This window comes from Nicotiana attenuata, unplaced genomic scaffold, assembly GCF_001879085.1.
Source record: "Nicotiana attenuata strain UT unplaced genomic scaffold, NIATTr2, whole genome shotgun sequence".
Lineage (NCBI taxonomy): Eukaryota > Viridiplantae > Streptophyta > Magnoliopsida > Solanales > Solanaceae > Nicotiana > Nicotiana attenuata.
This window is the reverse complement of record NW_017670738.1, coordinates 324,583-390,656: the sequence shown is the minus strand read 5'-3', so window position 1 is coordinate 390,656 and position 66,074 is coordinate 324,583. Positions and strand designations below refer to the sequence as shown.

Sequence of the window (66,074 nt, the reverse complement as noted above, 5' to 3'; positions counted from 1 at the left end):
AAGAAAAGTAAGCATTAAACTTTTTTTGTGCGGGGTGGGGGCAGTGGGGGTTGGGGGAGAGAGGGGGTGGGGGTGGGTGGTGTAGAAAAACGAAGAAACAGAAATTTGAAAATTACAAAAAAAAAGTAAAAAAGAAAACTTTTTTTTTGTGCGGAGGTGGGTGGTGGCGGAAAAAAAACCGAAATAAAAAAAAAGCCTTTTTGGAGAGAGGAGGTGGGGTTGGTTTTGGTGGATGGGTGTGGGGGGTTGTGGGGTGGGTTAGTGAGGGTGGGGAAGGTTGATAAGGAAAATAATTGGAGGAAAATGAGTTCATAACAAAATATTTTTCAAAACATTTAACCCAACCAAACATGGAAAAATTGGAAATCCTTCCTACCAAACACACCCATTGTGTCTCTGCAAATCAACCACGAAATCAGATGGTCAAAATATGAATAACCCGTTTTGGTTAGGGCAAAAAACACCGTATACCCACCTATAGTATCTCTTTTCGCTATATGCCTAAGTTTGGAATTTACATAGGAAATCCTTAATTAGTTACTTCGTATATCCCAATTTGTGATATACAGAATCGTGACTAGCAATATTTTAGGTGATAATATCCCTTAAATGTAGCCATGACCACTAAAATGTGTATGTAGAGAATATTAAGATTCACCTCTCTCCTAATAAAACCCTATTCCTCTTCTCCGCCATATTTCTTTTTTTCAGCATACAAGTTATATGTAATTCAATAAAACTTCATCAGTTGCAATGGAAGATATACCAATCATGATTCAACATGGCGGAGTATGGGATAGCGGGAATTATGTGAATTATTCTATTAACGGAGTTGTTATCCATTTTGGTTGCAAATACGATGAATTGGTGCAGGTAATTGCAAAGCATATAGGGATTCGCAATGGTACAAACTTGATTGATATTAAGTACAAGGTTAAGGAAGGGTATACACCAATTGAAGTGGTTAACGACATGAGCGTTAGGCTTTACATTGAATTGAAAAGGAGGAACTTAGAGTTCACAGAGATTCCTCTATGCATAGCAATGAAAGAGAAGAATACTAGGTTGTGTTGCTCAGATGCAAAACCTAGAGGAACTTTGTGTGATGATTATCTACGATTAGATATACCAGAAATGGTATGCGACGAGACTATGTTGATGATCGGAGATGGAACTTATCAAAATGATATTGGTGTACTTTCTGAAGGTATAATAAGCGGCCCTTTACATCAAGAAATTGAAGAGAGACAGTTATACCAAGACAGAGAAACACTTTATGCAGTGATGAACCACTATGCAATACGCAAGAAATTCCAATTCATAGTTAAAAAGTCTTGTTCCAAGAGGTATGTGGAAGTCTTTCTGTTCTTCACTAACAAATGTAGTACTCTTCTGTTGGATGTTTATTCCATGTTCAGTGTGAATATTCGTATTCATATAAGATATGAATATTATTGTGTCTTGTTTGAATATTGCCAGACGTTAGAATATTATTTTACATGGGAAGAATACTCCTTAGTCATTAAATAATATTTATGTTGGATATATAATTTGAATACAAATGGAATATTGCCGGTTCAGTGTGATGACCAAAAGGTCATCACTTGTTTTAGAAACAATTCAGTGTTCCGAGGCCTAATAAAAACCTCCTTTTTACCTCATCTCTATTTGCATGCGTGGTCCGGACCTATATCCGGAAAGCCTTCTATGTGAAATATGAGAAATAAAAATTTCTAGAGTTAAAATTTGATTATGGTTGACTTTAGTCAATATTTTGAGCAAACGGACCCGGATCCGTGTTCCGACGATCCCGGGTTGTCCGTAGAAAAATGTGGGACTAGGGCATATGCCCGGAATCGGAATCTAAGGTCCCAAGCCCGAGAAATGATTTTTTTAAAAAAATTGTTTTTTTGGAAAATATATGAGTTTTTGGAAATGAAATGTGTTTGAAATTTGATGGTATCGGGCCCGTATTTTGGTTTCGGAGCCCGGTACAGGTCTTATATGTGACTTAAGTTGAGTCTATGAAATTTGGTAAGAAACGGACTTGAAATGACGTGAATCGGACCTTATTTGAGAAAATTAGAAAATTTGATGTTCTTAAGTGATTTCATGATTTTGATGCTAACTTCATAGTTGTTGATGTTATTTTGGTGATTTGAATGCACGATCAAGTCCGTATGATGTTTTGGGGGTTAGTCCGCATGTTTGGTTTGGAGCCCCGAGTGAGTTTTGGATAGGCCACGAAGTGAAATTTGGAGTTAGGAGTTTGCTGGTATGTTGCAGGTCTGCAGGCTTCGCATGGCTCGCAAATGCGACCTCGCAAATGAGAGAAAATTCATCGCAAATGCGAAGAGACCTGGTATGCCTTGGGGTCGCAAATGCAACATGGTCATCGCAAAAGCGATGTCGCAAATGCGAAGGGCCCATCGCATTTACGAAGTGTCCTGGAATTCCCCTTGGTCGCAAATGTGACAATCCGGTCGCAAAAGCGACTTCGCAATTGCGATACTTAGTTGCAAATGCGACAATAGCAGATTTTTGAGGGGTTTGAAATTGCGAACCCTGGTCGCAATTGCGACATCAGAGACCAGTTAATCAACACTTAGACGCATTTTCAGCCATTTTTCATACCTCCTCAAAACATAAACTCTCTTGGGCGATTTTCGAAAGAAAATTTCTACTCCAAATCGATTGTAAGTTGTTTCCAACTCGTTTTCTTCAATCTTTAACATCTTTTCACATGATTTCAACTCAAAATCAAAGGATTTCATGGGGAAATTGGGTGTTTTGGGTAGAACCTAGGTTTTTCAAATTTTGGGGATTCGGACCTCGATTTGAGGTCCGATTTCAAAACAAATTGTATATTTGAGTTTGTGGGTGAATGGGTAATCGGGTTTTGGTTCGAACCTCGGGTTTTGACCATGTGGGCCCGGGGTCGATTTTTGACTTTTTGGGAAAAACTTTAGAAAACTTGTTTCCATGCATTAGAATTGATTCTGTTAGCATTTATTGATATAATTAAGTAACTTGTGGCTAGATACGAGCGAATTGGTGGTGGAATCAAAAGGTAAAGCGATAGTTGAGTCTTGAATTGTGTTCGAGGCATCAAGGTAAGTGTTTGGTCTAACCTTAGCTTGAGGGATTAGGAGTTGTGTCCTATTTGCTATGTGATATTTGTTGAGTACGACGTATAGGCATGGTGACGAGTATCTATACGTTGGTGTCAAGCATGCCCATGAGTCTTGTATTATTATTAATATGACTCTGTCTTTTGTTCATGCCTTTTTGTGATGTTTTCTATTGTTGGGCAAAGTTTGTGGAATGGTGATATTTGAACATTGAGGAGCGTTGGGTCAAGTTGTGAAGTGAATTGTGAAAGAATAATTGGTAATTGAACCTTATAGAGCAATGACTCAAATTGTGAATCGAGTTGTGAAACAAATGTGAAAAAGAGAAGAGAATGGTATTGTTCCATTGCTGGGACATTGTTGCTTTAAATATTGTTCCCTTGCCGGGATTTTGTTGTGATTCATTTATTCCCTTGCCCTTATTGTTTGTGATTGTTGTTTGGGTGAGGACGAGTGTAAAGTACGAAGGGTGATGCCGTGTATAATTTTGTGAGGAAGAGTGTAAAGCACGAAAGGTGATGCCGTGCCGCACGATGTACCATTCCGTGCCGATTATATTGATTTTATGGTGAGGATGAGAGTAAAAGCACGAAGGGTGATGTCGTGTAGTTTCTATTGATTCCTATAGTGAGGACGAGAGTAAATGCACGAAGGGTGATGCCGTGCACTTGTTTGATTTCTGATTCTTGTTGATAATTTAGTTGTGGTGTTCCTGATATTTACCTGCTCTCCTCCTGTTATCATTTGATGTTTTCCCCGCAGCATGTTCTCCCCCTCCCATCCTTGACTGTACATTNCCCCCTCCCATCCTTGCTTGTACATTTCTGCTTTTATTTTCCCGCCGTATATAATTTAACTGCACAGGTTTATTTGGTAGTCTGGTCCTAACCTCGGCGAAGTAGTGACGAGGCTAGGACCAGACTACCAAATAAACCTGTGCAGTTAAATTATATACGGCGGGAAAATAAAAGCAGAAATGTACAGGCAAGGATGGGAGGGGGAGAACATGCTGCGGGAAAAACCTCAAATGATAACAGGAGGACAGCAGGTAAATATCAGGAACACCACAACTAATTTATCAACAAGAATCAGAATCAAACAAATGCACGGCATCACCCTTCGTACTTTTACTCTCGTCCTCACCATAAGAATCAATAGAAATCGCACGGCATCACCCTTCGTGCTTTTACTCTCATCCTCACCATAAAATCAATATAATCAGCATGGAATGGTACATCGTGCGGCACGGAATCACCCTTCGTGCTTTACACTCTTCAACAACAACAACAACAACAACAACAACTACCCAGTATAGTCCCACAAAGTGGGGTCTGGGGAGGGTAATACGTACACAGGCCTTACCCCTACCCGAAAGGGCGTAGAGGCTGTTTCCAATCGACCCTCGGCTCAGGAAAGAAAAGGATAAGGAAAAAGAAAAACAATGCACGGCATCACCCTTCGCGCTTTACACTCGTCCTCACCCAAACAACAATCACAAACAATAAGGGCAAGGGAACAATGAATCACAACAAAATCCCGGCAAGGGAACAATATCAAAATAACAACATCCCGGCAAGGGAACAATATTAAAATAACAACATCCCGGCAAGGGAATAATATTAAAAGCAACAACGTCCCGGCAAGGGAACAATACCATAATCCTCTTCTCTTTTTCACATTTGTTTCACAACTCGATTCACAATTTGAGCCAATGCTCTATAAGGTTCAATTACCAATTATTCTTTCACAATTCACTTCACAACTTGAGCCAACGCTCCTCAATGTTCAAATATCACCATTACTTCCACAAACTTTGCCCAACAATAGAAAACATCACAAAAAGGCATGTACAATACAAACGGAGTCATTAATAATAACACAAGACTCACGGGCATGCTTGACACCAACGTATAGATACTCGTCACCATGCCTATACGTCGTACTCAACAAATATCACATAGCAAATAGGACACAACTCCTAATCCCTCAAGCTATGGTTAGACCAAACACTTACCTCGATGCCTCGAACACAATTCAAGCCTCAACTATCGCTTTACCTCTTGATTCCACCACCAATTCGCTCGTATCTAGCCACAAGTTACTTAATTATATCAATAAATGCTAAATGAATCAATTCTAATGCATGGAAATAAGTTTTCGAAAGTTTTTCCCAAAAAGTCAAAAATCGACCGCGGGCCCACATGGTCAAAATCCGAGGTTCGAACCAAAATCCGATTACCCATTCACCCACGTACTCTAATAAACAATTTGTTTTGAAATCGGACCTCAAATTGAGGTCCGAATCCCCAAAATTTGAAAAACCTAGGTTCTACTCAAAACACCCAATTTCTCCCATGAAAACCTTTGATTTTGAGTTGAAATCATGTGAAAAGATGTTAAAGATTGAAGAAAACGAGTTGAAAACAACTTACAATCGATTTGGAGAAGAAATTTTCTTTGGAAAATCGCCCAAGAGAGTTTATGTTTTGAGGTATGAAAAATGGCTGAAAATTTGTCTAAGTGTTGATTAACTGGTCTCTGATGTCGCAATTGCGACCAGGGTTCGCAATTGCGAACCCCACAGAAATCTGCTATTGTCCAAATTTCACTCCGTGGCCTATCCAAAACTCACCCGAGCCCTCGGAGCTCCAAACCAAACATGCACACTAACCCAAAAACATCATACGGACTTGCTCGTGCATTCAAATCACCAAAATAACATCAACATCTATGAATTTAGCATCAAAATCATGAAATCACTTAGGAACATCAAATTTTTCCAATTTTCTCAAATAAGGTCCGATTCACGTCATATCAAGTTTGTTTCTTACCAAATTTCACAGACTCAACTTAAATCACATATAAGACCTATACCGAGCTCCGGAACCAAAATACAGGCCCAATACCACCAAATTTCAAACACATTTTATTTCTAAAAACTCATATATTTTCCAAAAAAACAATTATCTTTAAAAATTTATTTCTCGGGCTTGGGACCTCGAAATCCATTTCCGGGCATACGCCCAAGTTCTATATTTCCCTACGGACCTCCCGGGATCGTCGGAACATGGATCCGGGTCCATTTGCTCAAAATGTTGACTAAAGTCAACCATAATCAAATTTTAACTCTAGAAATTTCTATTTCTCACATTTTCACATAGAAGGCTTTCCGTATATAGGTCCGGACTACGCATGCAAATCAAGGTAAGGTAAAAAGGAGGTGTTTTTAGGCCTCGGAACACTGAATTTGTTTCTAAAACAAGTGATGACCTTTTGGGTCATCACATCCTCCACCTCTAAAACAACCGTTCGTCCTTGAACGGAAATGAGAAAGAAGTACCTGAGGCGGAGAAAAGATGGGGATAACGGCTCCGCATATTGGACTCGGACTCCCAGGTCGATGCCTCAGCAGGCTGACCTCTCCACTAAACGCGGACATAAGGGAAACTCTTCAATCTCAACTCACGAACTTGCCGGTCTAGAATAGCTACCGGCTCCTCCTCATATGACAAGTCCTTGTCCAACTGGACAGTGCTGTAATCTAACACGTGGGAAGGATCGCCGTGATACTTCCGAAGCATGGACACATGAAACATTGGATGTACGGCTGATAAACTCGGCGGCAACGCAAGTCTGTAAGCCACCTCTCCCACTCGATCAAGAATCTCAAACGGGCCAATGAACCTGGGGCTAAGCTTGCCCCTCTTCCCAAATCTCATCACGCCCTTCATAGGCGACGCCCGTAGCAATACCCGCTCACCGACCATGAATGCCAAATCATGAACCTTACGGTCGGCATAACTCTTTTTCCTGGACCGAGCTGAACGAGGCCTATCCTGAATGATCCTGACCTTGTCCAAGGCATCCTGCACTAGATCCATACCCAACAACCGAGCCTCTCCCAGCTCAAACCATCCAATCGGCGACCGACCCCGCCTACCATACAAAGCCTCATAAGGAGCCATCTGGATATTCGGCTGGTAGCTGTTATTGTAGGCGAACTCCGCCAAAGGCAAAAACTGATCCCATGAGCCTTTAAAGTCAATAACACAAGCTCGGAGCATATCCTCCAAAATCTGAATAGTCCGTTCAGACTGTCTGTCCGTCTGAGGATGAAACGTTGTGCTCAAGTCAACCCGTGTGCCCAACTCCCGCTGAACTGCTCTCCAAAAATGTGAGGTAAACTGCGTACCTCGGTCCGAAATGATAGACACGGGCACGCCATGAAGACGGACAACCTCCCGGATATAGATCTCAGCTAACTTCTCGGAAGAATAGGAGACTGCCACAGGAATGAAATGTGCTGACTTGGTCAGCCAATCAACAATAACCCACACTGCATCGAACTTCCTCTGAGTCCATGGGAGTCCGACAACGAAGTCCATAGTGATACGCTCCAACTTCCACCCAGGAATCTCGATCTTCTGGAACAGACCACCGGGTCTCTGATGCTCGTACTTAACCTGCTGACAATTCAGGCACCGAGCCATATATGCAACAATGTCCTTCTTCATTCTCCTCCACCAATAATGTCGCCGCAAATCTTGGTACATCTTGGAGGCGCCCGGATGAATAGAGTACCGGGAACTATGGGCCTCCTCTAAAATCAACTCCCGGAGTCCATCCACATTAGGCACACAAACTCGACCCTGCAGCCTCAGAACTCCATCATCTCCTAATGTAACCTCCTTGGCACCTCCGTGCTACACCGTGTCTCTAAGGACACACAAATGAGGATCATCATACTGCCGATCTCGGATACGCTCCAATTAAGAAGAGCGAGCAACTGTGCAAGCTAATACACGGCTGGGCTCAGAAACGTCCAACCTCACTAACTGATTGGCCAAAGCCTGAACATCCAAAGCAAGAGATCTCTCACCTACCGGAATATATGCAAGATTGCCATGCTGGCTGACTTCCTACTCAAAGCATCGGCCACCATATTGGCCTTTCCCGGATGATATAAGATGGTGATATCATAGTCCTTTAACAGCTCCAACCACCTCCTCCGCCTCAAATTTAGCTCTTTCTGCTTGAGCAAGTATTCCAAACTCTTGTGATCCGTGAACACCTCACATGCTACGCCATACGGGTAATGCCTCCAAATCTTCAGCGCGTGAATAATGGCTGCCAACTCCAAATCATGGACTGGATAGTTCTTCTCGTGAATCTTCAACAGACGCGAAACATAAGCAATGACCTTGCCACCCTGCATCAATACCGCACCAAGCCCAATACGAGATGCATCATAATAAACTGTATATGGCCCTGTACCTGTGGGCAAAACCAACACTGGCGCCGTAATCAAAGCTGTCTTGAGCTTCTGAAAGCTCGCCTCACACTCGTCCGACCACCTGAACTGGGTACCGTTCTGGGTCAACCTGGTCATCGGAGCTGCGATAGATGAAAACCCCTCCACAAACCGACGATAATAGCCTGCCAAACCCAAGACACTCCGGATCTCTGTAGCTGATATGGGTCGAGGCCAGTTCTTGACTGCCTCTATCTTCTTCGGATCTACCTTGATACCCTCTACTGATACCACATGACCCAAGAATGCAACTGAACTCAACCAAAACTCACACTTTGAAAACTTAGCATACAACTGACTATCTCTCAAAGTCTGAAGAACCACTCTCAGATGTTGCTCATGCTCCTCCCGGCTGTGGTTAGGGGTGTGCATTCGATTTATCGATTCGATTTTGACCCTTATCGATAACTACTTATCGATTATCGATTTGTACATATGCTTATCGTTATCGTTTCAATAAGGTTTCGGTTTTTTCGATTTCGATTTATCGATTTTGGGGGCTTACCGATTCGGTTATCGATTACACCAATAAGAAAATTTACGGGATTCCACGGAAAGTATATCGCTATAAACGCGCCTAACTAATATGGACAAAAAGAAGCTAAAATAAGACAAACACCATTTATAATATAAAAATTGTGTCAACATGCACATGCAACAAAACTAAAGTAAGGGATCAAATGTATGCCACCAACACTCCAACGGTATAAAAAAACAAAACAAAACAAAACACATCATCACGGCTAATTCTGTTTTCCATTAATTTGAACTTCATTCCCTTGATCTTTAAATATGATCATTCCTTAAATGTGGTAGAGAAAACAATAGGGTAAGGGACTTAGGGTAAAGGAAAGGGTATAAATTAGGGAAAATAATATTGTATAGCCGCTTTCAAAATAGTTGCGGAATATATACATTCTGTATGTTATATTAATGTACACAAATAGGTAATTACTCATTTAGCAAGTGTGTACAGTCTAGGGGTGTGCATTCGATTTATCGATTCGATTTTGACCCTTATCGATAATTACTTATCGATTATAGATTTTTACATATGCTTATCGTTATCGTTTCAATAAGGTTTCGATTTTTCGATTTCGATTTCGATAACAAATAATCGATTCGATTTATCGATAAACCGATTCGAATGCACACCCCTAGCTGTGGTAATAAATCAAAATATCATCAATGAAGACTATCACGAACGAATCCAAGTAAGGCCTAAACACTCGGTTCATCAAATCCATGAAAGTTGCTGGGGCATTTGTCAACCCGAATGACATCACCAAGAACTCATAATGCCCGTTCCGAGTGTGGAAAGCTGTCTTAGGGACATCGGATGCCCTAATCCTCAACTGATGGTAGCCCGATCTCAAGTCGATATTAGAAAACACTTGGGCACCCTGAAGCTGGTCGAACAAATCATCAATCCTCGAAAATGGATACTTATTCTTGATTATGACCTTGTTCAATTGCCGGTAATCTATAAACATTCTCATCGACCGTCCTTCTTCTTGACAAACAACACTGGCGCAACCCAAGGCGAGACATTGGGCCTAATGAAGCCCTTATCAAGCAAGTCTTGCAACTGCTCCTTCAACTCTTTCAACTCAGGCGGGGCCATACGATACGGCGGAATAGAAATGGGCTGAGTGCCCGGAGCCAAATCAATGCAAAAGTCAATATCCCTGTCAGGTGGCATGCTCGGCAGGTCTGAAGGAAATACCTTAGGGAACTCACGAACTACAGGCACAGAATCAATAGGAGGGACCTCAGCACTAGAATCACGAACATATGCTAAATAAGCCAAACACCCTTTCTCGACCATACGCCAAGCCTTCATATATGAGATAACACTACGGGTAGAATGACCAGGAGTCCCTCTCCACTCTAAACGAGGTAGACCCGGTAAGGCTAAGGCTACAGTCTTGGCATGACAAGCCAAGATAGCATGGTAAGGTGATAACTAGTCCATCCCCAATATGACATCAAAATCAAGCATGTCCAGCAGTAACAAGTCTACTCGGGTCTCAAGACCCCCAATCACAACTATGCAAGAACGATGAACACGATTTACCATAATAGAGTCACCCATCGGTGTAGACACATAAATAGGAGTAATCAAAGAATCACTAGGCATGACCAGATACGACGCAAAATAAGATGACACATAAGAGTATGTAGACCCTGGATCAAATAGTCACCCATCGGTGTAGACACATAAATAGGAGTAATCAAAGAATCACTAGGCATGACCAGATACGATGCAAAATAAGATGACACATAAGAGTATGTAGACCCTGGATCAAATAGCACTGAAGCATCCCTACTACGAAACAAAATCGTACCTGTGATAACTGCATCGGAAGCTTCAGCCTTAGGCCTGGCTGGAAGAGCATAACATCGGGGCTAGGCCCCACCATTCTGGACTACATCTCTGGGATGGCCTGCTGCTGGCTGGCCTCCACCTCTAGTGGCCTGAGCTCTACCTCTAACACCTCTACCTCCACCTCTAGCACCTCTACCTCCACCTCTAGCTGGCTGGGCGGGCTGTGGAACACTCGGTGCCTGAACCATGGCAGGGGAACCCGGATGCTGAGAGCTGCTCGATGCTCGAGGACAAGACCTAGCAATGTGACCCATATCACCACAAGTATAACAAGTCCTCGACTGCTGAGACTGCTGACCTTGACGACCTGAATGACCACCTCGAAAACTCTGGAGCAGCGGCACACTAAGATTTAATAGAAGAATTTCGAAATTGAACTGGGGAGTGCAATTACGAATTTTTAGTAGAATAATTCATAATTTATTATGATAGTATTAATTCAGATATTTTGAACTAAGTCCATAATAGAAAGCCTCGTTAATTAAATACTGTGGTCCCTGCTGTGCCCGAATAATTAGGAATTAAATAAAACTTCTATTTCTTGGCGGAAAAGGAAGACCCAACAGGTTTAGGAAAATGTTTTAAACCCTAAAACTTGTGGCTATATAAAGTGGTTTTATTTGGGTCACACAGCAGAAAACTGTGGAACTGGAGTATGATCTCGTGGACGACTTTGCTCTTGTTTGGAGATTCCAATCGCGATCGCGGTCACACTTCAAGAGATAAGTATCGATTTTATATTTGATTATAATCTGTGATTATGTGTTGTCTATATTACATGCAATTGATCCCGACTATTTGCTTCCGTTGTTCATACCTGTTTTCCATTATTATGACCCTTGTTTGGCTCAAAAGTTATCGATATACTTTGCAAGCTTAAAAACAATCAAAAGTAGGGAAGGGTAAATCGTCATCAAATATAATAGACCTAGAGATGAAAAATGAAGTTGTTGTTGTAGATCTAATAATGTAAAATGATAATATGAANACCTCGTGACAGCTGTCTAAGTAATCCTGGGGATCCTCAGAAGATGCACCGCTGAAAGTGGTAGTGATGAGCTTGGTGAACCTATCCAATCTTCACAAGGCATCGGCAGTCATAGCTGCTCCATCACCGATCTGGGCTACCACACCCGACTGAACTGCTCCAACTGGCTGAGCAGTTGGAGTCTGAAACTAGGGAGCCACCTGCTCCGGAGTGCGAGTAGCAGGAGTCTTGGCTCCTCCTCCATCCTGAGAGACGGACGGTGCTACAGGAAGCAAGCCTGCCCGGGTGACACTCTCCATGAGGCCCACTAGACGGACCAGAGCATCCTGAAGTACTAGGGTAGCAATGAACCCCTCTGGGACCTGAGCTAGGCCCACCGGAACTGCCTGGGCTGGAACCTCCTCGTCAAACTCGACCTGAGGCTCCACCAGTGGCGCTGCTGCTCTGGGCTGAGCTCTACCCCTATCTCAGCCTCTAGCACGGCCTCAGCCTCGCCCTCTGCCCCTCGTGGGAGCTGCTGCTGGGGGCTCGGGCTGCTGATCAGCAGATGAGGAAGCACGTGTTCTCGGCATCTGCGAAAGAATAGAGTAGAAATTTAATTAGCATTGAGAAACCAAACCGCACGACTGGAAGTGAAGTTTTTCCTAACTCTGTAGCCTCTAGGGATAAATACAGACATCTCTGTACCGATCCCTCAGACTCTACTAAGCTTGTCTATGAATTGTGAGACCTATGTAACCTAGAGCTCTGATACCAACTTATCACGACCCGGATTCCCCACCCTCGGGAGTCGTGATGGCGCCTACTAATGAAAGCTAGGCAAGCCAACTAACTGAATTATTTACCTTGTTTACATTTTTAAATCCGTTAACAATTAAGAACCAACAGCTAATGATCAACAAAATTTAATAAGCGAAAAACTGAATTGCAAGTTTTAATAATGCTACCAATATCAATCCATAACAATCTACCCAAGACTGGTGTCACAACTTCACAAACTGTCTAAAAATACTACAATTAAAGGTCTGAAAGAAATAATACAACGCTGTCTTTGAAAATACGAGGAAGAAACAGGAATAATAGAAAGAAGGAGATGCCAAGGCCTGCGGACGCCTGCACGACTACCTCGGGTCGCCTGATGAACGCGAAAGCAATCTCACTGCGGTCCGAAATCTACAGCACTGGGATCTGCACAAAAGAGTACAGAGTGTAGTATCAGCACAACCGACCCCATGTGCTGATAAGTGCCTAGCCTAACCTCGGCGAAGTAGTGACGAGGCTAGGACCAGACTACCAAATAAACCTGTGCAGTTAAATTATATACGGCGGGAAAATAAAAGCAGAAATGTACAGGCAAGGATGGGAGGGGGAGAACATGCTGCGGGGAAAACATCAAATGATAACAGGAGGACGGCAGGTAAATATCAGGAACACCACAATTAAATTATCAACAAGAATCAAAAATCAAACAAGTGCACGACATCACACTTCTTGCTTTTACTCTCGTCCTCACCATAAGAATCAATAGAAACTGCACAGCATCACCCTTCGTGCTTTTACTCTCATCCTCACCGTAAAATCAATATAATCAGCACGGAATGGTACATCGTGCGGCACAGCATCACCCTTCGTGCTTTACACTCTTCCTCACAAAATTATACATGGTATCACCCTTCGTGCTTTAACACTCTCTCACCAAAACAATGCACGGCATCACCCTTCGTGCTTTACACTCGTCCTTACCCAAACAACAATCACAAACAATAAGGGCAAGGGAATAAATGAATCACAATAAAATCCCGGCAATGGAACAATAACAAAACAATAACATCCCAGCAAGGGAACAATATTAAAACAACAACATCCCGGCAAGGGAACAATAGTAAAAGCAACAACGTCCCAGCAAGGGAACATTACCATAATCCTCTTCTCTTTTTCACATTTGTTTCACAACTCGATTCACAATTTGAGCGAATGATCTATAAGGTTCAATTACCAATTATTCTTTCACAATTCACTTAACAACTTGAGCCAACACTCCTCAATGTTCAAATATCACCATTACTTCCACAAACTTTGCCCAACAATAGAAAACATCACAAAAAGGCATGAACAATACAAACAAAGTCATATTAATACTAATACAAGACTCACGAGCATGCTTTACACTAACGTATAGATACTCGTCACCATGCCTATATGCCGTACTCAACAAATATCACATAGCAAATAGGACACAACTCCTAATCCCTCAAGCTAAGGCTAGACCAAACACTTGCCTCGATTCCTCGAACACAATTCAAGCCTCAACTATCGCTTTACCTCTTGTTTCCACCGCCAATTTGCTCGTATCTAGCCACAAGTTACTTAATTATATCAATAAATGCTAAATGAATCAATTCTAATGCATGGAAATAAGTTTTCTAAATTTTTTCCTAAAAAGTCAAAAATCGACCCCAGGCCCACATGGTCAAAACCCGAGGTTCGAACCAAAACCCGATTATCCATTTACCCACAAACTCAAATATACAATCGGACCTCAAATCGAGGTCCAAATCTCCAAAATTTGAAAAACCTAGGTTCTACCCAAAACACCCAATTTCCCCCATGAAAACCTTTGATTTTGAGTTGAAATCATGTGAAAAGATGTTAAAGATTGAAGAAACAAGTTGGAAACAACTTACAACCGATTTGAAGAAGAAATTTTCTTTGGAAAATCGCCCAAGAGAGTTTATGTTTTGAGGAGGTATGAAAAATGGCTGAAAATGCGTCTAAGTGTTGATTAACTGGTCTCTGATGTCGCAATTGAGGCACTTACCAGCACATGGGGTCGGTTGTGCCGATACTACACTCTGCACTCTTTTGTGCAGATCCCAGTGATGTAGATTTCGCACCGCAGTGAGATTGTTGTTTCGCGTTCATCAGGCGACCCGAGGTAGTCCTGCAGGCGTCCGCAGGCCTTGGCGTCTCCTTCTATCTATTATTCCTGTTTCTTTCTCGTATTTTAAGAGACAGTAATGTATTATTTCTTTCAGACCTTTAATTGTAGTATTCTTAGATGGTCTGTGAAGTTGTGACACCAGTCTTGGGTAGATTGTTATGGATTGATATTGGTAGCATTATTAAAACTTGCAATTCAGTCTTCTACATATTAAATTTTATTGATCATTAGCTGTTGGTTCTTAATTGTTAACGGATTTAAAAATGTAAACAAGGTAAATAATTCAGTTGGTTGGCGATTAGTAGGCGTCATCACGACTCCCGAGGGTGGAAAATTTGGGTCGTGACATTTAGACACAAAGAGTGTTGTACATTTTGTATCATATATTCTGAATACACCCATATGTAACGGAATATTTTTATTTATGAATACATCAAAATCATAAAGTGAATATTATAAAAGAATAGTATTCGCTATTTGTTGAATATTACAACAGACAGAGTAAATACAATTGTAGTTTATATTACTGAGTTATCTTTATTTGCATCTTCTAAGTCGTATACCACATTATATGTATAGAATAAAAATGGATTTTCCACTTGTAGGGTTTTTTATACTTATGGAATACCTTATTATTATGCTTAAATTAGGTTTTGCCTTGAATCTGTGAGCAAAAGTTATTCGTGGTATTTGAAATCCTCAAGCTTGCACAATACAGAACTCTTTAAGTGACGAAGTTTAATAGTGTTCACACTTGCTCGACTGAGGATAAATTATCTAGGCAACGTCATGCTACCTATGGTATCATTGGAAGTATGATAACTAGCAAGTATGATAATCTGAAGTCAGTATACACACCAGCAGACATCATGCGTGACATGAAAAAAGATTATGGTTTGGACATTACATATATGAAAGCTTGGAGATCGAAGGACAAAGCTCTTGAAATAATGCGAGGGAATCCAAGCGGATCATATGAAAAGATCCCAAGCTACATTTATATGCTGATGCATCAAATCCTGGATCTGTAGCAAAGCTCCATAAGTTTGTAGATGGATGCTTCTTGTACGTTTTTGTTACATTGTATGCATCAATTAGGGGTTGGAAATATTGCAAGCCTATTGTTGTAGTTGATGGCACCTTTTTGAAATCTGCACACCGAGGCGTTTTAATCACAGTATGCATGCAGTATCCAGATGGTATGTTCAAAAATTTCGCAATTAATTATCAGTAACAGTATATAACAACTAAATTTTTCTGTTGTTTCTTGTATTCATTTGGTATCATAATACTTGTTGATAAATTAATTTAACTTCTTCATTGGTATGATAATTGTGGTTCATAATGTAAACAGGCAAAAGATTTCCTCTTGCATATTCAGTTGTTGATTCGGAGAATGATGCCTCGTGGGAGTGGTTCTTCGAAAGGTTCAGGGATGCATATGGTGTTAGAGAAGGGATGTGTATAGTATCTGATAGGCACGAGAGTATTGCAAAGGAAACTTTGACTATGCATCCTGAAGTACCTCATTGTGCATGCATATTCTATTTGTGGAACAATATAAAGTCAAAGTACAAAAAGAATCAAAAGAATATCAAGAACTTGTTCTTTGTGACTGCAAGAGCATACACTATTGAAGAATTTGAGCAACATATGCGTAATATAAATAGTATTGACAAGAGGGTTAAAGAATACTTCTTTGTTACTTGATACATACTTTTCATAGACACCTTGGATGCTAACATCGAAGAAACGGTCAGTGGTAGTGAACTTTGTAGGAATATTAACCCCGTATTAACCTTTCTTCCTCAAATAGTAAAATATGACATCTAAATGCTGGACATGTCGATATAAAAAATAATCAGTAACGACACGAATATTCTATAAAGAATTGTATAATATATAGAGTATTAAAGAAGAGCTATAAAACAACATAAACCAATAAACAATATTCCAAGAAAAACATACCCAGCCATCTAGGGGTTGACCACCAAACTTGAGTGCGTGAAACCATAGCTTATCTTATATATGTATAACTCCGAAGTCAAAAGCAGGAACTAGTTTTTTATTCTTATTAGAATACTTCTCCCTGACATTTTTTTTTGCATGTATTCAAAATAAACATCAAATAAAAAGCATAATAAATGTTATAAATAATACGTAAGCTTACTTTAATTTGGTGTTGAGTCCCTTTTTTACAAATTTGGTAAACTCTCTAAGGATTGTCGCATCAACTTTCTCTTCAATTGAGCCTTCAAATGGATACTTTCCCTTGACAATCTGTTGTTTGAAAGAAGCTTCACAATTGCTAGCACCGAAATCAAAGTTAGTGAGATATGGTGATCGACGCACAGCTGCAGGACGTCTTGCTCTTATCAAGTTAACTGGAGTTATCTTACTGGCAACCTCTCTGGTAATTGGGTCGATTTGTGTCTTAGGGACATCTACCAATTGTTGTTGCTCAACAAATTCTAATTCTGCAGTTTTCTCAGTAGCCTCAACCTCTCCAAATATAGAATCTACACAGTACTCAATATATTCCAATAAGACAAATAACATATTATGACTGTAAACATTTGTAAAAAAAATACTATTCATGAGAAATACCTGCAATACCAACATTGATAAATTCGACAGTTGTAATACCATTACTGTGTTGACCAGAAAACATCATTGACATCCCCATCATATAGGTTTTCCGGTATCCCAATAGATTCACCTCCTTTCTCTATGCAAATGATAGAATAATAGCATACCCACGAATTCACAAATTGATTCTATAATATTCAAAATTAAAACTGCAATATTCTAATAATTTCAAAAAGTATTCACTCAATACTACCAGTAATCAATTATATTGTAATGTATAAGAATACGATATTCATCTCTAAATAAAACTCACAATATTCTAATTTAGATGGTAATATTGAAAACCAACATATCACAATATTCTTATTTGGAATATACAACTTAACGCTAATTAAATAAATAATGTTCTAATTTGAAATACAGTATTCTAATTCCATTCTTTCTTAACAAAAATTCAATTTAGAATACGGTAGTTAACACAAATATAAATGATAATATTTCAATATGAAATACTGATATTCAAACCAAACATACCATCACACTTTTTGTCGGACAATTGCATTCCATCGACTCTAATTTGGTGGTCAGTCATCAAGTCGAATGCAGTTCCACCATCGTTATTATTAGCGTTCTCCATAATATTATGCTGAAAATTAGACAACAAATAGTATTTGCATAAATATTTGAAATCTACAAATAGAACAGATTAGTAAATAAAAAAAATTAATATAAAATAAAAATATATGACTTGTATGGGTGTGTTGACCTCTTTGTTCATCCTCAATGATTCAATTGCTTTAAATACATCAATGAACGTAGAAACGAGATAGTCCTTCAACGATGTTAACTCCTTCTTTGATTCATCTTGTCCGAGCTTAACTTGTTTCTTTATTTTCGCTAGTCCAACCCTAACTTCTTTCTTTAGTTCAGCTTGTTCGTTGAATAGCCTTTTAATCTCAACACCCCTGTCAACCTTATTGGTTTGTTTGTGAATGCTGTTTTTGGATTGTATTTTGGTGGACTTAGGGGGAGGAGTTGTAAAGTCGTCACTATCGTCGAGGCTATGTGTTAACTCATTATGATGTACCTTCTCAAACAAACCAGTCAAATCAAGCATCTCCTTCTCCAATGTTGTTGGTGTAAATTTAACTGCAAAATAATCATCATGTACAATATTAGTGATGATATAAAGTATTACATTAAATACTTTTATTCATTTAGTTGGATTGTTTTGAAATTCAGTAAAATTACCTGTGTATAATGCAGACTGAATATTTTTTTTTTCAAACGACTTGAGTTAGATTGTTCTATTATATTCCATTTTAGTATCCTGGGGCATTTGTCCTCCACCCTTGAAACTATTAAACCATCAACATATGGGCAACATTCGTAGAACCAACACTGGAAAGCAAGGGGAAACCCGCAAGTCTGTACGATTGATGCTTCATGCGCAATTTATCTGTCAACCCATTAATGGTTGCTTGGAACAAAACTTTATCCCAAGGGTAAGAGTTAAACTCCCCTCTATTCACAATTTCAAGGTAATCATTGTCAACATATTTCTGTGGGAGCATTGAAAATAAAAATGTATTCAAAAAATACAAAATGGAAATCTTCACAGCGTCCTCATCAGTCATCCACCTATTCTCCTTGAAACAAACGATAATAGACGTCTTATTCACAGAATACTACAGAATAAAAATGTTACTGTTAAATGGTTCTCATAAGTATGGTATTCCGTTTGAATATTGCAGTATTTCTTTATATGGTCAAGTATTCCAAATCAACTGAATTGCACAATAGTAGTATTTAAAAAAAGACATATAATAATGCAAATAAATATAATAAAACTATTAGACAGTATTCTAATCAATTTGTAGCAGTAGTCTATTATTCAAATAAAATTTTAAACTTATTAATATTCCAATTGGATGAGAAAGGTATACTAATGTGAGAAATTTATAAAATACCTCCAAATCACCATCTGAAAGCTTTTTTCCGCCATATTGTTGTCACCAACCTTTCGTCTTGTCGGACCCGGAATAGTAGTTTTTACCAGTTTATGTTTTTTCCTACTAAGATTAATGCCATCATCCTTTTTGGATGCTCGAACTTTAGAATTTTGAGATCGTATTTTCGCAAATCTAACACTATCATCCCTTTTGGAAGCCGATTCATGGATTGCATGTCGAGTTTCTTCCAATAATTTGACTTCACCCGATTGAATTTCAATGGGAAAAGAAATTTTGTCGCCTTTTCCAAGTATTTTTTTTCAGCTTATGGAAAGCCAATTTTCTCTTCATCCTTTCCTCCACTTTTTGATTGCTAATTGCTTGAGAGAAAAATCTTGAAATACTCCGTAAGAAGGAATACAGTGCATGAGATGAAAAGCTTGAAAGAAGAGACACTATGGGTATATGGCCTTTTACCCTTTTATTGGGTATACTATGGTTTACCGTATATTGAGAAAGATACGGTATTTTATCCCAATTAAATGCTGATTGAAGATATCCTAAAAGAATCTAGGGAGACTATCTAATCCCTTAAAAGGTGGGATATGTTTAATAGCATATAATGATATTAAAGATTTAAAAAGTAAATAAAGTTTAATAAAATAGGTATAGAATGTAAAATAAATATTTTAAAAGTATATGGAGTTAAGTGATGTTTTTAATGGGTAGACCACGTAGATTCTCTTTTGGTTATAGGTAGGGGTGTTCATGGTTCGGTTTGGATCGGGTTTTTCCTAAAAAGAAACCAAACCAAGTACGTCGGTTTTTCAAATATTAGAACCAAACCAAACCAATTAAATCGGTTTTTTCTCGATTCGGTTTATGTCGGTTTTTGTCGGTTTTTTCTTAAATATAGGTCATACACTACCAAACGCATATTCCGGCGATCACATTTTCAACGTAACACTATCAAACAATTGCCCTTTGAGAAATCTATTATTTACTAAAATATATTGATGATAATTGAATCAAATAGTGATGAATAATTTAAGGACTCAATTAAAAATATATTTTTTTAACATGAAATGGATTCTTACACTTAACAAGAGAAAACTATCAATCAAACTAGAATATAAAGGTAAATAACTGTACTAAAAGTGCAAACAATTAACATTCACCATAAATTTTTTGAAACTTTGTATAAAAATATAAATTTATATATAGGTGTAATAATAAATTTGAAATAGCTATTTCCTATAGTCGGTTTGGTTCGGTTTTTTTTCGGTTATTGTTTGATTAAAACCAAAACCAAACCAAATTTGATCGATTTTTAAAATTCAAAACCAAAACCAAACCAAACCAAAAAGTATTGTTTTTTTTGGTCGGTTTGGTTTGGTTTATCGGATTTTTATGAACACCCCTAGTTATAGGTCAAATCGGGTTGAAGAAATGGGTTTAACATAGATATGGTCTATTTAAGCTCATGTGACATTATTATTATATTTTTTAATTAAATTTAATACCATGTCATGTTTTTTGGTAGGATTTTTTTTTTAGGTTTTGAACTAGAATAACTTTTAAGTTATAAAGGTAAAATAGAGATTTTTAAGTGATAAAAAATAGATAAGTGACTTTTGTGAAATATAGAATTAGTTGGATAACCTTCAGTGAAATTAACTCTATTAATTAAGGGCTTCATGTCCAAAGTTTATATACGTGCCTAAAAATCAAAATTCAGTTTTGTTTTTATTTTTTTTAAACATTTTCCGCGTGATCTATTTTACCTTATAGATATCAAGTAGTAAAAACATAACTCAACCTGGAGGGACTATTTCGACGTTAATTTTATAGATGGTCATACAACTTTCATTTTATTGCACCGAAGATATTTAACTGTTTTTTATAACTAAAAAATTACTCAACATTACCAAGGTATTACCAAAACCATTTAACATTTTTTATAACCAAAATTTCACAAAACTTTTTTTTTTGTTTAAAAAAAATCACTCTTTGCATGCAAAATTTTCCAATTAGTACTGTGTTAGGGAACAGGAACAGGATGAGTGTTCGTTCTTGAATCTCGACTTGATGGTGTGCAAAGTTGTGAGATGTGAAGTCAACAGTATCAATAAATTAAAAGAGCTAGCCGAGATTATATAGATTATTGTATGTCTAGGAAATCTTTTCGTAGTTCAAGAAAAGAAGTCATTAATTATTTATAGGAGTAAGAAAAAAGGGAAGAAAGCTAAAAGAGTCTGTTGATCGTTTATTACGCAATACTTTTTAATGATAGTGTATCATTCAAGGAAATCTATCTTTAATTTAGGTACACCAATTATTATTATTATTATTATTATTATTATTATTATTCACTTAGGTACTAATAAACTGTTAATCGAGATTGCATAACGCTGAAGTTTCAGTTAGTTCCGGATTTCATTTTGAAAAAATCGGGGCATGGCATTGACAATAAGAGTAGTGCTTGATCTCCTAGTTATTTCTTTCCTATTCAGTTTCAATGTTCTTCAACAGAAAACCAATGCTCAATCACTACGAACGCTTCAAAATCCACGATTGATGAAATGCGGATTTGATAAAATATATCAGTTGGGTGATTCACTTGCTGATACAGGCAACTGCATAAGAGAGAATCTTTGTGCACGTCGTCTTGGATGTGGAAGATTTCCTTATGGAATGAATATTTCCCAGAAAAAATCAAGTGGACGTTGTTCTAATGGCATGCTCATTATTGATTTCATAGGTATGTATTGTATGTATAAAACTTCATTATCTTCCTCTGTTTGTGTGTCCCTGATTTAATTAGAGAATTAAATTAATTAAGGAAAAAAAGAGGTTAATTTGTTGTTTGGCTGGTATAGTCACGTTTCTATATTTAGATACAAATTACTAACTTAAATGGAAATGAGATTGATTGTGATATATATGTTTTCTTTTGCTTTTGACAGCTTTGGGATCTGGTTTACCTCTCCTAAATCCGTACAAGCTTAAAAGTGCAAATTTTACACATGGTGTGAATTTTGCAGTAGCTGGAGCTACTGCTTTATCAGCTCAAGTCATGGCTAAGAAGAAGATTGTTAATGCAGCCACCAATAGCTCATTAAGTGTGCAGCTTGCTTGGATGTCTTCTCATTTTAAAACATCCACAGGTGGTAATTAATTTGCTGAAGAGAAATCTGTTTTTTTGGCTACTCTTAAAAATAATAGTCGACAAAATATCTTTTCTATATGTGTATTATATACAAAAATAATACATATTTAATACGCTTTTTAGTTAGCGAATACAATTAATTTCGGTCGACCGGCCAATTTTGTATTTTGCCTCGCTGAAGAGAAACTTCCAAGGAAATGGTGTTGCGTGTTTACTTGCTTGGTCTCTCCCTATAAATTAATTAACGGCAAGCAAGTTTAAATGATCTTTTTCCTACCCGTGGAATTTTCCTGGATATGTTGTTATTGTTGTTGAGTTTAAATGATCTTTTTCTTGTTCTTGCTAGATGTCGCAACAAAATTAAAGAAGGCTCTTTTCCTAGTTGGAGAAGTAGGAGGAAATGATTTCAACCATGGCTTATTGCAAGATAAAAGGATGGAAGAGTTGCGAAATATGGTGCCAGAAATTGTTCAGACCATCATTCATGGTGTTAGAGTGAGTTTAATTATTTTGCTGTTACATACCTCTTTTCTTTCATGATTATTAGAGTACCTTTATTTGGTTGAAATTTGTTTTCTAATGATAAGTTGCTTCTTTTCAGAGGGTGATTGGTTTTGGGGCTACTCGAATTGTAGTTCCTGGCAATTTTCCAATTGGTTGTTTACCAATTTACCTAACGAAATTCAGGACCGACAACTCAACTGCCTACGATGAGCACCATTGCTTGAAAGATCTGAATAATTTTGCAGTATTCTACAATCAACATTTGCAACAAGCCATTCAAAAGCTGAAGAAAAGGTATTCAAAAATTACACTGATTTATGGTGACTACTACAATGCCTATCTCTGGGTTCTACGCAATGCTGTCACTCTTGGTAAGGGCTCAAAAAATTGGTTCTTCTTTTTGTAAATTAATTCATTTCCCACCTATTTCAATTTCTTTCTCTGCAGTCAATTGTTAAAATGCACTTATTTATCAAAAAGTATATTATGACAAAATTTCAAACTACACATGTATGTATATATATATATATATATTGAAATGTATATGCATTTACCAACTTTCTTGATGATTGAAATATAATTTTTCAGGATTTGACAAAAACTCTCTGCAGAAAGCTTGTTGTGGAATAGGAGGAGGAGACTATAATTTTGACATACGTAAATTATGTGGATCTCCAGGAGTGCCAATCTGTGCTGACCCTAGTACCTACATCGGTTGGGATGGAATTCATTTGACACAACAAGCATACAAATGGTTGTCTAGATGGCTAATTAATGACATGTTACCCAAATTGAACTGCCAATAAATTTTAAGTTCTAAGCTCTAAATTTCTTGCCAAGGTGCAACAATAAATCTTTCTTTTAATCTAATATTCCAATGGAATTGTTTAAGTGATAAATACATTTACCTTCAATATTTTATACATCTACTTCTCAGAACCAATAAGGAATTGCTTCTTTTTATTCATCTTTTAGATATTTCCATGTTTCATAATTTTAAGGGGTTCGTGTCAAAAATTCAGACGTTAAATTTTGGAATATGTTGCTTTAAAGTTTATGAAACTAATAACTACTCATACAATTTAGAAACTTATAAATGCAAAGCGTTTCCTCTGCTGAAATCCCTGATTAATATTAGATACTAGCGAATTAATTTAATATCATGCATAAAAAATAGCTTATCCCAATTTTCATGATCATAACGTATCAAATTTGCCGTTTAGATGTGTTAAAATTAAACTATGCTAAAAAATGAGCCTAACCTGCTCACGAGGAATAAGCCTCCTCCTTTCAACTTGTGGAAGAGAACGCAATGTTCGTCTTGGTTCGTCCATCCATGCCTTCGTTCTCAAAGACCCACAATTTGTTTATTTAGGATATCAGTTTAATACCCAGAATGCGCTTGTAGTATGGAACTCTCTTCTGACAATGTATGCCAGATGTGGTAGGACATATGATGCTGCCCAAGTGTTTGATGAAATGCCCATGAAAGATACTGTTTCATGGAACTCAATTATTTCAGGATTTGTGAATAATGGGAATTTTAACATGGGATTTGGGTACTTCAAAGAAATGATGGGTTCTGGTTGTTTTAAGTTTGATCATGCCAGTTTGACTACGATTTTATCAGCTTGTGATGGGCGTGGTTTCCTTAGTCTTAACAAGATGATACATGGGTTGGTTGTTTTGAGCGGCATGGAGAGGGAAATATCTGTTAGTAACGCATTGGTTACTTCTTATTTTCGATGCGGATGTGCTAATTCGGGCAGGCAGGTTTTTGATGAGATGGATGTGAGGAATGTTATCTCTTGGACAGCTGTGATTTCAGGTCTTGCTCAAAATGAGTTTTGTGAGGAAAGCTTGGATTTGTTTGTGGAGATGCAAGGTGCTGTCGTTGTGCCTAATTATTTGACATACTTAAGTGCACTATTGGCATGTTCTGGCATCAAGGCACTCGGGGAGGCTCGTCAAATTCATGGGATTGTTTGGAAGTTGGGGTTTCATTCAGATTTATGTATAGAGAGTGCATTGATGGATGTGTATTCCAAGTGTGGCAGTGTACAAGATGCTTGGCAGATGTTTGAGTCTGCGGAGGTTCTTGACACAATTGCTATGACAGTTATGCTTGTGGGGTTTGCCCAAAATGGATACGAAGAAGAGGCTTTGCAGATTTTTGTGAAAATGGTAAAATCAGGGGTTGACATTGACCCTGATGTAGTGTCAGCCGTTCTTGGTGTCTTTGGTAGCGATACTTCTTTGGGTCTTGGTAGGCAAGTGCACTCATTAATCATCAAGAAAGGTTTCATTTCAAATTCGTTTGTAAGTAATGGGCTTATTAACATGTATTCTAAGTGCGGTCAACTGGAGGAATCTGTTGAAATCTTTAATAGTATAGCTCGAAGAAATTCAGTCTCTTGGAATTCCATAATTGCAGCCTATGCTCGTCATGGGAATGGCTATAGGGCACTCCAGTTATACGAAGAGATGAGGTCAGATGGTGTAGATCCAACTGATGTTACATTCATCTCTCTGCTTCATGCTTGTAGTCATGTAGGGCTAGTAAATAAGGGTATGGAATTCTTTGAATCTATGCAGAGCATCTATGGGATGACTCCAAGAATGGAGCATTATGCTGCTGTAGTTGACTTGCTTGGTCGAGCTGGACTCCTAAGTGAAGCCAAGAGTTTCATTGAGGGGCTAACAGTTAAGCCAGACATACTTATTTGGCAGGCATTACTTGGTGCCTGTAGTATTCATGGTGATGCTGAGATGGGAAAATATGCAGCTGATCAATGGGTCTTGGTTTCACCTGATAATCCTGTGCCATATGTTCTACTGGCAAACATATATTCTTCCAGGGGGCGATGGAAAGATAGAGCTAGAACCATAAAGAAAATGAAGGAAATGGGAGTGGCAAAGGAGACAGGGACAAGCTGGATAGAGATTGAGAAGGAAGTCCATAGTTTCGTCGTTGCGGATCAAATGCATCCCAGAGCCATGATCATTTATTCCACATTGTCGGAGTTGTTTAGACACATGAGAGATGAAGGGTATGTACCAGATAATAGGTTAATTCTGTATTACATGGACAGTGATGAGAAGGAATTTTCAGTCGATTTGCGAGATACCTCTGAACTTTTGTGCAGCATGTGGTAGTCATTTGTGAACTGGTGGCTGACCAATGCAATGTAATATATGTAACATGATTGATTGTTGCGAATTGCGACCATGAATATGTTTTAAATTATATTATGAAATGGGGAATAGGGGAAATACCTTTTGAGAATTGGTAATTGTATTGATAAATAGCACCAAGAATGCAAGAAAAGTATTTACAGACAAAAGTAAAATGCCCCTTCTCTTAGAGGTATCCTACCAGATGTATCAGTTCCTCCGTTCACTATTAAAATTCAGTTCAAGGTAAATAGGGGAAATACTTACTTTTGGCTGAAAATGCCAAAAACCTTGACACACATCATTAGGTGCTTCTTTTTATTTGTCTCACGAGGAAAGAAGACATTACTTTCTTTCAATATGAGCATTACCTTTTCCAAGGATTAGATGCTGATCCACTTCCCAGACTGGAAGTAAATGAGGGCACAATACTCAAGAAGCAACCTAAGGCTTCAACCAAACATGTAGACTGGTTCTAAATCTTGAAAATCCTCCAAGGAGACCACATGGACCATAGGGGAAATGTTATTAGAGTCACAAACCAGCCAACCTTATGCTATGTTACAAAGATCTTGTACTGCACTGCACGCTGCAGCATCTGAGATACGCACCAACTGACTTGCTTGAACATTGTACGATTTGAGATTGATGGAACATTACTGATTGTATTAGAAAAATTCACTTCGTTACATGCTTATCGTCATACTCAATATTATGTGAAATAGTAACATTCAATTCTAACTGATAAAGTTTGTATCTCTTCTTGTAATTTTCCCTGTACTGGGTGGTTGTACTAACCTCTAGAAGAAAACAAACTTTCAATTTTAATTTGTTTGATTCTTCTCACATTGTCTCAGGAATATGGAAGACTCAACTGGACAGTAATATCATGACCCGCAATACTATTATGGACTCTTGGCACTAATATGTTCCTTTTGGACTTGGTCAAATTAATTTGATAAAAGCATCAAATCAAATTGTCTGATTTATGAAAAGTGAACTGTTTACCTGCTATTTTGAAAGAGTCACTTTCTTCTTTAAACAAAAAAAAGTCGGTGATAGGCATGATTCGGTTAACAAACATTTTGCTTCATCCTGGATCAGTCTTTATAGTATTATATCAGGGGTCCTATGAAGTTTACATGCATGTATAGCAAAAGAGATCCTTCAAATTCACCATGATTACTCTGATCATGAAAACTGAATGCACTCATTTAATCTGTACTCTGGTAATCCATTGTAGAAGACATCCAAGTGTGTTCATAGATAAGAGGGAGTGCACTGCGAAAGGCTCCTGTTGTTGACTGTACATTGATTTAGTCGAATGCTCAGCATTATGCCTCTCTGTTAAAAGGTGATGGCATGGTCTATCTTGAAATGACTTTCATGAAGCGGTTTATAGAAGAGAAGATTCCAGCTGCTTGATCTAACAGTGAGCGACCGTTCTCTTCCTTCTCATCCACACCTCCAAATATTATCTGAGAAAGATCAGCACGAAGTATCAGAGAGAGAGAGAGAGAGAGAGAGAGAGAGAGAGAGAGAGAGAGATCATAGTTTTTCTGTGGGAAACTTATGAACAAGTTAAATTACAAAAGGTCAGGATTACAATGCTACAGGAGCCAACAACGAAAGACTTACCAGTTGCATATTTCTCACAGAACTATATAGACTTCTAGAGAATGTATAACCACTATATATATATATATATATATATATATATATATATATATATATATATATATATATATATATAAAACTATGTATACCGGCTACAAAAAGTAAACATTGAATCTGCCCGGCTATTTGTGTAACAAGCCCTAACTAATACTACTTCATTACAGCCTAACTTAAATATATAGAAGTAGAGGAGCAACAGACCTCCAGATCTTCTGTAGTTGGACGGCTGATCTGTTCCTTGGCAAGAAGATATCTGTTTGGTCGGTCCTTATCATCATAAAACACTTTCCACAATCTAGAGTAAACCAGAAAATAAGTAAATAAGCATGTAACTAGAGAACCAGTCCTTTAAGCCATGTAGTGTTGTGATTTAAGTAGGTGAATCCTTACCCGGGATAACATCTAAATACAGCACCAGATGCTAGAGGTCTCATCGAGTAAGCAACGGTGAAGGTGCTGCAGTGAAAAATATACATTGTTGCTGTCAGAATATGGTAAAATCATATAGAGTTTGGCAAGTTTACATTGACAAGAAAAGATGGAAAATACATCCCCAAGCAAAGATGGTGTAAGGTTGACTATAAAACAAAGAGTTCCTTTTGAAGAAGAGAACTGCTAATCAACGACAAATCATATGGGAAGCAATTTTTATTAGAAACTAAGAAGTTGCTCAATGGCATGAAGACGAATGGTGGTTGTACAATCATTAACTTGTTGTCAGTGGTTATCGTGAGGAACCACATTATTTGCATTAGTAGTTCATATTCAACCCAAGGATAATGAAGGAGGAGGGGCATAACAATTGCTTGCTCATCCATGGGAGTTTAAAACTACATATGATAGAAACATTTGGTCAACACACTAGAGATCAGCTAATATAATAGTAAAGCCAAATCATAAAGAGCCCTATTTGTGCTAAATGATATAAGTAAATCTTATAGGACGACTGAGCTGTAACACACAATACCTAACTGACTTTCAGAACTGAAGAAAAACTTCCCTATCAGAAACCAAAATTACCTTAAAAAATTGCGCCGCAGCCTACGTACATTGATCCCCACTCCGACATCCTCACTAATCAGACGAGGGTTCCACATGATAAGAGGCCTAGGCTAACAAAATAACCACAGACCATTAACAAAAAACAGAAAATAAGGTTGAAGAATAACAGAGGTTCAATTTTCTTTTGAAAAGGAACAGAGGTTCAATTTAAGCATGTGAGAATCAAGAAAAACAGATGCTAGCATGCAATCAAATAGCCTGCGACTTGTATTCCTCTTGACTAGATGCTACTACTGTCTATAGTGGGAATAGGTTTTTTTTGAAAAGCATGAAGAGCAAAAGCTTATATAAAGTTCCAATCCTCACATTTTTGAGAACTTGTGCAGTCGTAGCTCCTATTATTAAAACCAGATATTTGTAGGATCTATTTTTGTAACGAGGAAGAAGATCAAGGAGAACGTATAAATTAGTGATAAAGAATACCGCCTCATTTTACGGCCACGATTTACACAAGCAGTTATCACTAGTTTCAAAAAGTAATGTAAAGAATAAAGCTAGTAATGTACTATAATGACTTTTAGATAAGCAGTTACTGATGACTTTTAGATCAAGTACTTTGAGGCTAAGTTGTCACTTTAACTGTTTATGGAAAGAGACAGATAGAGAAGAAGAGATAGCAGTTGTTGAATAAATAAGAGACACAAATATAAAGCTGAAATCATAAGCGTACCGGGTCATCTGAGAGATCGGATGCAATTTTTTCTACATATCCCAGCATCTGATAATCAGGAACTACCATGACAACAATTTCGTCTTCCCTAGTGACTGGCTTCCGATCACCTAGACTGGACCAGTAAGTACACGAAGAACAGTAACAAAATGTTAGACAATCTACTATTCATATCATATTATGATCTCCTAGTTAAAAGGAACTGTATTCAGGTATTCCACTGACAGAGAAAGCATTTCAGGAACTCTTATAATTTAGGAAGCACTAGTGATCAGATCATTAACAGAGAATACTCATCTAACAAAGTATACCTGGAGAATCCAAATGTAGCATCTTTCCACTGATATTTCAGAAGTGCGGCAGCTCCAGCATCTGGAAAAATGGCTTTAACTCTCTAGCAGTGAAAGTTTTAGATCTTAGTAATTGGACATGGATGACAAAGAGCTAAGTCTATCTTTGCATACAGTAGGGGGCAAGAAAGAAAATATAAAAACGGGGCCTGAACCTAGAAGCAATCTGAGTTATGTTCAGCTGGCATTATGAATGTTACTGAATACTGCAAACAGGATGAGCATACACAAACATTGAGTAATAAAAGGGATTCCTTTAAAACATCAGAAATCTCAACTATTTCTTCACCCCTGTGCAGATAGAACTCTTTCCAACTTTTGTCATAAAGTTTATGGTTTCAGATCTATATTACTCCTCTTCCCCATTTGAATGACAGTTTTCCATTTTTGGGATTTCCCAAAATGTCGACAGTGTTTTCAATATTTTAATTCCATTAAATTAATAAAATTTCAACTTTCACTATGAAACTAACTTTTCTGCCATTACTTTAATATTTTCTTACGTATTACGAATTACGTAATATGTATGCCAATCTCCCTGTCCTGTCAAATACCTTCATATATAAAAGGGGACAAAGGGAGTATGTCACAAAATCCTGATACCAGTGTTATGGCAACTTTGAAGCTAACCTGGCATCCTGTCTCCTCAATAAGTGTTTCCAAAAATACCCTTGATAGTTCCCATAATTCAGCTTGTGCACCCTCATCGTCAAGAAACTGAAGCTGTGGTATTAAGAGCTCAACCTGAGCAAGAAATGGACTTCCACTGGTTAGTTTAGGCAGAGGCGAATCTAGAATTTTAGTTCTATGGGTTCAACATTTAAAATTATGGGTTCATATCTACTATTTATTGCAATTTTTGTGATTTTTTCGCATAAATTTATGCTCCGCATCGAAAGTACAGGGTTCAGTTGAACCCGGTAGTTCTATGGTGCATCCGCCCCTGAGTTTAGGACTCAAGGTTAACCCATCATGCATAAACCAGTACAATTAATGGGCAAACAAGAAATAGTGCTAGAAGTCCATAGAGCATTATGTATAACTTTTCCATTATACAGCAGAAGGATCAGAAAAAATGTGTCTTCTCTGCCCGCTTCAACCAAATGGATGTTAATCCCTCACCTCTGAATATAATGTACTCATCATTTTATGTTGCCGTGCTTAGAAAGACAGCAGGATTCTGATAGTTCACTAAATTTGGAGGAATTGAGAGCACAACAAAAGGTGAAAGGCAGAATGTCAAATTGAAGAATGGCATAACATATAACTGAAATGTTATCAGATTAAGAGGGGGCATCAAATAAATTCGAAATTCATCATCTAATTGTTAGCGACAGAAATAATTGACAATCAATTAAACTGCATTAGTGTAAAATGTAGACTTGCTAAGACATACTATGGCTCTCATTCCTCCTGAAGATACAAAAGTGGCAGTTGCTTGGCCCGACTGCTGAACGGCACCCTCCAAATCAGAAGGCAGGCAACTGAAAAGGATGAAAAAGCAAAAGGAAGAATAGCATGCCATTAACAGTCATTTCTATACCTGCTCTTGAAAATATCTAATAGACAGCAGCACCATATGTATGAGTTACAATATTCTTTTGATTAACATGAATTAATGATTACTAGTATAGATAAGAAAGCTTCAAACCCACTCGTCATCTTCTTCTTCTTCTTCTTCTTCAATTGTTTGCAATTGTGGGTCTAAAAGAGCTGGCTCTGTGGAGTCTTGTTCAAGATTATCTTGGCCTTGAAATTTGTCAAACTTGGCTTGGGCTCTTGAGCTGGAAATGGATTTTTGGGGTGAAATTCCAGTAAACCCACGAGCATTTGAGGGAAAAAGAGATGATGGTAAGGGAATTGTGGAGGATGGTTTGGGTATTGGAGCAGAACACCATGAGAGGCTTGAATATGAAGAAGATGCCATTGGAGCTTTCAAATGCTCCACACAAACCTCCTACGTAGACGAGATAAGTTGTGAAGTGGTACAGTTAAATATGAAAGACATGGAGAGCCACAAAACTTGTCTTAAATTGACAATTTGGTCCAAGAAAAAAAAAATGGAGGATAAAATGAATGAAATTTGCAAAAAAAAAAAAAAAAAAAAAGATCTCTCTGATTCACTTTTACATCTATAATCTATTTTCTGTTTCTTACGAGCTGATATTATTTTTCTGGCTTCTCTTACTGTCACTAATCTATTATCTATTGTTCATTTTCTTCTTCTTGAGCGAGGGTCTTTTGAAAACAGCTTCTCTACCCCTCCGGAGTAGGGCTAAGGTTTGCCTACAACCTACCTTCCCCAGACACCACTTATAGGATTTTACTGGGTTGTTGTTGTTATTGTTGTTTCTCTCTAATTTACATTCATCCCATGTATGAAGTGTTAGATTAGTCAGTGTTTGATGGGAGTATTTGAGAAGAGGTAGTTTTGTCCCTCATTGGAAAAAGAAAGAAAGGAAGAGGTGTTTAAAAGCATTTCTTTGTCTTATATAGTTTGAATATTTTGAGGGTGTTTTGGAGGAAAATTGGAATTTGACTATATTATTAATAGTCAAGATTGGGCACTTGGGGCAATTGGGTTTTGGGCACTTGGGGCAATTGGGCTTTGAGCCAATTAAGTAGCCCGAATTAATATTTTAGCCACCTATTTTTTGATTAATTAAAAATGTTTTACCCTTTTAATTTCAGAAAAACGTTTTAATATTTTTATTTTTTATTTTTAAATTCAAAAGAAGGTGACTATTGGTTTTAAAAGCTGTCTATTATGAAGAGATGAGTTTGTTGATTCCAACAGACTCCTAGAGGTATTATAAATACCTATTTCATCTCCAAAATGAAATCATCTGAAAACTTTCATCTCTTTCTCTTCTACTTATTTTCTACAACTCACCAATATTTTGTTCTTGTGGGAAATTCGAGTTAATTGCTGAAACTCGGATTTCAGAGGCTTTGTAGAATCCTGGAGGAATTCTGCATAATCCCTGCAGCAACGAAATTGGGAGGCTTAAATTCCTTAAGGACAGTGATTACATTATCAAGGCCTAATTATTTCGTCCCATATTCTATTATAAATTCTAACAATCTTAAGGAATTTACACAACACCGCAATGGAGGCTTCTGGTAGTGATTCTGGTTTCAACAAGATGTTCGAAGTGTTCAAACTGGATCGATTTGATGGCTCAAGTTTCACCCGCTGGAAAGACAAATTGTTGTTCTTTCTCACGGAGTTGGGAATAGCATATCTGCTGAGTTCTGATCTTACTGCAATGCCAGAACCTACTGCTCAAGACTCTGACGAAATTAAGGCGGCACGCAAAAAACGTGAAGATGATGAGGTGCGCTGTAGAGGTTTTATTTTAAACTCACTTTCTGATCGTTTATATGATTTGTTCCGTCCTCACAAATCACCACAAGAAATCTGGAATTGGAACAGAAATATACTGCTGTGAAGCAAGAAACAGACAGATTCCTTGGAATGAAATTTTTTGAATTTCAAATGATAGATGGGAAATCTGTCATGGAACAGGTTGATGAGTTGCTTGTTTTGATATCTAGACTCAAAAATTTTGAAGTCGACGTTTCTGAATCTCTTCAAGTGGCTGCTATACTTGCAAAATTACCAGCCACTTGGAATGACTATAGGAAAAAATTATTACATTCTTCCGAAGACTTTAATGTGGACCAGTTGACAAAGCATATTCGGATTGAAGAAGAGTCACGAAAATGTGAAAATAAATATGCTGCGGAAACTAGTTCAAAGGTGAATTATGTTGAGTCTAGTAAGGCAAACAATTCAGGAAAATCTGGAATAAGGCTGGAAAGAAGAGAAAGTTTGAGGCTGCTCCAAAGGAAAATTCTTCCAACATTAAGAAAGGCCCGTGTTATACTTGCGGAAAAATGGGTCATTTTAAGAGAGATTGCAGGTTTCGTAAGAGACAGAAAAATGAAGAAAATGCTGGACAGAAGAGAGTAAATAATGTTGAACAACAACAAGCTTCTTCTTCGGATATTGTTGCTATGATTTCTGCCTTTACCAACTTGAATCTGAGTATGGTAACTGAATGCAACATGGCAGCAACTATGAAATCTGCAGATTGGTGTTATGACTCCGGTGCTACAGTTTATGTATGCAATGACAAGAGTTTCTTCAAACATTATGAAGTTGCAACAAGTGATGAAAAGGTTTTAATGGGAAATCATGACACCACCAAGGTCTTTGGAAAAGGAACAGTTGAACTACAATTCACTTCGGGAAAGAAGTTGATTTCATCATGTACCTGATGTTAGGAAGAATTTAATTTCTACAAGTTTATTAAGTAAGAAAGGCCTCAAAACTGTTATAGAGGCAGAAAAGATTATTTTCTCTAAGAATGGTGTATTTGTAGGACAAGGCTACTCTTGTGAAGGCATGTTCAAATTAAGTATTAATAAAGTTGAAGTTTCTACTTATATGATTGAGTCATCTATTAGTTTATGGCATGCTAGACTTTCACGTGTTAATTTTCGATATGTTAAGTTTATGTCTAAAAATAAATTAATTCCTGTTGTTGAGAATAATGATAAAAAATGTGAAATATGCATACAAGTTAAGATGACTAAGAAATCTTTTCCAAAGAATGAAAGAACAAGTAATCTACTTGAACTTGTGCATTCCGATATATGTGAATTGAATGGTCATTTAACTAGAGGTGGAAATATATACTTTATTACTTTTATAGATGATCATTCTATACACATGTTTACTTAATGAAAATAAAAGATCAAGAATTTGATATGTTTAAGAGTTACAAAGCATTAGTTGAAAATCAATTGGAAAAGAAGATTAAAATTCTACGTAGTGATCGAGGAGGCGAATATCTTTCCAATGAATTTTCTGTATTTTGTGAAGAAAATGGTTTGATTCACCAAGTTAGTGCACCGTATACCCCACAACAAAATGGTCTTGCTGAAAGAAAAAATAGAACGTTGGTAGATATGGTTAATGCCATGCTTTTACATGCAAAGTTACCAACGAATTTGTGGGGGGAGCTTTGTTAACGGCTTGTTTTGTGCATAATAGAGTACCTTCAAAGAAATTTAAGGTTGCACCATATGAATTGTGGAAAGGAAGAAAGCCTAACTTAAATTTCTTTAGGATATGGGGCTGTTTAGCCTATTATAGAATTCCAGATCCTAAAAGGACTAAGTTAGGACCTAGAGGAATTAAAAGCATATTTGTAGGATATGCTGAGAACTCAAAGGCATACAGATTATTGGACATTGAGTCTAAGTATATTGTGGAATCTAAAGATGTTGAGTTCTTGGAAACAAAGTTTATTGGTGATTCTAATAATTCACATGAGGACACAGAAATTACCAAACAAGTTGATAATGCAACAAGCATTGGTGATAATGCAGTAACTCAAGAAAATTGTGCAGAACCTAGTTCTTCTTCTAACAATAAAAGAAAGGCAATTGAATCTCCTGTAGAACCAAGAAAAAGTCAAAGAGTTAGAAAAGAAAAAAATATAGGTTTTGATTTTATTTCTTCTCAAGCACTAGTCTTTTTGGTAGAAGGAAGTAGAGATGAAGTATTAAATAAAATACCCATTATTTTAAATTTAGAAGAGGATCCTAAGATCTATAGTGAGGCTATGGCTTCGCGGGATTCTTCTTTCTGGAAAGAAGCTGTGAATGATGAAATGGATTCTCTTTTATCAAATGGTACATGGGTATTGGCATATTTACCTTCTAATACTAAACCTATTGGGTGTAAATGGGTTTTTTAGAAGAAAATACGATACTGATGGTTCTCTACAAATATTTAAAGCTAGACTAGTAGCCAAGGGATTTAGACAAAAGGCAGGAGTAGATTATTTTGACACATATGCTCCTGTGGCCAGGATTACCTCAATAAGAGTATTATTTGCTTTGGCATCAATATATATCTAAATGTCCATCAAATGGATGTTAAGACGGCATTCTTAAATGGTGATCTTGATGAAGAAGTTTATATGGAGCAACCCGAAGGGTTTGTGCTTCCTGGAAATGAGAAGAAAGTTTGTAAATTAGTTAAGTCCTTGTATGGATTAAAACAAGCTCCAAAACAATGGCATGAAAAATTTGACAGTGTTATATTATCAAATGGTTTTAAACATAACGGAGCGGATAAATGCATTTATCCCAAATTCACAAATGACTATGGAGTGATAGTATGTTTTTATGTTGATGACATGCTAATCATAGGAACTAACATGCAAGGCATAAATGAAACTAAGAAGTATTTAACTTCTCAATTTAAAATGAAAGATTTGGGAGAAGTTGATACTATCTTAGGTGTTAAAGTTAAAAGACATAGTGGGGTTTTTGCCTTATGTCAGTCTCATTATATTGACAAGGTTCTTTCCAAATTTAATCATTTGGGTATTAAAGAATTTAATACTCCGTTTGATGCTTCTAGCAAGATGGTTGAGAACCCCGGAAGATCTGTTAGTCAATTAGACTATGCTAGTACAATTGGTAGGTTGATGTATGCTATGCGCTGTTGTTGGCCTAAGATCAGTTGAAGTTTTGAAGAATGACAAACGAACTCAGTGAAGGACCAGGTTCATCTAAGGAGACACAGTTGTTATGGCCCATACACATGAGATGCACGTGAAGAAGATAAGTCCTTGAGATCAAGCAGCAATATCTTGATGAATATCTTCTGAACTGATCGAAAAGATTGCATAGAGGATAAGGAGTTGAAGTCTCCTTATGAAAAGAGAATTACATCCGGATCAAGAATATGGATTAGGAGTTAGAGTTGTTCTTGGACTCGAATTGTCAAAGGATCCACAATTCGAGTTCTTATCAAACTCTGATTACTAACTCTATAAATATAACGATTGTTCTCTTTTACAGGTGAATGCACATAAGCAGAAGTTAAGCATATTAGAGAGCAAAAAGATCAAGTCTGATTTGCAAGCAACATATGCGAGATACAAGTGTGCACGTCTGAAGCTACATGAACTAAGATAGAAGAACCAGTTTCATCATTGTGTTTATTCTAAGTCTAGTTCAATTGTAGTAGGTTTTCATATTGTACCTTTCAGCTTTCTTAGAAGCAATTGTATTAGGTACTCTGAGTATTCAAGTTAGAGTTAACTTGAAAGTGTCGCAACAGTTGAGGCTGTGTGCTACACTGGGATTAGAGTTAATCCTTAGGTTTACAAAGAGTTTTGTAAATGCAGTTTTTGGCTCAGTGATTTTAGTGGAGTTTGGGAAAATCCTACTGAGTAGTAGGTCGTGATGTTTTCACCTTTTGAGCCAGGTGTTTTCCACGTAAAAATCTCTGTGCACTTTACTTTCAGTATTTATTATTCCGCAAACTGCTGTAGTTAGAACACTTAGAAGAACCAGGTTCTTCTAACGCGAAAATTAGGTACCACACAAATCACCCCCCCTTGTGTGGTATTGACGTTTATAACATCAATTGGTATCAGAGCAGGTTATCCTTGAAGAGGTTAACACCTTAGGAAAAGATCAACATGAGTGCACCACCTGGGAACTGGGAAGGGCAATCCACTGCCAGGCCTCCTCTCTTCAATGGCCTCTACTACTCCTGGTGGAAAAACAGAATGAGGGACCATATAATGGGCGAAGACTATGAGCTTTGGGATATCATCACTGATGGTCCTTTAGCCACAACCAAGAAGAATGCTGAAGGAGTGGATGTTCCAAAGACAAGAGTAGATTGTACTGCTGAAGATCTAAGGAAATGGGAGAAAAATGCAAAAGCCAAGAAATGGTTAGTGTGTGGACTTGATCCTGATGAGTACAACAGGATTCAAGGCTGTACTACTGCCAAGGAGATTTGGGACACTTTACAAGTGGCTCATGAAGGAACACCTCAGGTGAAGAGGTCAAGAGGAACACTGCTGTATTCTCAATATGAGAATTTTACTATGAAGGATGGAGAAACTATCCAAGAAATGTATACCAGGTTCACTACACTGACAAATGAACTTGAGTCTCTTGGAAGGATTATCCTGGAAGAAGACAAGGTGGAGAAGATTCTAACTAGAGTTCTGCCAATCTCCTGGAAAGCAAAATCACTGCCATTCAGGAATCCAAGAACATTGCTACTTTAAAGTTGGATGAACTGATTGGAAATCTCACTGCCTATGAATTGAGAAGGCAAACAATGAAGATGGATGCTCCAAAGAATGAAAGGAGTCTGGCTCTCAGAATTTCAGAAGGATCAGATCTTGAAGATGATGAAATGGCTATGATAACCAGAGATTTCAAGAAATATCTTATGAGAGGAAAGGGTGCTTCAAAAGGAACAACATTCAGCAAACCTAGGGCTCCTGAGAAACAAACCAATGAGGGATGTTACAAGTGTGGGAAGACTGATCACCACATCAGAAACTGCCCTCAATGGGAGATTGAATAGAAGAAAGAAAGAGCAGAAAGAAGAAACAGGAAGAAGGAACAGGTTCAACCAAAAAGGAACAAGGGATCAACTAAAGCTATGGTTGCTGCATGGGGAGAAACATCAGATGAGGACTCAGAAAATGAAGCTGAAGATGAGCAAGCTCTTATGGCCATCGGAGAATCAGAAGATGAACAGGAGGTAAGTATTCTACACCTTAAAGAAAAGATTAAGTTCTTGTCTAAAGAAAAACTGGCTGATCTGCTGATGGACTTCATAGATGAGTCTGAAATAATAAACAGTGAGAAGGATGTTCTGTCTAAGGAATGTGTTATCCTAGAAGAAAAATGTAAAAGGTTAGAGTCTAGGGCTGATGAGAGTGACAACACAAATACTGAGTTGAAGAACCAGGTTCATCAACTTGAAATAAGATTCTAGAATTTAGATCTGAAAATATTAAACTGAAATTAGGGACAGAAAAGAAAAGGGCTGATCAATCATTTCTCACCCTAGAAGAAAATCTAGGAAAAATGAAAGATGAACTGTACAAGAAAGATGAATTGATTAAAGTCCTAAAAGAAGATTTAGGAAAGGTAAAGCATGAACTAGACAGAACATGCAAATGGAACAAGGCTTCTGATGCACTCTCCTGGCTGCAAGAACATCATAGTAGCAACAAGAGAGGACTTGGATTTGGGACACAAGCTCCAAAATGGGATCCCAAAAACAAGTATCTCACACTTCCTGAGAATAAGATCTGCACACACTGTGGTAATACTGGCCATTACAAAAATGAATGTAATGCAAGAGAAAAAGCCAGTCAAAAGAACAAAGCCTTTGTTCAAGAAAAGCACAAACTGCCTGGTTGGGCAAAGAAAAATTTAATTCATCCTTTTGCACATAGAAAGGGACCCAAACTAGTTTGGGTTCCTAAGACTAACCCATGATTTCTTTTTGCAGGACCAAGTGAAGGGAAGTAGCCAAATATGGTACATGGATAGTGGCTGCTCAAAACATATGACTGGTAACAAGAACCAGTTCCTTTCACTTGAGAACCTAAAAGGAGGTAATGTCTCCTTTGGAAATNTTAAAGGTTTAAAAGGTAATAACAAGTTATAGTTGTGACGGATAGCAGGTACTAGGAAATTAGTACCTAGAAAAGGAGGATGAGTATAAAAAATACTCTTAGTGAAGAAGCAGAGTTCGGTTTAGGAACTAAAGAAGTCCGTGTTAAGGATTTGGTTAAATCTTCACCTATGTAAACACAAGAAGTGGTGTCGCTTCGATCAAAGTTTGGGATACAAAACTTGATAAGTGTTTATGAATTCAGGAAGTAGCACAAGGCCATAATTGGGTGCTAAAACTCACGGTGAACAAATTGTGAAGTTGGTACGATTTATGTGTGTAAAGCTTTTCCGTCTTGTCAAATAGGAATTGTGGTTTAATAGAACTTAATCTAACCATCAATTTCGACAAGGTCTTGAATAGTTTATACAAGTAGTAGGTTTAAATCGAAAGATATCTACTATACGCATGAATCTTATAAACAACATCAATCACTAACTAAGTGGGGGATTATTATATTAGTTAGTGTTTTTGATGGGAGTATTTGAAAAGAGGTGACTTTTATTTTAAAAGGTGCCTATTGGCAAAGGTTGAGTCTGTTAGTCCTAACAAACACCTAAAGGGTTTGAAAAGAGGTGACTTTTGGTATTAAAAGGTGCATATTGGCAAAGGTTGAGTCTGTTAGTCCTAACAGACACCTAAAGGGTTTGAAAAGAGGTGACTTTTGGTATTAAAAGGTGCCTATTGGCAAAGGTTGAGTCTGTTAGTCCTAACAGACACCTAAAGGGTTTATAAATACCCTTTTCTTCTCCAAAACAAAAATCATCAGAAAAGCAACAAAGTATCTTCTTCTTTTCTGCTATCTTCAATTCACCAAATTTGTTCAAGTGGAAATTCGAGTTAATTGCTGGTGCTCGAATTTCAGAGGCTTTGTAAAATCCTGGAGGAATTCTGCCATAATCCCTGCAGCAACGAAATTGGGAGGCTTAAATTCCTTAAGGACAGTGACTACACTATCAAAGCCTAATTATTTCGTCCCTATATTCTGTTATATTTTTCTAACAGATCTAATATTATGTGCTCGCACCCATGCTCCAAAGAGGATAAATGATGCACTTGGTTGAATGTTAAATTATTTACCTAGAGGAGTAGAGATCAATTTCCATTTAATACTTTCTTTTTTCTCATTTTTTTAACGGTGTACCCATATTATAAAAATCCTAGATCCGCCTCTGTCAATGGTTCGGTTCAGCCGGTTATTTTATAAAATTTGTACCGTACCAATTTTTCGGTACCGGTACGGTTCGGTTAATTTTCGGTAATTATTTTAAATGTCATATAAAAGTCACTAATAGAAGTAGAATTCAATAACACACGTACTTTTATAGGACTTAACAGAACTCTTTAGATATTTTTACAGTTTAAAAGGTGATGCATTACAAAAAAAAAAAAATAATCACACGAGTGGAAAGATATTAACCAGGTTGGGATTCAAGAATAATGTCAATAGAAGATTAAACATTCAAAAAGATAAATCTAAATCATACGAAAGAAAGTATATTACATGCATTGTAGTTTGCTACACATAATCGCTACAATACCTTGTGTCTTGCTAGTGAATATGCTGGAAATAATCTATTAGTTTCAATAGAAGTAGCATAATAGGTTTGGGAATTAGGATTTTGAGTTTAATTACTCGTTGGCTTGTATTGTTTCATAATTCCAAGGCCCAAGAAAAAATTTAATGCTTTATTATTTTAAAACTTAATATATAAATATATTTTTCATATTGTAAATTTATTCGGTACGGTTCGGTATTTTGTCGGTTTATTTTCATAAAATAAAAAACCTACCCTAATTATCGGAACGGTTAAAGGTTTATATAAAAATCTACGGTTTTATTAAAAGAAACCTAAAAATCGGTTCGGTACGGTACGGTTCGGTCGGTTTAGTCGGTTTTTAAATATCCATTGACACCCCTACCTACCACTCTCCCCCTCCTTCTCTAGCCCTGTCAGCTTCTTATACCACGCTTGTTCTTCCACAAGTTGGAAAATAATTCCCATAGAAAAAATATTCATGGTATACAACTGTAATAACCGAGGATAACTGAAATACAATAACCAACGATAATAATAAGAGAAAAAAGGACACCGCGATTTTTACATGGAGAACCCTTCTGAATAAGAGAAAAATCACGGCCCAAGAGGAGAAACTGATTTCACTATAGCAAGAATTTTATAATTTGTGGTACCGAGTAAAATACTCTAAACCCACTACACACTCAAAGGAAATAACTCTCTTTCCTTCAAACTTTCATACATAAGATATGGGGTTGGACCCCACAAATCTCCTCCTCCAATCCCATTTACCTGAAGGAGGAATTTCCAGTTTCTCGTATAGAGCTCATTCCGACAAGTTCTTTGCATAAATCAAACTTGTCTCTTGGTATCGTCTTGGTCAATATATCCTCAGGATTTTCACTCGTGTGAATCTTTTTGACCTGCAAAGACTCGTTCTCCACCTGCTTACGAATCCAATAATATCTCACATCGATATGTTTTGTTCTTGAATGGTACATGGAGTTCTTGCTCAAGTCTATTGGACTTTGACTGTCACAATAGACGACATACTCCTTTTGATGCAATTCAAGATCTTGAAGAAACCGTTTAAGACATATCATCTCCTTGCTAGCTTCAGTAGCACCAATGTACTCCGCTTTAGTTATAAAGAGTGCGACACACTTCTGCAACCTCGATTGCCATGATATAACTTCCCCTGAAAATGTACACAAATATCCAGTAGTGAATTTTCTATTATCAATGTCACTTGTTATATCAGCGTCTACATAGCCCTTTAAGACTGGATCAGATCCTCCAAAACACAAATAGTCTCCTAAGGCACCTCTTAGGTACCTGAGTATCCACTTGACAGCTTTCCAGTGTTCTTTCCTAGGATTTTCAAGAATCATGCTAACAACACCAACTGCATGAGCTATATCAGGTCTAGTACATACCATTACATACATCAAGCTTCCGACTGCTGAGGAATAAGAGTTACCATGCTCTCTTTTTTCTCATTTGTTGTAGGACACATATTCTTACTCAACTTCAGATGACTAGAAAAAGGTGTGTTGACTGTCTTAGCACTCTTTATGTTGAAGTGTTTCAGTACACGTTCAATGTACTTCTCCTTAGACAACCACAACTTTCTGCTTGTTCGCTCTCGAATTATCTTCAACCCCATAATTTATTGTGTTGGGCCCAAACTTTCATATCAAATGACTTGGATAAATCTCCCTTCAACTCTTCAATCAGCTCATTATCTTTTCCTACAATTAACATATAATCAACATACAACAAAATTATATAGTTGTTGTTAGAAAATCTTTTGAAGTATACACATGGATCAGAATAGGTTTTCGTGTAAGTTTGACTTTTCATGAATGAGTCAAACTTTTTGTACCAGTGTCTTGGTACCTGCTTTAACGCTAAAAAACTCTTTTTCAACTTGCACATCATGTGTTTCTTCGCCTTTACTTCAAAATCTTCTGGCTGCTCCATATAGATCTCTTCTTCCAAATCTCCATGCAGAAATGCAGTTTTCATGTCCAACTGCTCCACTTCACAATCTAGGCTAGCCGCCAAGCTCAAAATTGTTCGAATAGAAGTCATTTTGACAACAAGTGAGAAAATTTTGTCAAAATCAATACTTTTCTTCTGTTCGAAACCTTTTTCCACCAATCGAGCTTTGTATCTGACCAGCTTGCCATTTACCATATTTCTTGAGTTTAAAGATCCATTTGCATTTGAGTGGTCTCTTACCCTTTGGAAGTTCAACCAGTTTGTACGTGCCATTTTTTGTAGATATTCCATCTCTTCTTGCATGGATTTCATCCACTGGTTCTTTTCTAGATGGGATAACACCTCCTTAAGACTTTCTGGCTCTCCCTCATTACTGATGAGGATATACTTTGTGAAAGGATGCCTGCATGACTCTACCCTTGACTTTCTGATCTCCTTAGAGGCTGAGGATGTTCTTCTCCCTGATTGGGGTACTCCACTTGCTCGACATCATCATCAAGTTGCTCCACCTACTCAATAAAATCATCAAGTTGCTCCCCCTGCTCGGCAACCTCGTCGGTTCTACTTTATGCACTTGTGGGATTGTGAGAAGTAGAAGGAATGGTAACAAGGTTAGGAATTATACCATTTTTGGCCTTCTTTGACTGATCATCTGCAATTCCAACTTCACTTTCTCGAAAGATTACATCTCTATTTCTGATGAACTTCTTCTTCATAGAATCTTATAAACTATACCCAGACTCTTCATCTCCATATCCAATGAATATGCATGGAACATATTTATCATCTATCTTTGTTCTCTGCTCCATTGATACATGTGCAAAAGCTCTGCAACCGAACACCTTTATATGAGAGTAGGATACCTCTTTGTTGGTCCAAACTCTTTCTGGGATGTCAAACTCTAATGGAACTGATGGACTCCTATCGATAAGGTAACAGGCTGTCTGAATTGCTTCACCCCCGAATGACTTAGGTAGTTTAGCCGTTCTGAGCATGCTTCTCACCTTCTCAACAATGGTGTGGTTCATTCTCTCAGCTATACTATTGTGTTGTGGGGTTCCAGGAACTATCTTTTCATGTCTAATCCCATGGCTCGAATAATACCCTTCAAATTCCCTTGAAGTGTACTCATCTCTATCGCCAGTTCGGAGACACTTTAGCTTTCGACCTTTCTCCCTTTCCACTAGAACATGAAACTTCTGGTAAACTTAAAAAACCTATATTTGTTTTTTAAGCTATAAACCCACAATTTTCGTGAAGCATCATCAATAAAAGTAACAAAATATTTATTACCTCCCATCAATTCAATTTTTATTGGACGAAAAATATCATAATATACCAAATCAAGTATATTTAATTTTATTTCGGACTATGTCTGAAATGAGATTCTATGTTGCTTACCAAATAACAGTAGTCACAAGGTTTTATCTTTGTACCTTTGGCAAAAAAGATCAGGATTTCCTAAAAAGAATCTGCAATTCCTTTTCGCTCATATGGTCCATTTTTTTGTGCCACAAATCTACAGAAATCTCATATTGTGCTGCATTCAATTCACCTCGGCATATTTCTGCATTTGTCCTGTACAAAGTGCCACGAGCAATTCCCTTTGTAATCACCAAAGATCCCTTGGTGAGTCTTCACTTTTGATTTGCAAAATAGTTCTCGTATCCATCTCGGTCTAAAGCTATTTCCGAGATTAAGTTTATTCACAAATCAGGTACATACCGCACGTCCTTTAGAACCAATGTGCATCCGACATTTGTCTTGATACAAATTTTACCGATCCCCGTAATTTTTGAGTAACTCATGTTACCTATTCTCGTAGTGCCGAAATCACCTGCTATATATCTGTAAAAACATCTCTTACTGGTATGGCATGGTAAGATGACGCTGTGTCAACCACCCATTCCGACTCTGGGCGTGTCAAGTGCATGCATTCCTTTTCCTCATTTATAAAGAGATCATAACATTATCATTGTCTTTCACCATAGCAGTTGTGTAGTCGTCATTCTTCTTATCACTGCTTTCACCTTTGCCCTTTCTTAGATTTGGACAATCTCTTTTGAAGTGACTTGGTTGATTGCACTTGCAGCAATTTTTGGCTTTTGATTTGGACGATTCTTGGACTTCCCACGACCTTCAAATCTACAATAGTTGCTCGAACTCCTTTGGTAACTCCTGCCTCTACCTTCTTGTGACGACCCGACCCGTCGTCTCATGTGTCACTGCTTCATTTCCCTCATTTTATGCTTCTTCATGTTTCGTTATCGGTATGTGGTGCGTTAGAGTTGATTTGGATTGGTTTTGATAAGAAATGAGACACTTAGTCTCTTTAAGGAAGGCTTAAGTTGGAAAAGTCAACCGGACGTTGACTTATGAGTTATAGGGCTCGAATGTGATTTTCGGTGATTCGGTTAGCTTCGGGGGATGATTTGTGACATAGGAGTGCGATCGGAATTGATTTTGGAGGTCCGGTGTAGAATTAGGCTTGAATTGGCGAAGTTAGTATTTTGGCGAATTCCGGTTGGCAGGTGAGATTTTGATCCGAGGGTCGAAATGGAATTCCGAGAGTTGTTGTAGCTTCGATATGTGATCTGTGATGTGCTTGCAAAATTTCAGGTCATTCGGACGTTGTTTGGTTGGGTTTTTGATCGAATGCGTGTTTCGGAAGTTCTTGAAGAACTTAGGCTTGAATCCGATGAGAATTGATGATTTTAGTGTTGTTTGATGTGTTTTGATGATTGGAACCAGTTTGGATGATGTTTTAAGACATGTTGGTGCTTTTGGTTGAGGTCCCGGGGGCCTCGGGATAATTTCGGATGGCTATCGGGATGAAATTCAAGTTGAGGAAATGGCAGATTTTGCTGGTATCTGGTATGTTCGCTTCTGCGGAAATGGACCGCATAAGCGGTTCCGCAGAAGCGTAATCTTGGTCGCAAAAGCGGTCTGGAGTGGAGTTGGGCAGTTCCGAGGAAGCGGAACACTTTTCGCTTAAGCGAGCCCGCAGAAGCGGACAGGCGGTCGCAGAAGCGGGATTGGCCAGGAGGTGAGCTTCCGCAAAAGCGGAAATTTGTGTCGCAGAAGCGGCCCTTGAGTTTTAATGAAATTCCGCATAAGCGGACAAAAACCGCAGAAGCGGTTTCGCAGAAGCGGGCGTGGGGACCGCAGAAGCGGAAACCCCTGAAGCCAGTAGGAGTTTTATATTCATTTTGCTCCGCGAGGGTTATGTTATTTCCACCATTTTTAAGCGAGCTTGGGAGCTATTGGACGGAATTGAAGGGGGATTTCGACTAGGTGTGATTGGAGGTAAGTCCCTTGGCCTAAATACATGGAACTTTGATAGATTTAACATAGAAATTGGTTGAAATTCTTCAAAAAGGGGTAAAGCTAGAGCTTGAGTTTTTGATAATTTAAATTGGGATTTGATAGGTCATTTGAGCTCGGATTTGGGAGTTCTTGGTATGTATGAACTCGTGGCGAGACGAGGAATCGGGTAATGTGAGTTTTTTAATTTTTCGAGAAGCGGGCCCAGGGCTCGGGTTTTGCTAGTTTCGAGATTCTTGCTAATTTTCGATTGTTTTCGATTGGGTATTGTTCCCTTAGCATACTATAATGTATTCGCTCTAATTTTGGTTAGATTCGACGCGCGTGGAGGCCGATTCGAGGGGCAAAGGCGTCGCGAGCTAGGGATTTCACCGGTTCGAGGTGAGTAATACTTGTAAATGATATCCTGAGGGTTTGAAACCCCGGATTTGCACATCATAGTGCTGTATTGTGGTGACTTGCACGCCAGGTATGAGCGTGGGGTAGAGCACCGTTGGGGATTGTGACTTGGTCCGTCCCGGTTGTTGATTTTACTGCGTAATTGACTGAAACCTACTTGATGCTATCGTGATTTGGGCTGATTGCCATGTTTTGTGCTTCGTGCCGATTATTTGAACCTTTAGGGATTATTATCACTGTTTTCATGACACTTAGCATATTAAATGATTTCAGTCCTGAGTTAAACCCTGTTTTAAAATGTGCGGTCATATTGTTAAAGTTTGAAGACTTAAATTGCATTTTTCTGATGTTTTGAGTTAAAAGCTATTACTTGACATTGCACGAGTGGCTCATTTGCATGTTCTGGACTGAGGATGGATCGAGTTGCACGCCGCAACGATACTATGATGATATTGCGCTTGGGCTGTAGGAGCCCCTCCGGAGTCTCAACCCCCACAGTGAGCGCGGGTACCCAAATGGATCGGGCTGCGCGCCGCAGCGGTCATGTGCATTGCATTGCATTCATGCATTGGTTCCTGTTTGTATTACGTGTCATGACATTCAGCACTCTCATTTCATTGACATTCATGTTACTTCTTGCACTGTTTACCAGATGCCCTGGTGTTAATTTTTAGTGGAGTGTTGTGCCCGAGGGGCTGACTTATGTGCGGACTTGCATTAACTGATTACGCATTCATTTGCTTGAGAAAAGGATATTTTCAAGAGAGGTTTTTAAACTGAGCCAGATATTTTCTAAAGGATTTTTCACGGTCTTACTGTTTTCTAAAAAGGGTTGTACTGTCTTATATAGCATGATGGAGTGCTCTTACGTGATTTCTTGCCTCTCAGTTATTATTTACTCTTATTACCACTGAGTTGGAAGTACTCACTTTACTCCCTACACCTCGCGTGCAGTTGCAGGTATTGTTCACCCGGTAGCGGGTTATTAGCGAACTTAAGGTAATACTAATGTAGCTGAGCAAGGTGACCGCCAGCGTTCGCGGCACCGGACTTCATCTTTTGGATTCCAGATTTCATTATATATATATATATGACCCTGTAGTTGTGTTCCTACTTCTTAGATGCTTGTGACTTGTGACACCCCGGTCGGATAGTAATTAACAGTTTCTAATACCATTAAGTTGTATCTTCTATTCATTTATGTTTAATAATTGCTAGTGAAAGGATTTGGGTTAGTTGGCTGGCCTTGTCTTCACGAGAGGCGCCATCACGATCGGGTATGGGAATTGGGTCGTGACACTTCTGTAATGAGAGAATGTCCTTGATTTTCAGGCTTCTTCATCATCTTCTTATTGAGTAGAAGAGCCGATATAACGTCCTTTAACTCAATAGTAATTTTACCGCACATGATGGTTGTTGACAAATTATAGTATGAAGATGGCAATGATTTCAAGAGCAAGATGACTTTATCCTCTTCCTCGATCTTTACTATGAGGTTGGCAAGCTGTGTGATTAGTCCATCAAATAAATTTAAAGATGACAAAAATTTGTTCCTTTATCCATATGCAGGCCATATAATTGCTTCTTCAGGTACAATTTATTTGTCAGCATTTTGGACATGTATAGGCTTTCTAACATGATCCAAATGCTACATGCAGTATCTTCATCAATTAGGTTATTTATCACATCATTTGATAAGTGCAACCTGATTGCACTAGCAGCCTTTTCATCCAAGCTAGTCCAATCCTCAGCTTTCATGGTATCAAGCTTCTTGGTATCACTATTTAATACCTTGTGTAATTCTTGTTGGATAAGCATATCCCTCATCCTTCTTTGTCATATTGAGAAAACACTATCTCTGTTGAATTTTACTACTCCATACTTTACTTGGACATTTTATTTTTCCACCGCGTATAGTACTACCGTCCGTGAAGAGTATTTTTGTGTACGAGCAGAATATGTGCTCTGATAACAATTGTTGAAATAATAATCCTCATAGAAATAATATTCATGTTATACAATTATAATAAATGTGGATTACTAAAATACAGTAACCAACGATAATAATAAGAGAAATAGGGACACCAAGATTTTTACGTAAAAAACCCTTCTGAATAAGCGAAAACCATGGCCCAGGAGGAGCAATAAATTTTACTATAGCAAGAATTTTATAAATTGTGGTACCGAATAAAATACTTTATGATCACTACACAGTCAAAAGAATTAACCTTCTTTTGATTTTTCCACCTCACAACTATACCGCTCAATCTCTATATATTTTTTTTTTCTTACAGAGTATTTTTCTTCTTAATCTGTAAACTCTCTCTTAGTATATATGTTTGGTGTGTCCTCAACTGAAATAAAAGCTTGCTATTTATAACAAAGCAATGACCCACATGATATCACACCTTGTGTGAACTTTAGTATAAACAGAAAAAAAGTTTATGTTTGTTCTTCTATATTCAAAGAAGGTATACAATTTCCTTCAAACTTACACACATAGGATATGGGGCTGGAACCCATGCTATGGCTCTTATTTCTTCTACGTTTTTCTCTTTCAACTAATCGCGGTTGAAGTTTTTATATTTGGTTTTAATCACCTATTGCTTGTCCAGAAGAAGAAGAAGAAGAAGATCGGTACAAGTTTTCGTGAATAACAAAGACCAATATATAAAAGGTTAGGGATACTTCTTCCATATTTTTAATCAGAATAGAAATAAAGCTATCAGAAGAGCTTTATTATTGAAGCTTTATTAGAATAATAAAATCTCTTTAATTCCCTCTTTAACCAATAGCATTTTTCAATGAATCTTTTTGGTTTGATATTGTTTAACTCAATTGGTGATGGAGGATCATTTATATTGGTGGGTGGGCTTTATTTTAAATTTGAGATTACTTAGCATAAATTTATGATGGTTTGATCGAAAATAAAATTGTAAATTTAACAACTACCTTGTTGAACAATACAAATAAACTTCATATGAGTCGAAGTTGGAATCATTGACAAAACAAGATACAAGAACATGAACTTGTTGCTTATTTCCTACAGAAACGAGTGAAAAAATTAAGTATGGAGCTTAAACCGGGAGGAACAACACTGGTATTCAAAGATTTGATAAAATAAAAAATCACCATTAAAGGATTTATAAGAAAGCTTGCGAACATAAAATGAACATTGTGATTTGATAAAGTTTGAGCAAAACTGGTGGCTGGGGTTTGTTGGGTTAATATTGAGAAGTTATGGTTACGATTTGAATCAGTTTGATGAAAAATTTTGAAGCAAAGACAAAGAACATATTGTACAACTTTCAATTTTTTGGTTGAAACTCACAACTCTCTTTTGCGAAGTAATTGTTGCTATGAGTTTGTATTTAAAGGAGAAAATGAAACCACCATTAATGCAACCTTTGAAATTTGGTATGACAATTGAATTTTGAGATTTAAGATCTCTGGTGTTTTGAAGATAGAAAATTGAGTGCGAATCACTTATTAAACTTGAAAGAGAAACTTGGTTATTACTTTTGGAAAGTTTGGTGGTTATATTTCAAGACCAACATTGTTGTTAAATTGAAGGTCATGTGATTCATTAGAGTGGGGATTCAGGTGGGACAGGAACATGTGAGGGGGTTCGGGTGGGCCGGGTAAATATGTTGGGTCGGGTTAGTTAAATAGAAAGTGGGATGGTCTTTTACGTGCAATCAGATCGTGCCATATAGCTTTTTTAAGTTTTGGATGAGGATTTAACACCTCAGGGGAAATTTATAACCCGAAGTATATATCTTATTTTAGATAATAAAAGGGGTAGTTATGATCCTTCTCCCTTGGTAGAATGAATAAAGCACAAAATTATGTCAATGCGGCAGTATATTAAGAACAATTGAACAAACACAAAGTTTTTGCCAATCTGATAGGATTTGTGATCAATTTAACAAGATAAACAGAATAAATATAGCACAAATCATGCCAATCTAGCGTGAACAATTAAATAAGTTCAAAGTCAAACTAATCTGCTAATATTTTTGAACAATTGAATAATATAGGTAGAATGAATATAACACAAAATTATGCTAATTTGGTAAATTTTGTGAATGATTGAACAAGCACAAAGACATACTAATCCGATAAAATTTACAAACAATTAAACTATATATATAGAATGGATATAGCACAAAAGTCATATCAATTCATAAAGATTTTGTGAATAATTTAACAAGCACAAAGTCATGCAAATTCGGTAGAATTTATGAACAATTGAATAATATAGGCAAAATGAGTCTAGCACAAAGTCATGAAAATCCTATAAAATTTATAAACAATTAAATAATATAAGTAAAATTAAGTCTAGCACAAAGTAATACTAATTCGATAGAATTTTATAAACAAGAATTAATATGACCCGTGTGGAATCAAAAACAAAAAAAGAGGGTGAATTTGCGACAAGGAACAGTGGCACTGCAAATGCTATGGCTACTGGAATAGATGATTTTTCGCAATTTGTCAATCAACAAGGAAAGTGAGATTCAAAATAGAAGAGACTTGATTGTAGTCTAGAATTTTATAGGCTAAAATTCTTTCTATTTTTGTATACATGTCTATGGAGTCTTCATTTAACCTTTATCAGCTTCATACATTCCTTCGTTGGCTAAGCACGCAGGGGCAAATATAGCTATCAAGCTACGGGTTTAATTGAATCCAACAATTTTTACCATGTTTTGATATATTTGCACAATTGCTAAAAATTTAATAAGTATTATGTTTTAAATCATCGTACTGCGAGTAGTATATGGGCTAGGACCGCGGACTGCATTAGAGAAGTAGCTAGAGAGGTGTTAGAGGTCTCGAAGGATTACCGTGACGGGTACAAAAAGGACTAGTGGTGGAATGAGGAGGTGCAGATGAAAGTGGAGGCGAAGAAGACGGCATATTTGAAGGTAACGGAGAGTAAAGATGAGTAAAAGAGGAGCGCGAATCGGGAGAGGTACAAGACCGCGAAGAATGAGGCAAAGTTAGCGGTAACAACGGCTAAGACAGTAGCGCTCAAATGCTTGTATAAAGAACTCAGGGACAAAGACAAGGATAAGAAGTTGTACAGTCTAGCTAGGGCGAGAGAGAAGAAGGCTCGTGACTTGGACCAAGTGAAGTGCATCGAAGACGAGGAAGGTAAAATGCTATTGGAGGAGGCACATATTAGAAGAAGATGGCGGGCATACTTCCATAAACCCTTGAATGAAGAGGGAGATATGACTATTGTGCTAGGTGATTTGGAGCACTCCGAGAGTCGTCGTGACTTTGGGTATTGTAGGCTTATTAAGGTCAAGGAGGTGGGGGAGGCTATGCGCAAGATGGGTAGGGGAAAAGCGACTAGGCCAGGCGAGATTCCGGTGGAATTTTAAAAAAGCGCGGGTAGGTCAGGTTTGGAGTGGTTGACCAGATTGTTTAATGTCATTTTTAGCACGGCGATGATACCCAAATAATAGAGGTGGAGTACAATGGTCCAGTTATACAAGAACAAGGGTGATATTTAAAATTATAACAACTATAGAGGCATCAAGTTGCTAAACCATATTATGAAGGTTTGGAAGAAGATGGTGGAGACCTGGCTGAGAAGGAGTGTGTCCATTTTTGAGAACCAATTTGGATTCATGCCGGGGGATCGAAGACGAAAATCTTTCATCTGGTGAGGAGATTGGTGGAGCAGTACAGGGAGAGGAAGAAGAATTTGTATGGTGTTTATTGACCTAGAAAAAGCATATGAAAAAGTCCGCAGAGAGGTTTTATAGAAATATTTGGAGGCAAAAAGTGTATCTATAGCTTAAATTAGGGAGATTAAGGATATGTATGATGGAACCAAAACCCGGGTTAGGATAGTAAGAGGTGAATCGGGACATTTTTCTATCATGATGGGGTTACACTAGGGCTCTTAGGGGAGGTATCGTGGTGTATGCTATTTGGAGATGATATAGTACTGATTGACGAGACACGCGTCGGGGTCAACACTAGGCTGGAGGTTTAGAGACAGACCCTGGAGTCTAAAGGTTTCAAGTTGAGAAGGACTAAGACAAAGTACTTGGAGCACAAGTTCAGCAATACCACCCAGGAAACTTATGTAGAAGTGAGGTTGGATTCACAAGTCATCCCTAAGAGAGGCAGCTTCTAGCATCCTGGGTCAGTAATCTAAGGCAATAGGGAGATCGACGATAATGTCACACATCATATTTGCATCCGGTGTTATGTGTGATAAGAACGTGCCACCAAGACTTAAAGGTAAGTTTTACAAGGTGGTGGTTAGGCCAACTATATCTTATAGGGCGGAGTGTTGGCCAGTCAAGAAATCTCATGTCCAAAAGATGAAGGTTGCGGAGATGAGGATGCTGAGATGGATGTGTGGGCATAATAGGAGAGACATGATTAATAATGGAGATATTCGAGAAAAGGTAGGCATAGCATCCGTCGATGACAAGATGCGGGAAGTGAGGTTGAAATGGTTCGGGCATGTGATGAGGAGGTTTCCGGACGCTCAAATGAGGAGGTGTGAGAGATTGACAATGGCAAGTCTGAGGAAAGGCAGAGGTAGGCCGATAAAGTATTGGGGTGAGGTGATTAAACTTGACATGACGCATCTTCAGCTCATCTAGGACATGTCACGTGATAGGCGTACGTGGAGGGTGAAGATTGGGGTAGAAGGCTAGTAGGCAGTGCACATTCCCCTTTTCCTTTCACTAGTGGTTGTGTATTTTAGTATTTTCCATATGCTTAAAATTTTTTACTACTTGGTATCGACTGTTTTTTGGTTGCTCTACTTTCCAACTGTTGTTAATGTTTTTTCCGACTTTTACACTACTGTATTTTTTTTCTCTATATACTGTTCTGATTTGCATGCTTGCTTGGAGCCAAGGGTTTACCAGAAACATCCTTTCTACCTGCATAAGGTAGGGTAAGGTTGCATACATATGTGATGACCCAAAAGGGTCAACTTATGTTTTAGAACTCGGTTCTGCGCTCTTAAGCCTTAAAAATCTCATTTTTACCCTCCACAATTTGCGTACGCAGTCCGAGCGTATTTTCGAAAAGCTTTTATGTTGAAAGTTGAGGAAAATAATAATTTTTACCTTAAAAGTTAATTTTAGTTGACTTCGGTCAACGTTTTGAGTAAACGGATCCGGACCCGTAATTTGATGGTCCAGGTGGGTCCGTAGTGAAATATGGGACCTGGACGTATAACCGGAATCGAATTCCGAGGTCCCTAGCTCGAGATATGAATTTTTGTTAAAAATTGAAAGACTGAAAATCTAAAGGTTTTAAGAATTTGGTTAATGTTTGATCTTGTTGGTATCGAGTCCATATTTTGGTTCTGGAATACGGCACAAGTTCATTATGAAATTTAAGACTTATTTGTGAAATTTGGTGAGAAACGGAGTTGGTTTGACGTGATACGGACGCCAGTTGTGAAAATAGAGGTTTTAAAGCTTTCTTGAAAATTTCATTCGATTTGGTGTTCAATTCGTAGTTCTAGGTATTATTTTGACGATTTGATCGCCCGATCAAGTTCGTATGATGTTTTACGACTTGAGTGCATGTATGGTTTGGAGCCCGGGGGCTCGGGTGAGTTTCGGATAGGCTTCGGGATGTTTTGAACTTGGGAAAAATCTGTTTTAGATGCAGTCAGTGTTTCCGGTTTTCTTCTTTTCGTTTGCGAAGCTACTCTCGCGAAGTGTAAGCTGGGCTAGGGGTGGGTTTGTTCAACGCGAACGCGAGGCCATGGTTGCGAACGCGGAGCACTGGGGGTCTGCTCTTCGCGAACGCGACCGGTACCACGCAAACGCTTAGAGTGAATGGAGGTGGGCTGGGATCTGTAGATTGTTCTACGCAAACGCGAGCCAAGGCTCGCGAACGCGATGGCCACAAGGGAAAAACCATCACGAACACGAACAACCTTTAGCGAACGCATAAGCCTTCTAGGCCGCTACCCTTCGCGAATGCGGCAGGCCCTTCGCGAACACGAAGAAGGCCTGCCCAGTGATTTAAAAACAGAATTAAAAATGGGATTTGGCCATTCTTTCTAAAATTTCAAAACTAGAAGACCTAGAGGCGATTTTCAAAAGATAATTTCTTCCCCAAATTGTTGGTAAGTGATTCTAATCTACTTTCTTTCAATTACCCATTACATTTCATGAATTTTCAACCTAAAATCGAGGGTTTTCATGGTAGAAATTGGGGTTGAGCAGAATTAGGAATTTTTGTATAATTGAAATTTAGACCTCGAATTGAGGTCGGATTTCAAGACAAATTACATAATCGAGCTCGGCGGTGAATGGGTAAATGCATTTTTGTCCGAACCTCTGGTTTTGACCAAGCAGGCCCGGGGCCGATTTTTGACTTTGGGGGAAAGTTTGGGAAATCTAAATTTATGCATTGTAGTTGATTCCTTCAGCAATATTTGATGTTATTGAGTTAATTGTGGCTAGATACGAGTGGTATGGACGCGAATTCTAGGGGAAAGGCCCCGGTAGAGCTTTGAATTGACCACGGGATGAGATAAGTGTTGTGTCTAACCTTGACTTGAGGGAATTAGGAACCCTCGGACTTTGTGTTATGTGAATTCCATGTGAGCGGTGTATATGCAAGGTGACGAGTGCTTATACGCCGCCGAATTATCTATTCTCCCTTATTTACCGTTTTTCCTTAATTGTTTTCCTTCCTAGCTTAATTGTTACATGCTCTAAAAGCTTTCCATGCTTAAATGTTACGTGTTAATCAATATCTTTTTCTGTGAACCATGTTAGCTCTTTTCATAGTTCCCCTAATCCCTGCTATTTGTTTTATTTGACTTGTTTGCACCTCCTAACTGTAAATTGCTTGTTTGATCTCGTTATGTAGTATTATTTGAGTAGATTCTATATTGAACAAGGTCTTCTTTTGTTCTTGGTTTAGTTTGGTATTTATTTATCGTAAAGGCCTTGTGATCTAGATTATTGATTTGACTGTGTATATTAAGTGTTTGGTACTGATATGGTGGGATCGGGCTGCACGCCGCAGCATGTGTAATAAGGGAGGATTGTTATGGCGGAATAAGGGTGAATATATTTATATGGTGGGATCGGGTTGCACGCCGCAATAAGTGTAATAAGGGTGGATTAGTATGGTGAAATAAGGGTGAAATTACGATATTGATATTGATATATGGTGGGGTCGGATTGCGTGCCGCAACAAATATATATTATTTACTGTTGTTGATATTGTTATGGTGGAATAAGGGAGGATTATGTGTTGTCTGGTGGGATCGGGTTGTGCGCCGCAACAACCTATATGTTTCTATTTCTTGAGCTGCGTTGTTTTTCCAATATTTTGTTGAACTGGTAAAGATTGGTAAATTTTGGACGACACCGGTTTATTTTCGAGGCTGTGGTTATCATTTCCTGTTGGCTGTTTAATTCTGTACTATATTTCAATTATTCTGTCATTAATACTGCGTACAGGTTTTAGTGTAGGTGACCCGCCTTAGCCTCGTCACTACTTCGTCGAGGTTAGGCTCGGCACTTACGTGTACATAGGGTCGGTTGTACTGATACTACACTCTGCACACCGTGCAGATTTTGGAGTTGGTCCCAGCGGCGATTATTAGCGTGCTCCGATTGGACATTGTCGGAGACTTGTGGTACGGTTGTTCAGTGCCCGCAGCTCCTGGAGTCCCCATCCTCTTTTCTTTTTAGCTGTATAACTTCATTCAGACAGCTTGTACTTATTTCAGACTCTTATGTGTATTACTTTAGAAGCTCGTGCACTTGTGACACCAGGTTCAGGGAATTGTAATAGGCGTTTTGTTGTTTAACTTCTGCATTTACACTTAGAACATATCTGTTATTTCAGTTCGTTATCAATGTTATCACTTAAACTGTTAAAATAAGTAAATTTTTCTAACGTTGGCTTGCCTAGCAAGTGAAATGTTAGGCGTCATCACGATCATGACGGTGCGAATTCCGGGTCGTGACAAGTTGGTATCAGAGCACTAGGTTACATAGGTCTCACGAGTCACGAGCAAACTTAGTAGAGTTTGGAGGATCGGTATGGAGACATCTGTACTTATATTCTAGAGGCTATGGAGTTAGGAGCAGTTTCACTTCTATTCTTCTATGTCGTGTGACTTTTATTCTATCATTGCTGATTTAACTCTTCTATTCTGTTCTCCCACAGATGGCGAGAACACGCACCGCATCTTTAGCTGAGCAACAGCCAGAGCCCTCAGTGGCAGCTCCTACGAGGGGCAGAGGTTGAGGCCGAGGCCGTGCTAGAGGCCGATGCAGAGGCAGGGCTCAGCCTAGAGCTCGAGCAGCAGCACCAGTAACGGAGCCTCAGGTGGAGTTTGATGATGAGGTTCCAGCCCAGACTGTTCCTGCCGGACCAGCTCAGGTCCCGGAGGGGTTCATAGCCACCTAGTGCTTCAGGATGCTTTGGTCCGTCTAGTGGGACTTATGGAGAGTGTTGCTCAGACCGGCACATTTTCTGTGGCACCAGCCATCTCTCGGGCTGGGGGAGGAGTCCAGACTCCTGCTACTCACAATCCAGAGCAGATGGCTCCCCAATTTCAGACTTTAGCAGCTCAGCCAGTCGGGGTAGTTCCACCGGGTGTTGCAGCACAGTCCGGTGACGGATCAGCTATGTCTTCTGAGGCTTTATGGAGATTGGATAGGTTTACCAAGAGAGAGGGTGAGGAGGTTTATTGAGGGACTTGCCCAGCCTCTCAGATTGTAGATGGCTAAGGAGACTGGGAGTGAGATTCCTTTTTAGGCGGCTGCCAATATTGCTAGGCGAGTCGAGATGGTTCTAGCTCAGGGGTGTGGTCAGGGATCTGACAAGAGACCTCGTCATTCAGGTGGTTTTAGTGGTGCCTCGTCTGGAGGCAGGGGTACTTTTCGTAGGGGCCAGCCTCCAAGTCCATATCATTCAGCGCTTCAGATATCCCAAAGTGCTTCAGGGAGTCGTGGTCCTTATGTGCCTCATTCTGGGCAGCCAGCTTACAGTGCACCGCCAGCTCCTATTGGTGCACCTCCTATTCAGAGTTATTACCGTGGTCAGTCGGCCTGTTCGGGCCAGTCTCAGTTCCAGCAGCCACAATATCAGGATAGATGTTATGAGTGTAGTTGTTTGGGGCATATTAGGAGGACTTGTCCGAGATTATTAGGCTGTATGCCACAATAGAGTTCTCGTGCAATGGTTCCGGCACCGGTTGCATCATCGCCCGCTCAGTCAGCTAGAGGTAGGGGTCATGGAGCCAGAGGTAGAGGTCAGGCTGCTAGAGGTTGAGGTCAGGTTGTTAGAGGTGGAGGCCAGGCCGCTAGAGGTGGAGGCCAGCCAGCAGGAGGACGTCCTAGAGACATGGTTTAGAGTGGTGGGGCCCAGCCTCGATGTTATGCTATTCCAGCCAGGCCTGAGGCTGAGTCTTCTGACGCGGTTATCACAGGTACGGTTTCAGTTTGCAGTAGAGATGCCTCAGTTCTATTTGATCCGGCTTCTACATATTCATACGTGTCGTCCTATTTTGCTTCATATTTGGTTATGCCTCGTGATTCTTTGAGTGCTCTTGTATATGTGTCCACCCCTGTGGGAGATTCTATTATTGTAAATCGTGTCTATCGTTCGTGTGTGGTTACCATTGGGAGTCTTGAGACTCGTGTAGATCTCCTACTTCTCGATATGGTTGATTTTGATATCATATTGGGTATGGATTGGTTGTCACCTTATCATGCTATATTGGACTGTCACGTCAAGACAGTGACCTTAGCCTTGCCGGGTTGCCTCGATTAGAGTAGAGAGGGACTCCTGGTCATTCTACAAGCAGGATTATCTCTTGTATGAAGGCTCGACACATGGTCGAGAAGGGGTGTCTAGCTTATTTGGCTTATGTCCGTGATTCTAGTGCGAAGGTTCCTCCTATGGATTCTGTGCCCATTGTTCGTGAGTTTCTAGAGGTGTTTCCTGCAGACCTGTCGGGGTTTCCACCCGACAGAGATATTGACTTCTGTATTGATTTGGCTCCGGGCATTGAGCCCATTTCTATTCCGCCATACCGTATGGCCCCGCCAGAGTTGAAAAAATTGAAGGAGCAGTTGCAAGATTTGCTTGATAAGGGCTTTATTAGACCTAGTGTCTCGCCCTGGGGTGCGCCTGTGTTGTTTGTGAAGAAGAAGGATGGATTGATGAGGATGTGCATAGATTATTGGCAGTTGAACAAATTCACCATCAAGAACAAGTATCCATTGCTGAGGATCAGCGACTTACTTGATCAGCTTCGGGGTGCCAAAGTGTTTTCGAAGATCGATTGAGGTCTGGCTACCATCAGTCGAGGATTAAGGCATCTGATGTCCCTAAGATAGCTTTTTGGAATCTGTATGGGCATTATGAGTTTCTAGTGATGTCATTTGGGCTGACAAATTCCCCAGCAGCATTCATCAATTTGATGAACCTGGTGTTCAATCCCTATCTGGACGCCTTTGTGATTGTTTTTATTGATGATCTTGATCTACTCCCGCAGCCGAGAGGAGCATGAGCAGGATATTCGGATCGTACTTCAGACGTTGAGAGACAGCCAGTTGTATGCTAAGTTTTCAAAATGCGAGTTTTGGTTGGACTCAGTCACTTTCTTGGGGCACGTTGTATCAGCAGAAGGTATTCAGGTGGATCCTAAGAAGATTGAGGCCGTTTAGAATTGGCCTAGGGCTACCTCAGCCACAGAGATCCGTAGTGTCTTGGGATTGGCAGGTTATTATCGTCAGTTTGTGGAGGGCTTTTCATCTATAGTAGCCCTGTTGACCAGGTTGACCTAGAAGGGTGCCCCGTTCAGATGGTCAGATGAGTGTGAGGCGAGCTTTCAGAAGCTCAAGACAGTCTTGACTACGGCGCCGGTGTTGGTGTTGCCCACAAGTTCAGGGCCTTATACAGTATATTATGACGCATCTCGTATTGGACTTGGTGCAGTATTAACGCAGGGTGGCAAGGTTATTGCATATGCTTCACGGCAGCTGAAGGTTCACGAGAAGAATTATCCTGTTCCTGACTTGGAGCTGGCAGCCATTGTTCATGCGCTGAATATTTGGAGGCACTATCTATATGGCGTGTCGTGTGAGGTGTTCACGGATCATAGGAGCTTGCAGTATTTGTTCAAGCAAAAGGAGCTCAATTTGAGGCAAAGGAGGTGGTTGGAGCTATTGAAAGACTATGATATCACCATCTTGTATCATCCCGGGAAGGCCAATGTGATGGCCGATGCTTTGAGTAGGAAGTCAGCTAGTATGGGCAGTCTTGCGTACATTCTAGTCGGTGAGAGACCGCTTGCATTAGATGTTCAGGCATTACCCCATCATTTCATGAGGTTGCATATTTCTGAGCCCAGTCGTGTTTTAGCTTGTATAGTCGCTCGGTCTTCCTTGTTTGAGCGCATCAGGGAGCGGCAGTATGATGACCCTCATTTGCTTGTCCTTAGGGACACAATGCGGCACGGTGATGCCAAGAAGGTTACGGTTGGAGATGATGGAGTTTTGAGGATGCAGGGTCGTGTTTGTGTGCCTAATATGGATGGACTTCGTGAGTTTATTGTAGAGGAGGCCCACAGTTCCCGGTATTCTATTCATCCGAGCACCGCCAAGATATATAAGGATCTGCGGCAACATTATTGGTAGAGGAGGATGAAGAAAGATATAGTTGCATATGTGGCTCGGCGTCTAAATTGTCATCAAGTAAAGTATGAGCATCAGAGACCTGGTGGTTTGCTTTAGAAGATAGAGATTCATGAGTGGAAGTGGGAGCGCATCACTATGGATTTCGTTGTTGGACTCCCACGAACTTAGAGGAAGTTTGATGCAATTTGGGTCATTGTGGATAGACTGACCTAGTCAGCGCATTTCATTCATGTGGAAATTACCTATTCTTCAGAGCGGTTGGCAGAGAGTTATATCCGTGAGATCGTTCGTCTTCACGGTGTGTCCGCGTCTATCATTTCTGATCGAGGTACACAATTTACCTTACACTTTTGGAGAGCAGTACAACGTGAGATGGGCACGCAGGTTGAGTTGAGCACAACATTTCATCCTCATACGGACGGACAATCCGAGCGCACCATTCAGATATTGGAGGATATGCTCCGCGCTTGTGTTATTGACTTCGAAGGCTCTTGGGATCAGTTCTTGCCACTTGCATAGTTTGCCTACAACAACAGTTATCAGTCGACCATCCAGATGGCTCCCTATGAGGCTTTATATGGTAGACGGTGTCGATCGCGCGGTCGGATGGTATGAGCCAGAAGAGGCTCGGTTATTGGGTACAGATTTAGTACATGATTCCTTGGGTAAGGTTAAGATCATTCAGGATAGACTTCGCTCAGCTTAGTCCAGGCAGAAGAGTTAGGCCGACCGTAAGGTTCGTGATGTTGCATTCATCGTCGAAGAGCGAATGTTGCTCCGTTTGCCACCCATGAAGGGTGTTATGAGGTTTGGGAAGAAGGGCAAGTTGAGCCCTAGGTACATCGGGCCTTTTGAGATTCTTCAGAGAATGGGTGAGGTGGCTTACAAGCTCGTATTGCCACCCACTTTATCAGCAGTTCATCCGGTATTTCATGTGTCCATGCTCCGGAAGTACCACGAGATCCGCCTCATGTGCTAGATTTCAGCTCTGTCCAGTTGGACAAGGATTTTACTTATGAGGAGGAGCTGGTAGCTATTCTAGACCGGCAGGTTCATCACTTGAGGTCGAAGAGTTATCCTTCAGTTCGAGTGCAGTGGAGAGGTCAGCCTGTTGAGACAGCTACCTGGGAGTTCGAGTCCGATATGCAGAGTAGATATCCCCATATTTTTACCAGCTCAGGAACTTTTCTATGTCCGTTCGAGGACGAACGGTTGTTTTAGAGGTAGAGAATGTGATGACCCAAAAGGGTCATCTTATGTTTTAGAACTTGATTATGCGCGCTCTTAAGCCTTAAAAATCTAATTTTTACCCTCATCGATTTGCGTGCATAGTCAGGGCATGTTTTCAGAAAGCTTTTATGTTGAAAGTTGATGAAAATAATAATTTTTACCTTAAAAGTTAATTTTAGTTGACTTCGGTCAATGGTTAGAGTAGACGGACCCGGACCCGTGATTTGACGGTCCCGGTGGGTCCGTAATGAAGTATGGGACCTGGGCGTATGCTCGGAATCGAATTCTGAGGTCCCTAGCTCGAGATATGAATTTTTGATAAAAATTAAAAGGCTAAAAATCTAATGGTTTTAAGAATTTGGTTAATGTTTGATCTTGTTGGTATCGGGTCCGTATTTTGGTTCCGGAGCCCGGTACAGGTTCATTATGATATTTAAGATTTGTCTGTGAAATTTGGTGAGAAATAGAGTTGGTTTGATGTGATTCGGACGCCGGTTGTGAAAATAGAGGTATTAAAGCTTTCTTGAAAATTTCATTCAATTTGGTGTTCAATTCGTAGTTCTAGGTGTTATTTTGACGATTTGGTTGCGAGGAAGTTCGTATGATGTTTTAGGACTTGTGTGCATATTTGGTTTGGAGCCCCGAGGGCTCGGGTGAGTTTCGGATAGGCTTCGGGATGTTTTGAACTTGGGAAAAATCTAGTTTTGCTGCAATTAGTGTTTTTGGTTTTCTTCTTCGCGTTCGCGAAGCTACTTTCGCGAACGCGAAGTGTAAGCTGGGCTAGGGGTGGGTTTGTTCAATGCGAACGCGAGGCCATGGTCGCGAACGCGGAGCACTGGGGGGTCTGCTCTTCGCGAACGCGACCGGTATTATACGAACGCGTAGAGTAAATGGAGGTGGGCTGGGATCTGTAGGTTGTTCTACGCAAACGCGAGCCAAGGCTCGCGAACGCGATGGCCAGGGGGGACGAACCATCGCGAACTCGAACAACCTTTCACGAACGCATAAGCCTTCTGGGCCGCTACACTTCGCGAACGCGAAGAAGACCTGCCTAGTGATTTAAAAACAGAACTAAATAGGATTTGGCCATTCTTTCTAAAAATTAAAAACTAGAAGACCTAGAGACGATATTCAAAAGATAATTTCTTCCCCAAATTGTTGGTAAGTGATTCTAATCTACTTTCTTTCAATTACCCATTACACTTCATGAATTTTCAACCTAAAATCTAAAGTTTTCATGCTAGAAATTGGGGGTTTGGGTAGAATTAGGGATTTTTGTATAATTGGAATTTAGACGTTGAATTGAGGTCGAATTTCGAGACAAATTACATAATCGGGCTCGGGGTGAATGGGTAAATAGATTTTGGTCCGAACCTCGGGTTTTGACCAAGCGGGCCCGGGGCCGATTTTTGACTTTTTGGGGGAAAGTTTGGAAAATCTAAATTTATGCATTGTAGTTGATTTCTTTAGCAATATTTGATGTTATTGAATTTATTGTGGCTAGATACGAGTGCTTTGGAGGCGAATTCTAGGGGAAAGGCCCCGGTAGAGCTTTGAATTGACCGCGCAGTGAGGTAAGTATTGTGTCTAACCTTGACTTGAGGAGATTAGGAACCCTCAGACTTTGTGTTATGTGAATTCCATGCGAGCGACGTATATGCAAGGTGACGAGTGCTTATACGCTGCCGAATTATCTGTTCTCTCTGATTTACCATTTTTTCTTAATTATTTTCCTTCCTATCTTAATTGTTACATGCTCTAAATGCTTTCCATGCTTAACTGTTACGTGTTAATCAATATCTTCTTCTGTGAACCATGTTAGCTCTTTTCATAGTTCTCCTAATCCTGTTATTTGCTTAATTTGACTTGTTTGCACCTCCTAACTGTAAATTGCTGGTTTGGTCTCACTGTGTAGTATTATTTGAGTAGATTCTATATTGAAAAAGGTCTTCTTTTGTTCTTGGTTTAGTTTGGTATTTATTTATCGTAAAGGCCTTGGGATCTAGATTTTTGATTTGATTGTGTACATTGAGTGTTTGGTACTGATATGGTGGGATCGGACTGCACGCCGCAGCACGTGTAATAAGGGAGGATTGTTTTGGTGGAATAAGGGTGAATATGTTTATACGGTGGGATCGGGTTGCACGCCGCAACGGGTGGAATAAGGGTGGATTGGTATGGTGAAATAAAGGTGAAATTAAGATATTGATATTGATATATGGTGGGAACGGGTTGCGCGCTGCAATAACTATATATTATTTATTGTTGTTGATATTGTTATGATGGAATAAGGGAGGACTATGTGTTGTCTGGTGGGATCGGGTTGCGTGCCGCAACAACCTATATGTTTCTATTTCTTGAGCTACGTTGTTTTTCCAATATTTTGTTGAACCGGTAAAGATTGGTAAATTGTGGACGACACTGGTTTATTTTTGAGGCTGTGGTTATCATTTCTTATTAGCTGTTTAATTCTGTACTACATTTCAATTATTCTGTCATTATTATATATTGCGTACAGGTTTTAGTATAGGTGACCCGCCTTAGCCTCGTCAGTACTTCGTTGAGGTTAGGCTCGGCATTTACCAGTACATGGGTCGGTTGTACTGATACTACACTCTTCACACTGTGCAGATTTTGGAGTTGGTACATTGTCGGAGACTTGAGGTACAGCTGTTCAGCGCCCGTAGCTCCTGGAGTCCCCATCCTCTTTTCTTTTTAGCTGTATAACTTCATTCAGACAGCTTGTACTTATTTCAGACTCTTATGTGTATTACTTTAGAAGCTCGTGCACTTGTGACACCAGGTTTAGGAAATTGTAATAGACGTTTAGTTGTTTAACTTCCACATTTATACTTAGAACATATCTGTTATTTCAGTTTGTTATCAATGTTATCGCTTAAACTGTTAAAAGAAGTAAATTGTTCTAACGTTGGCTTGCCTGGCAAGTGAAATGTTAGGCGCCATCACGATTCCGACGGTGGGAATTTCGGATTGCGACAATATAATACCCTCCCAGACCCTTTATTTGTGGGATATGCTGATTTTTTTTTGTCGTTTTTGTATATTTTAAACTCATAATTTTAAAAGTGCAATAGATTCAATGATAAAATCATAACAAGTTAACTCATCAAGTTGAAATTCTGATTCGACCTCTATAAGTGTAAGGTGTTGTTGAGCGAATATTTAAGAGCTGGTGATTTAATTGAATAGTATTTTTGTCCACACTCGATTCATTAAATAAAAAGGGAAACACTTTCTTACTGCTGTCAAAACGAGAGATAATATTTAAATGTAGTTCTAGTTCAGACCGTAAATTTGAATCTAAAAGAGAGTTGCTCAAGTGGTGAGGTTACAGTTTTGAATCACCTAATAAGCAAAGTGGTGCTCTTGGTGAAGAGTAAAAAAAATTAAAAAATATTTAAATGACAATGACTTTAAATAATTTACTAAATATATTTCAAATAGGAGTGCTCAAAGCGGCTTCTTAGTGTCATTTAAAGTATAACAAATATAAACATCCACCAGAATTTTGTGCTCCTCTTTCTTAATGGTTGGAAAATAATTTTAAAGCTCAGTGAAAAATATTGTTCAAGGGGTTGTAAATCCATTCAAAAGACGGAGCTGCGAAGGGGTATTATTTCCTAATTATTAAAGGCTAAGAGGATAAAGTGATTTACTCTAAATTTTTAACAGCTAGTAAGTAGTAAAGCAATTGTCATTAAGAGTTACACCAAGAGTTATGACCACTAAAAATGAAGTCATATGCCCAAGGCAATGAATTTTCAATATTAAAATCTTTTTTGCTCCTTCAGACAAGACAAGTTATACGAGAACTTTGTGTATAAAATTTGACAAATCTTCTTGTTTGACTCTATAGAAATTAGTTATACTTACGTAGATCTGATTCACATGTGAACTCTTTGGGTTAAGTTTTGTTCAAAACCTGTAAAGGAAGAATTTGCCAAATCCGACAAGTAGTAGTTTCCTCACATATCACACCCTTCTGCGTGGCTGACGGATAAAGCAAGTCTCTATTTTTATACAACAAATATTTATACAAACAATTAAAAAGTGAGAGGGGTAAAGGATTGCATATTTAAAGCTAGAACTTTTGATAGTATCTATTTTACTCTCTCTCTTTTCACACCTTTTTCACTAAAACTGATAAAATCATACTTGAAAAAATTACTCCCTCCGTTTCAATTTATGTAAACTCGTTTGACTGGACACGAAGTATAAGAAAAAATAATTTTTTTTTTGAATTTGTTATCCTAAACAAGTCAAAAAGTGGGTCAATATTTGTATGATTATAAAAGCTTCTATTAAGGATAAAATTAAAAGTTTAAACTAAATTATTTTCAAATTTAAAAATGAATTATCTTTTTTGGAACATATAGAAAAGAAAATAGGTTGGGGAATCGAACCAGTACTAATTAAATAAACAAGAACATAAAAAACCAAGAAAAAAAAAGTAACTCGAAAAACTGCTTTTCT

General features: G+C 38.7%; 4 protein-coding genes across 4 annotated transcripts in view; 3 read left to right on the top strand and 1 right to left on the bottom strand.

Annotated features, from left to right (window-relative positions):
- The first annotated feature begins 21,696 nt into the window (after nucleotides 1–21,696).
- LOC109242831 (GDSL esterase/lipase At5g03980-like) lies at nucleotides 21,697–23,890 on the top strand. Its single transcript, XM_019409693.1, has 5 exons — nucleotides 21,697–22,062; nucleotides 22,268–22,468; nucleotides 22,817–22,965; nucleotides 23,072–23,345; nucleotides 23,563–23,890. Exons 1-5 carry the CDS (start codon nucleotides 21,759–21,761, stop codon nucleotides 23,778–23,780), a joined length of 1,146 nt encoding a protein of 381 aa, XP_019265238.1. The 5' UTR covers nucleotides 21,697–21,758; the 3' UTR covers nucleotides 23,781–23,890.
- Nucleotides 23,891–23,964: 74 nt separating this feature from the next.
- On the top strand, nucleotides 23,965–26,531 carry LOC109242830 (pentatricopeptide repeat-containing protein At3g05340). Its single transcript, XM_019409692.1, has one exon. It carries the CDS (start codon nucleotides 24,226–24,228, stop codon nucleotides 26,128–26,130), a length of 1,905 nt encoding a protein of 634 aa, XP_019265237.1. The 5' UTR covers nucleotides 23,965–24,225; the 3' UTR covers nucleotides 26,131–26,531.
- Nucleotides 26,532–27,160: 629 nt separating this feature from the next.
- LOC109242829 lies at nucleotides 27,161–31,902 on the bottom strand. Its single transcript, XM_019409691.1, has 9 exons — nucleotides 31,563–31,902; nucleotides 31,304–31,391; nucleotides 30,538–30,651; nucleotides 29,869–29,951; nucleotides 29,558–29,672; nucleotides 28,846–28,937; nucleotides 28,216–28,281; nucleotides 28,027–28,120; nucleotides 27,161–27,626 (listed from the first exon to the last, which is right to left on the bottom strand). The coding sequence occupies exons 1-9, from the start codon at nucleotides 31,832–31,834 to the stop codon at nucleotides 27,516–27,518; spliced, it is 1,035 nt and encodes a 344-aa protein (XP_019265236.1). The 5' UTR covers nucleotides 31,835–31,902; the 3' UTR covers nucleotides 27,161–27,515.
- A 34,162-nt stretch (nucleotides 31,903–66,064) lies between these two features.
- LOC109242828 (glutathione S-transferase TCHQD) overlaps nucleotides 66,065–66,074 on the top strand; it is a 2,266-nt gene continuing 2,256 nt past the window's right edge. Inside the window, exon 1 of the mRNA XM_019409690.1 lies at nucleotides 66,065–66,074. This exon is cut by the window's right edge and continues 192 nt beyond it. The gene's annotated coding sequence lies outside the window, so the exon portion shown is untranslated.

Coding starts and splice junctions, on each gene's coding strand:
- LOC109242831 (XM_019409693.1), top strand. CDS start 21,759: ATGGCATTGACAATAAGAGTAGTGCTTGATCTCCTAGTTATTTCTTTC. Junction 22,063..22,267: donor GCTCATTATTGATTTCATAG/GTATGTATTGTA, acceptor TGCTTTTGACAG/CTTTGGGATCTGGTTTACCT. Junction 22,469..22,816: donor TCATTTTAAAACATCCACAG/GTGGTAATTAAT, acceptor TGTTCTTGCTAG/ATGTCGCAACAAAATTAAAG.
- LOC109242830 (XM_019409692.1), top strand. CDS start 24,226: ATGAGCCTAACCTGCTCACGAGGAATAAGCCTCCTCCTTTCAACTTGT.
- LOC109242829 (XM_019409691.1), bottom strand. CDS start 31,834: ATGGCATCTTCTTCATATTCAAGCCTCTCATGGTGTTCTGCTCCAATA. Junction 30,652..31,303: donor CAGGAGGAATGAGAGCCATA/GTATGTCTTAGC, acceptor TTTCTTGCTCAG/GTTGAGCTCTTAATACCACA. Junction 28,938..29,557: donor CCGATCTCTCAGATGACCCG/GTACGCTTATGA, acceptor TTATTTTGTTAG/CCTAGGCCTCTTATCATGTG.